The sequence below is a fragment of the Pongo abelii genome, chromosome 1, assembly GCF_028885655.2.
Source record: "Pongo abelii isolate AG06213 chromosome 1, NHGRI_mPonAbe1-v2.0_pri, whole genome shotgun sequence".
Lineage (NCBI taxonomy): Eukaryota > Metazoa > Chordata > Mammalia > Primates > Hominidae > Pongo > Pongo abelii.
The window spans coordinates 56,888,745-56,960,833 of record NC_071985.2 but is presented as its reverse complement, the minus strand read 5'-3'; the positions used below and the strand labels follow the sequence as shown (position 1 = coordinate 56,960,833).

Sequence of the window (72,089 nt, the reverse complement as noted above, 5' to 3'; positions counted from 1 at the left end):
CCCCCACCCCTGCCCACCAGAGAACAACCCCCTTTGACTGTAATTTTCTATTACCTTCCCAAATCCTATAAAACGGCCCCAACCCTATCTCCCTTCGCTGACTCTCTTTTCGGACTCAGCCCACCTGCACCCAGGTGAAATAAATAGCCATGTTGCCCACACAAAGCCTGTTTGGTGGTCTCTTCACATGGACGCGCGTGAAATTTGGTGCCATGACTCGGATCAGGGGACCTCCCTTGGGAGATCAATCCCCTGTCCTCCTGCTCTTTGTTCTGTGAGAAAGATCCACCTGTGACCTCAGGTCCTCAGACAGACCAGCCCAAGAAACATCTCACCAATTTCAAATCTGGTAAGCAGCCTCTTCTTACTCTTTTCTCCAACCTCTCTCACTGTCCCTCAACCACTTTCTTCTTTCCACTCTTCAATGTCTCCCTTCTCTTAATTTCAATTCCTTTCATTAGAGACAAAGGAGACACATTTTATCCGTGGACCCAAAACTCCGGCGCCGGTCACAGACTGGGAAGGCAGCCTTCCCTTGGTGTTTAATCATGGCAGGGACACCTCTCTGATTATTCACCCACGTTTCAAAGGTGTCAGACCACGCAGGGACGCCTGTCTTGGTCCTTCACCCTCAGCGGCAAGTCCCGCTTTTCTGGGAAAGGGGCAAGTACCCCAACCCCTTCTCTCCTTGTCTCTACCCCTTCTCTGCTTTTCTGGGGGAGGGGCAAGTACCTCTCAACCCCTTCTCCTTCACCCTTAGTGGCAAGTCCCGCTTTTCTGGGGGAGGGGCAAGTACCCCTCAACCCCTTCTCCTTCACCCTAAGCAGCAAGTCCCGCTTTTCTGGGGGAGGGGCAAGTACCCCATCCTCGTATCTCTGTGCCCCAATCCCTTATTTCTGTGCCCCAACCGCTTATCTCTGTGCCCCAATCCCTTATTTCCATGCCCCAACCCTTTCTCTGCTTTTCTGGAGGGCAAAAAACCCCCACCCCTTCTCTGTGTCTCTACTCTTTTCTCTGGGCTTGCCTCCTTCACTATGGGCAAGCTTCCACCTTCCATTCCTCTTTCTTCTCCCTTAGCCTGTATCTTAAGAACTTAAAACCTCTTCAACTCTCACCTGACCTAAAATCTAAGCATCTTATTTTCTTCTGCAATGCAGCTTGACCCCAATACAAACTCGACAGTAGTTCCAAATAGCTGGAAAACGGCACTTTCAATTTTTCCATCCTACAAGATCTAAATAATTCTTGTCGTAAAATGGGCAAATGGTCTGAGGTGCCTGACGTCCAGGCATCCTTTTACACATCAGTCCCTTCCTAGTCTCTGTGCCCAGTGCAACTCGTCCCAAATCTTCCTTCTTTCCCTCCCGCCTGTCCCCTCATTCCCAACCCCAAGCGTCACTGAATCTTTCTAATCTTCCTTTTCTACACACCCATCTGACCTCTCCCCTCCTCCCCAGGCTGAGCTAGGTCCCAATTCTTCCTCAGCCTCTGCTCCTCCAACTTATAATCTTTTTATCACCTCACCTCCTCACAACCAGTCCAGCTTACAGTTTAGTTCCGTGACTAGCTCTTCCCCACCTGCCCAGCAATTTACTCTTAAAAAGGTGGCTAGAGCTAAAGGCATAGTCAAAGTTAATGCTCCTTTTTCTTTATCCCAAATCAGATAGTGTTTAAGCTCTTTTTCATCAAATATAAAAATCCAGCCCAGTTCATGGCTCGTTTGGCAGCAACCCTGAGATGCTTTACAGCCCTAGACCCTAAAAGGTCAAAAGGCCATCTTATTCTCAATATACATTTTATTACCCAATCTGCTCCCGACATTAAATAAAACTCCAAAAATTGGAATCTGGCCCTCAAACCCCACAACAGGACTTAATTAACCTCACCTTCAAGGTGTATAATAACAGAAAAAAGTCTTGCCTCCACTGTGAGACAAACCCCAGCCACATCTCCAGCACACAAGAACTTCCAAATGCTTGAACCGCAGTGGCCAGGCATTCCTCCAGAACCTCCTCCCCCAGGAGCTTGCTACAAGTGCCAAAAATCTGGCCACCAAGCCAAGGAATGCCCTCAGCCCGGGATTCCTCCTAAGCCGTGTCCCATCTGTGCAGGACCCCACTGAAAATCAGGCTGTTCAACTCACCTGGTAGCCACTTCCAGAGCACCTGGAACTCTGGCCCAAGGCTCTCTGACTCCTTCCCAGATCTTCTCAGCTTCGCAGCTGAAGACTGACGCTGCCCGATCGCCTCAGAAGCCCCCTAGACCATCACGGATGGCGAGCTTCAGGTAACTCTTACAGTGGAGGGTAAGTCCATCCCCTTTTTAATCAATACGGAGGCTACCCACTCCACATTACCTTCTTTTCAAGGGCCTGTTTCCCTTGTCTCCATAGCTGTTGTGGGTATTGATGGCCAGGCTTCTAAACCTCTTAAAACTCCCCAACTCTGGTGCCAAATTAGACAATACTCTTCTAAGCACTCCTTTTAGTTATCCCCACCTGCCCAGTTCCCTTATTAGGCCAAGACACTTTAACTAAATTATCTGCTTCCCTGACTATTCCTGGATTACAGCTACATCTCATTGCTGCCCTTCTTCCCAATCCAAAGCCTCCTTTGCGTCCTCCTCTTGTATTCCCCCACCTGAACCCACAAGTATAAGATACCTCTACTCCTTCCTTGGCGACCGATCATACACCCGTTACCACAAGACCTCCCTTCAGCTTAATCTCTCCCACTCTACGTTCCCACGCCGCCCCTAATCCCGCTTGAAGCAGCCCTGAGAAACATCGCCCATTCTCTCTCCATACCACTCCCCAAAAATTTTCGCCACCCCAACACTTCAACACTATTTTGTTTTATTTCTTTTATTAATATAAGAAGGCAGGAATGTCAGGCCTCTGAGCCCAAGCCAAGCCATCGCATCCCCTGTGACTTGCACGTATATGCCCAGATGGCCTGAAGTAACTGAAGAATCACAAAAGAAGTGAAAAGGCCCTGCCCCGCCTTAACTGATGACATTCCACCATTGTGATTTGTTCCTGCCCCACCTTAACTGAGTGATTAACCCTGTGAATTTCCTTCTCCTGGCTCAGAAGCTCCCCCACTGAGCACCTTGTGACCCTCGCCCCTGCCCACCAGAGAACAACCCCCTTTGACTGTAATTTTCCATTACCTTCCCAAATCCTATAAAACGGCCCCACCCCTATCTCCCTTTGCTGACTCTCTTTTCGGACTCAGCCCACCTGCACCCAGGTGAAATAAACAGCTATGTTGCTCACACAAAGCCTGTTTGGTGATCTCTTCACACGGACGCACATGAAAGGTAGGACTTATTGGGAATAGTTAGACTAACTAGATTGTGAATTTTACACTGGGTTGGCATCAGGATCTTTTATGCAACTGAAATCTTCCAAAGTAGCTAATGGGTAAAAAGCAAGTGTGCAATTGATTGAAGTTTGGAGAAGAGACAGAACAGGAACTCCCAGCCCATCTCCTCCCATCTCATTTACTTCTACCAATTGTCCCTTGAGGGATCTCCTAAAACCTTCAGCATTTCTCAGAGCACAGGTTAAACAAAACTACACCAAACCAAATTCTATAACTACAGGAATAAAATTTACTTGGTTTATCACTGTAATCTTTTTTTTTTTTTTTTTTTTTTGAGACGGAGACTCGCTCTGTCGCCCAGACTGGAGTGCAGTGGCAGGATCTCGGCTCACTGCAAGCTCCACCTCCCGGATTCACGCCATTCTCCTGCCTCAGCCTCCCAAGTAGCTGGGACTACAGGCGCCCGCCACCATGCCTGGCTAATTTTTTATGTTTTTAGTAGAGACAGGGTTTCACCATGTTCACCAGGATGGTCTCGATCTCCTGACCTCATGATCCGCCTGCCTCAGCCTCCCAAAGTGTTGGGATTACAGGCGTGAGCCACCGCACCCGGTGGTTTATCACTGTAATCTTAACACATAGGTACTAGGTTTTAGTAAGTGCTCAGTAAACATTTACAGAATAAATGAATGCAGGGTTATGACATTTAGAAAAGCAATTCATGGAAAAAGGGGCAAATTTATAAAAAGATTCAATAGTGAACAATTTATTCATCCCAAGATTCATATAAAATTGCCTTTAAAAACTACAAAGATATAAACAAAAATATTCTCAAAACGCATTTGTAGAAATTTTATTTTACTTCAGTAATATGATATTCATTGGGTTGTGAGTCTTTAAGTATGGAAAATAAATAAATGATTCATTTTTAGAAGCAGCTATTCTGTTGTGTTCATGTAGACTGAAAATCTGGGATTTATCTGCAAACTCATTTACGCTCATAGTTAGCTTGAGATTGAGCATGCATTATTTATTGTTCTTTTAGAGAGTTTTGTTTCTTTGATCACTGGCTACGGCGGCTTAAATGATTCTTTCCTCAAGTTCCTGATACTGCTTTGTTCCAATTTTACATTTCCCTTGTACTACTCAAAATTAATCTTCATTTTATAGGTTACAGGATGTTTTCCCCAACTCAGGGCATTGTACTCATGTTTCACTTAAATGTAGGTATTCTTGTTTCAAGGTTGCTAAAATGCAGAAACTTCCCAGAAGCTCTTCAGTGGCATTTCTTAATTAGAACAACATATACCGGTTCTTGTGGACAAAGAACTGTATAATGTTTGATGACTTAAATTTTATTGAATATATAAAGCCACTTATCAAAGGAAAAACAGTTTCTCACTGAAGACAGACAAATGTCTTTCACAGTGAGCTACACAACCAAAAATCCTTTTTCAGGAGAGCCTCTTGGATGTTTTCATTTACTTGATAATAGAATTTTATAAATAATGCAAAGTGGTTCCAAAAGTTTAATTGAATTTATGTATACAAAAGTTTACTGTATAGGACCAATATTGTTCATAATTTAACTTTGATAAAGTTTATTGAAAACATTAGGCCAGGTGCAGCAGCTCATGCTTGCAATCTCACTACTTTCTGAGGCTGAGGTAGGAGGATTGCTTGAGGCCAGGATTGCAAGACCAGCCTGGGCAACATAGTGAGACTTCTCAGCAAACTATCGCAAGGACGAAAAACCAAACACCGCATGTTCTCACTCATAGGTGGGAATTGAACAATGAGAACACATGGACACAGGAAGGGGAACATCACACACTGGGGCCTGTTGTGGGGTGGGGGAAAGGGGGAGGGATAGCATTTGGAGATATACCTAATGTTAAATGACGAGTTACTGGGTGCAGCACACCAACATGGCACATGTATACATATGTAACAAACCTGCATGTTGTGCACATGTACCCCAAAACTTAAAGTATAATTTAAAAAAAAAAAGAAAAAGAAAAAAAAGAGAGAAAAAAAAAATTAGCCAGGCTTGGCAGCACGTACCTGTAGTCCTGGCTATTTGGGAGGCTGACGTGGAGGATCCCAAGCCCAGGAGTTGGAGGTTATGTTAGCTAGGATTGCACCACTGCATTCCATCCTGGGTAGCAGTGTGAGACCATGTCACCGAAAAAAAAAAAAAAAAAAGTTTAATACTTTTGAGGCCTAGTGGCAGGTAGAAAGAAATGAGTTCTATTAGAGAATATCTCATTTGTGACTCAAGGTTTTTTTTTATAAGTCATATTAACTTTCACTTTGATTTCAGCAATTTCATGCAAGAGAACATATAAGCCATGGACTTAGGTCTATAGTCTGGTCATATGTTCCAAAAACATAAGGATATTCCTAGGATTGATGCACTCATTTCAAAAAGTAAAATTCTAGGAATTTAAAGATTCACTTTCCTTTCTTCCTTTAAAGATGGGTATCTGAGAATTCAGACAGATTCTAGCTCAAGAAATATACCTGCAAAAAATTGAAGATAATTGACACTCAAAAACTTTGAATCATCTTTGAGACTGTGGCTTTGTTTTCACTGGAAACTGTTGAATTTTTCTAAAATCTTTTGTTCCATTGGAGGTAGAACATTCAAGTGATGAAAGAAAATTCAGCTTTCTAGTAGCTCCTAGTCAATCCATACACCTAGTGTCAGCCTGAATACCTGCATTTCTTTGAACAAATTAGTTCCGTTTTTTTCTCTGTTGCTTAAAATTCAGTATGCTCAGATTTTTGTTCACATTAATATGAAGTACTATTTAGGAATCACTCATATCCATCAAATTGGCTCTCTCAAAATCCTTTGACAAAAAAAAAAAAAGGACTTGATCTGAAAAAGGAGCTTAATGAATATCTTTAATAAGGAGATAAGAACAAAGAGAGTTTCACACCTGATCAGTTTCTTCATCCACATTACTAATGTGGCTTGCAATGTTTACTGCATACATTCTGTTAATGCATAAGGCAATGGAAATTATGCACAAAAATAATTGTCCTTAGGTAAATGATTAAAATATTATTTTCTTTTCATTGTGAGTGTTCTATCTTTAGCAAATGAACTCAGTTTTTATTGCTTTCAAGGTGATGATTTTACTCATGGTTACAATGTTAGAAAGTTATATTTATAAAAAGTTTCAGGGCTACATACTTAAGGTTTGAAATGTTTACTGTGTGTTAATTATACCTCAGTAAGAAAAAGAGTATGTTCAAATCCTACAGCAGCCAGATCTTTGCAAAAGTAATATGGGTCTCAGTTTTTACATATATAAAATAGCGATTATAATGCTACATGCATCTCATGGTTACACAATTTATGTAACCACAGGAGGAGATATTTTCTATACAATAAAAATTATGTTAACACTAGAGCAGCTCCATTGTCTGGGTATATACCCTGGGGTTCGTCATCATGCACCAGTAAAATTTAGGACACGGACACACACGAGGAGTTTAGGAGCAGAGGTTTAACAGGCAGAAGAGAAAGAGAAATAGCTCTCTCTATAGAAAGAGGGGTCTCCAAGTGGAAAGGACCAGCAGGTGGTGGATGCACCCGAATTTTATAGTCAGGTTTGAGGAAGTGGTGTCTGATTTACATAGGGCTCACAGATTGGTTTGATCAGGTATGACGTTAACATAGCACAAGGAAGGCTGGCCACCCCACCCTAATCTTATTATGCAAATGGGCTTTCCAGTTGATCTGCACCATCTTGTCTGCTTCTTACTGTATACGTGGCTGACAAAGAGAAGGGAAGATGGAGCCACCATCTTGAACATGTCTAGTCCTTAGTTTCTGCCTGGCATTCACCTGTGAAAGCTTCCAGCTTGCTTGTCTTATGTCTGCAGCCCGACTTTATAGGCTGCTCTTTGTTAGAAAATGATTTTGAGCTGCTTTTCATTAAAAAGGAAAGCCTTATCGAGGACTCCCATACCCTTACTATCTGCCTAAGTGATTTCTTCTTAACTCCTATATCAATACTAGGTACCACCGAAATTAAGAAAGTTTATATACATTTTTATTATTTTCAATTGCTTGGAAATCTCTGCATAGTTACCATCTTCTTCCTGCTTCCTTTGTCCTGGCTGTGGTAATGCATATTGCTGCAAACCTCTTCAACACCTATTCAGCTAAGTAGAGCTTGGTCTGGCACCTGTAGTACTCTTGAGACTTGAGGCTGCTCTGCTGTGAGGCTGAGGCCAGAGTCTGAATGCTGGGCAGGCCACCAGGAACTGTTTTGTCTGCCTTTTCAGGAAACAAGCATTGACTTTCTAAGCCCACTTGAATTTCAATATAGACTTGTAATAGAAAACCCTTTTTGCCCAAGGGTTGTGTCCTAAATGGTACCTCAGGTCTTTTCTTCTTGTATTCTCAAAAAAGAAAAAGAATAAAACCTAAGTAAGTTGGAAGGCTCCCCTGGTGACAAAGCTTTAGGTTTCTCTTCCTCCTTTAATTTTGAAACTGGAAACTATTTTGAAAACAAGTTTGTGCTGAATGCTAATGATTATGTTTAACTCTAATATTAAGATTTGTGGTAACATTCTGATGACTAGTATTAATGACTTTCTTTTCTTAAAAAACAAGTCCTAATTCACTCTGCACAATTTAAAACAATGATTTACATATAGTAGAACAAGTTTTAAAGAGACATATGCAATTATTTCTTCACAGAGTGTTAACATTTTAAACCTAGTCAGTTTGTAAGATAAGCCTCTCTCAAGTACTTTCTTTTGAGCAAGATAAATGCCCCTTTATAGAAAAACTTTATAGGAAAACTTCTATAAAGTTTTTCTATAAACTTTATAGAAAAACTTCTCCATTGGAAGCTTGAACAATATTTTCCAAATGGTTTTCCTAATCATCAGTTTAATTTTATGGACTGGCCATTTATGGGACATTGCCAGACACCATTAGAGTTTTCAGCAAATGACAGTGATTTCATCTTAAAGCTGAAGTCAGAGGGCCAATAATCTTTTTTCTTTTAATAGACTCTCTCTTCTGGAGAAGTTTTAAGATGCATAGCAAAATTGAGTAGAAGGTACAGAGATTTCCCATATACACCCTGCCTCCACAGCCTCCCCCATCATTTGTTACAAGTGATGAACCTACATTGACACATCATTATCACTCAGAGTCCATAGCTAACATTAGGGTTTATTCTTGGTGTTGTACATTCTATGAGTTTAAATACATGCGTAATGATGTGTATCTACCTTTATAGCTTCATACAGAGTATTTTCACTGTCCTAAGAATTATCTGTGCTCTGCCTGTTCTTTCCTGCCTCACCCCTAACCCTTAGCAATCACTGATCTTTTTACTATCTCCAAATATTTGCCTTTTCCAGAATGTTATGTTATAGTTGGAATCATACAGTGTGTAGCCTTTTCAGATTAGCTTCCTTCACTTAGTAATATGAATTTAAGTTTTCTCCATGTCTTTTCATGGCTTGACAGTTCTTTTCATTTTAGCACTGAATAATATTCCATTGTCTGGATGTACCACAGCTTATTTATCCATTCACCTACTGAAGGACATCTTGCTTGCTTCCAAGTTTTGGCAATTATGAAAAAAGGTACCATAAACACCCATGTGTAGGTTTTGGTGTGGACATACGTTTTCAGCTTTTTTGGGGTAAATACCAAGGAGCATGATTGTGGATTTTATGGTAAGAGTATGTTTAGTTTTTGTAGGAAACTGTCAAACTTGTAATAGAAAATCCTTTTCCAAAGTGACTGTACCATTTTGCATTCCCAAAAGCAATGAATAAGAGTTCCTGTTTCTCTACATCCTCGCCAGCATTTGATGTCGTCAGTGTTCTGGATTTCACCCACTCTAACAGGTATATAAAGGTATCTCATTGATGTTCTAATTTGAATTCTCCTGATGACATATGATGTGGAGCATCTTTTCACATGCTTACTTGCCGTCTGTATATCTTCTTTGGTGAGGTATCTGTTAAGGTCTTTGGACCATTTGTTAGTTGGGTTGTTTGTTTTCTTATTGTTGAGTTTTAAGGGTTCTCTGTGTTTTGGATAATAGTCCTTTATCAGATATGTGTTTTGCAAATATTTTCTCCCAGTCTGTGGCTTGTCTTTTCATTCCCTTGATATTGTCTTTCACAGAGAAGTGATTTTTCATTTTAATGAAGTTCAGCTTTATCAATTCTTTCTTTCATGGATCATGTCTTTAGTGTTATAGATAAGAAGTCATCACCATATCCAAGGTCATCTAGATTTTCTCCTACATTGTCTTCTAGGAGTTTATAGTTTTGCATTTTACATTTAGATCTGTAATCCATTTTGATTTCATGTTTGTGTAAGGTCTGTGTCTAGACTCACTTGTTTAATGTGGCAGTCCAGTTGTTTGCACACTATTTGTTGAAAAGACTATCTTTGCTCCATTGTATTGCCTTTGCTCCTGTGTCAAAGATCAGTTGGCTTTATTTACATAAGTCTATTTCTGGGATCTCCATTCTGCTGCATTGATCTATTTGCCTATTCTTTTGTCACTATCACACTGTCTTGATTATTGTATCTTTACAGTAAATCTTGAAGTCAGGTAGTGTCAGACTATTGAGTGTCTTCTCCCTCAATATTTTGTTGTTATTCTGGGTCTTTTGCCTCTTTAAATAAACTTTGGAATAACTTGCTGGGATTATGATTTAAAGTGAACTGAATTTATGGATCAAAGTTAGGGAGAACTGACATGTTGCTGGTATTAAGTCTTCCTATCCAAGAACATGGAATGGTGTTCCATTTATTTAGTTCCTCTTTGATTTATTTCATCATATTTTTAGTTTTCCTCATATAGATTTTGTGTATTTTTTTAGATTTAGCTATATACCTAAGTATTTTTTAGATGCTATTATAAATGATATTGCATTTTTATTTCAACCTCCATTTACTAATTGCTGGTAAGTAGGAAAGCAGTTGACTTTCATATATTAACATTGTATCCCACAACCTTGCTATAATCCCTTGTTAGTTCCAGGAGGATTTTTGTTGATTCTTTTGAATTTTCCTCATAGACAATCATATCATCTTCAAACAAATACAGTTTTATTTCTTCCTTCCTAGTAAGTATACTTTTATTTCCTTTTCTTATCTAATTTCATTAATTAGGATTTCTAGTATGATGCTCAAAAGGAGTGTTAAGAGGGGACATCCTTGTTTAGTTCCTGGTCTTAGTGGACAAACTTTTAGTTTCTTACTATTAAGTATGATTTGAGTTGTAGAGTTTTTTGTAAATATTCTTTATGTAACAAATTGAGGAAGTTCCCCTCTATTTCTAATTTAACTGAAAGTTTTTATCATGAAAGGGTGTTGGATTTCATCAAGTGCTTTTTCAGCATCTATTTATATTATTATGCCATTTTTCTTCTTTGGCCTGCTGATGTGATGAATTACATAAATTGATTTTTAAATGTTAAACCAGTGTTTCATACCTTGAATAAATCACACTGGGTCATGGTGTATAATTCTTTTTATACATTGTTGGATGTGACTTCTAATATTTTGTTGAACCAATGATTTTTCTGCATAAATATATTAGTTTCATCAAAGGGGAACTTTTAAGATAATTTAAATTCACTTATTTCCTAACATACAGCGTATTCAAATATCTATTAAAAGCTATTTACATCATTTTTTATTTCCTCTTGGCTATTAATTTTTTGAATAGGAAATAATATGAGTTATTCATGAATTAAAAATTAATATTAGGTAATATTTATTGAGTCCTTACTGTGCCACGCACTATGCTAAACTAAATCATTTAATCCTTAGAAAAGCACTATAGGTATACATTACTATCACTAGACGTGTTCTACAGATAAGGAAATTGAGGCTCAGAGGGGTTAAGTAACTCATCCAAGGTTATACAGAGCCAGTCATTTGCATCCAGGCAGTATAGCTCCAGAGAGCCTACATTTAACTCTATGATTTACAGTTCAACAAAATCATCCACCACTCATTCACAACTCAGCAAGATAGTTTCCTGACAGATAAATCAAATAACAAATTTGAACAGCACAAAGCATCCATGTGTTGCTTTCATCTTTTCATCAGCATTTCAAATTATTTCTTGGGTGACCCTCATGTGCCAGGCACTGTTTTAGCAACTGCACAAACAGAGACTCAGACAAGATCCCTGTCCTAAGTTCTTTCTAGTAGGATCAGAAAGAAGAATGGTCAGGAAAGATTTCTTTGAGGAAATAGCATTTGAGCTGAGAAAAAAAATTGTCTTTGGAAGACTATTGGAAGAAACCAGCTATACAAAGAGCAGAGAGATTAGGATTTGTGCAAAGGAAATATAGTTATGAAGTCCTTGAGACAGGAAAGCACTTAATTTGTACAAAGTACTGAAAGGACAAAAAAAAAAAAGGTGATCTGTATGGCTAAAATCTAGTGAACAGACGTATATGTGAGACATGCTGAAGTTAGCAGGCAGAAAAGCAAGCTCAGACATGGCCATGTGGGCAAAGTACAGACTTTATTCTAAGCACGATGGAAACCACTGGAGGGCAATAAACAAAGAGGGTGACATGGACCACTCTGCCTTGTTTGTGGCTTGTAGCAGAGCCACAAGTAGAAGCAGAGAGATCAGTTAGGAGTTTATGGTAATCTAAGTGGAGTGGTTTGAGTTATGGTAACATAAGTGAGAATGAAAGGAAGGAACAGTTTTTGAGATATATTTTGAGTGTATATTGACAGGTCTTTTGGCTAAAGCAACTGAATGAATGGTAGTAACATTTGCTGAAATTGAGGAGCTTCAGAAAGGAACTAGATGGGAGAGAAGGCAGGAAGGTTGGAGGATGGGGAGAACAGATGAAATAGTTCTGTTTGGGATGTGTTGAGTTGGAAACGTTTAATTCATATCCAAATAGAGATTATTTACATCAAGTATTTCTTAGTCTTTGACCTTGAAGACAAGGCCTGGTGCCCACTGCAATGCATGAGCTCAAACTATATTTCTAGCTCTAGTACAGATCAAACGTATACTTTAACACAAGTGGTAAAGTTGATAGAAATTTAGTCTCAGTAGAGCATAGCTGTTTCAAGACTTATAATTATTTGAAAGCTATTTAGATGATGTGGAAGGCTGAAATGTTTACATAAATTAAAAGAACTAATAATCTGTATGTTCTAATCACTACCAGGAGAGGGCCTTTAGAGCTGCCCAGCAACGATACTGTATTTTCCTAATTATTCACTCTCCTACTCTCCTAACTGCTTTTCTCTTTTCAAATTTCTTTTTTTTTTTTCCAAGACAGAGTCTTGCTCTCTCACCCAGGCTGGAGTACAGTGGTGCAATCTCAGTTCACTGCAACCTCTGCCTCCTGGATTCAAGCAATTCTCGTGCCTCAGCCTCCCGAGTAGCTGGGATTACAGGCATGTGCCACCACGCCTGGCTAATTTTTGTATTTTTAGTAGAGATGAGGTTTGACCATGTGGGCCAGGCTGGTCTAGAACTCCTGACCTCATGATCTGCCCGCCTCAGCCTCCCAAAGTGCTGGGATTACAGGCGTGAGCCACTGCACCCAGCCCTCTTTTCAAATTTCTAACAGCTCTTTCTCGCTCTTACTCTTAGATGATGACCTTACTTCCTGTTTCTCTTAAGAGAATGTCCCCCACCACAACAATCCACCTAACTCTGTCTGTGCCCATATTTCCTTCTTTCTCTCCAGTTAAAAATCTAGAAATGTCTCTATTCCTAGCAGGACTAAATTAGATCATCCTCCTCTGTGGCTGCCCAAGGACTTTTCCCAGCGTTTCTCCACTTCCTGTCCTCTATCACTGATCCTTCCTTTCATGCTGGATATGTATATCCTATCATACTAGAATTGTAGATCACAACATTAAAAGCATGCTCTCTGGAGCCATACTGCCTGGATGCAAAAACCTTTGAAATGTTTCATCCACTAACCAATATTGCTATTTTTCACAGCCAAAAACAAAACAAAAAAGTTGCCTGCCCCTTTTACTGCCAGCTACAGCACCAATTCTTTGCTCTGTTTGTAGCAAACTCCTAAAATATATATTCAACATCTCCAGCTTTTTTCCTTTAACCTCTCATTGTCCTAAATACACTCCAAATTTTGTCCCTACCACTTCTTTACAGATTCCTGCTTTGGTCCCCAGTGTCTTATCCTCAGAATGCTTCTTTTCTACCTGCACTCAATCTCTTAGTGATGGCTTTGATTACTATCCATGTGCTGTCAACTCCCAAATATTTATCTCTCTCCCAACCTGTTTCTAGATTTATCCAACTGCCTACTCAACCTCTTCATTTGGGTGTCTTATAGACATCTTACATCTAATATAGCCAACACTGAGCACCAACCCCAAACATTGATTCCCAGCCTCAAACCATTACCTCTATGAATGGCAACTTTATCCTTCCAGTTGCTCAAGTCAAAAAGCTAGCATCATTCTTGATATCTGTGTTTGCCTTACACACAACACTCAACCCATTCTTGTCTTCCTCTGATAGCTGAGGCCTAGAGAAGCTAACTGACTTGCCTATGATTCCTCAGCTAGCAAGTTACTGCCAAGATTCATTCCAGTGTTAAAGTTCTCTCCAGTGCTAAAGTCTGTGCCAACTAGTGAACAACTCACCTTTAGTCTAGCTTGGACACTAGCCTAAAAATGAGTCATCTAGCCAATCATAAAAATAGAAAAGAAATAGGTATAGTGTTTAAATATTCCGAAGAGTCTCTGAAGTGACTGAGTTGTAACTTTAAACTAATATATGGCCTATCATATATTACATTTGCACAGCTGATAAAAGAAATGTGTTCTGCAATTTGCGAATACACTGACATAGGACAATTTATCAAAGATTTAGCAGGGGCTTCTTTTCCTTCCGGACTTCAGATAAAATTGCCAGGCACAAAACCTTCTGTATCACATTGTCTAGACTTCAGATGAGCAGATTTCCCAAAGCTCTTACCAGAAGTGACTGTCAAAGATATCCTCTGATCTTTCTTACTCAGCCCGTCTCTTTTCACATGACTCCAAATTTGGCAATTGTCAGCAGATGTATGAAGTTGTGGGAAGACACCAATGACCCATCTCATCTTCCTTCCCTCTGTAATTCTCAAACGTAAGTAATATCAGCTTGTCTCAAAGATGTTATCTGTCCAAATAGTTTTGATTCTTTGCCCTCAGTGTTTTTGTTACACATATTTTACATGATGTCAGAACATAACATTTTCAGAAGAAAACAGCCTAGGGAATCCACAAAGTTCACTGTGCATAAACATGGTTTACTAGCATCATACTAGGTCAGTTCCTTTAAAAGAGGCTACCTAGAATATTTAGTGGCCTCTCTAAAGTTTTTTTGTGGCATTTTGTTTTAAAATCCCAGGGTTTAGCTTCATGATCCTTTGGGATTTTAAAGAATAGTTGCCTGCATCTTTTAAGGATGGCAGTGGTATATTGGGAGAATATATTTTGAGAACAGTCATTTTCCTGGCTCAGAATCCTTCTTATGTGGTGTTACAAAGATTGGTGATATTTTTGTTATGATTTTTAATAATTCTAACAATTTCTTCATTCCCTCACTAAAAGAATCTGCCCTCTCCATTCCTTCCTCACCACGTTTCAAATTTGTTCATTCACCCTTAGAAACAATATTTCTCTGTTAAAGTCACATTGTGTGACAGTGAGGTTTCAAGAGTTCTGGTTAGGCATTTTCTAGAATGGCCTTCATTTTGCATTTGCCTCACATTTTCTTATGATTACACTGAGGTTATGAATTTTTCCAAAGAACCCCACAAGGTGAAGCATTTTTCTCATTGCATCATGTCAGAGGACAGATGATATTAATGTGATTTATCTCTGGTGATTTTAACTTGGATCACTTGGTTAAGATTATCTGTCAGGCTTCTTTCTTATGTTTTTCCCATATTAAATAACAATTGCAATGCTTACCTATGGTAGACAGTGCCTCCTGAGTATGTTCTGTTTGATGATTTTCATTCAGTTCTTATGAGTACCTATCTGTGGCTGTCAATCCTCTCCATGAGCTTGAATGTACCTGCCTCCTCCTCAAAGCTACATGTGTGTTACTTCAACATTCCTTTAAAGGGAAAGAAAAAGTGGTTCTTTTACAAAGTTTGTGTGAATTGTCATCAATATTTGACACACATGCCTGCTCAGCAGCCTCAAGCTAGACAGCATGTATGTGGGAAGGAGCATGGCACATAGTTGGAAGTACTTTGTGTTGGCAAGTTACATTGATGCTACTGAATCTAAACATTGAGACCTGGACCAACAAGCCAAGAACCATCCCATGCAACTCCCAGTGCAGATAGCTTCTGCATATTAATTAGTTGAGCATTTACAGCACCCCTAATTAGAAAGCTCTATCACTTTTTATAGCTAGTAAGTACTTGGCCAGGCGGTGGTGATGCTTAATGTTATGAGGGATCTTGTAACCAAAGTGAAAAATCCCAAATCAAGGGAGTCCCCCACTTTGGGCAAGCCTTCTCAGAGACTAATGCATAAAGATATAGAAATCAATAAATTTCATGCCCAATGTTTAGCTTACTTGGTTAGCAATGCCTTAGAGGTTATCCTGCCTATCATTTCACCCAGTGAAGAAAATTACTACTCCTTAGTATTTTTTTCCACATAAAGAAGTTGATTTATGATTTGATTTTTACATGTTGTCTACAAATTAACATATGATCATGAGGATGGACGTGGTGGCTCACATCTGTTATACCAATACGTTGGAAGGCCAAAGCAGGCCAATCACTTGAGGCCAGGAGTTTGAGACCAGCCTGGCCAATGTGATGAAACCCTGTCTCTGCCAAAAAATACAAAAATTAGCCAGGTGTGGTGGTGTGTGCCTGTAGCCCCAGCTACTTGGGAGACTGAGATGGGAGAATCACTTGAACTTGGGAGGTGGAGCCTGCAGTGAGCTGAGATCCTGCCACTGCACTCCAGCTTGGGCAACAGAGTAAGACTCTATCTCAAAAGAAAATTTATGTATATAATCATGAGAACAGTCACAAAAAATCATATTTATAGATAACAATTATCCTTCCATTTGACTTTTAGGAAATTTATCCTTGTGCTATTAGCATAAATGATAGTTTTTCTAATAAGAAGAAATTAATTTTTGAGGTTTTATTATAAGAGGAATTCTTACCTTTTCTTTACAGAATTGGAGATTCCAGCTGCTATTATGGAAGCATGGTTGCAGTGGGTTTCCAATGACTTATGGTTCAACACAGAAATGATATTGTTGTAATTTGTTTAGAGTTTCTCTTCTTGCAGAAGGTGCTGTCACTGCCATATGGTGCTGCTGTGAAAACAGGAAGATTAGATGCTGACTTTATTCACTGCAACAGTGATATCTCTTCTGATCAGATGGTAGCTTCTCCGAGTGTACAGGGAAAAGCAAAGTCTCAGCTCCCACGGTTAGTCTCAGCTATGTTTGTCCCAAGTCACTGTAGCTGTGGCCTCCCAATGTTACAGCTTTTTATTTTATATTTAAAGTCTCAGTCATTAATCCCAAAGCATGTACACAATGCTATAGTGGCTGAGTCAGACATATACAATGCTTAGAGCCATCCCCGCCCCAGGAGAGGCTTCACCAGTTCAAACTCCTGAATTCCTCATCTCTCATTTCAGTGAAGAGAGATGTTCTAATGATGTTGAACATCAAAATAAAAAGTAGTTGGGGTCTTAAGCTCTGTGCAAATTTGAACTAACCTTTCTCTAATAGATTTTGTGTCCCACATTCTAAAGGATATGGTGTTGGGATGACTTTTATCAAAGTCTAAACTTTTTGTTACACCATGATATTAATTTAGACTTTCTATTCTATTTTCTAAATTACTTTTCTTTAGGAATTTTCCTTATTTTGCTGTATGTTATAAAATGAAATCTCCATAGTCATCAGTCTATAGATTAAGCAAAACTTTCTCCCCTTTTCTTCATTATCCTTAGGCATTATGTTTACCATGTTCAGTTTAAAACACCATAAGCAAAACTACCTCAGTATATAATGGACTGAAGTGAAAAATATACTACAGAGAAATTCTCAAGGACCATCTCAGAAATTTATCTAAGGAAAAATGGAAAAGGAGATTGTAGGGGGAGGGGGATTGGGTTGTCATGTGTTTAAAGGTACAGAACAAGGAAGGTGAGAGGCAGCTAATGGTCTCTATATCGCCTCCAGCAGGGTCACAGAACAATGGCAGTTCTGCTGGAATTGTTCAGAGGAGGTTCTTTGCCTGGCCTCAAGTTTTAGTGTCAGCAGCACATGAAAACAAGCCTCGGGAGAGGAGCAAATGACCAAGATGCTTCTAGTAAGGACCTTGATGAGGATAGAAGTGAAGACAAAAGGGAAGCTATGAGACTTGAAATATGATGCACTATTCCACAGTTTTGAATGTGGTCCTGTGGGAGAATAAAGACTATTGTTTATTTACATTGACAGTCACAGATTATTTAAGAGTTCTGATTGCCTACATGCAATCATGCATGCATTTGATAAACACACCCTGAGATATTTGGGCTAAGTCACCTTCTTAATCCAAGTTTGTGGTAAAAGTTTATCCTGTATTTTAGATATCCTTAATAACTGAGAAAGAATGATTATGGCAAGAGGTATTATTCGATGCAACTAATGATCAAGGAATTTAAGAACAGTGTGTAGATAGAGATTCTTTACATTAACTTGTAGCAGTAGCTTTAAGGAATTCTTTAGCTTTACAGTGACTTCTTTCACAAATAGGAAAGTAAAGGACAGCAGCCAGAGGTCTAAATGTCATTTGTTCATTTGAGAACAATATACAAAAAGTATCAGAAATCAGTTTCTTTGCATTAAGAAGTATATGTGATAAGGTGAAAGTTTCTTAGATTTGCATATTAAAAGCAATGACACTCAGTGCCAAAAATGACTATGTATAAGGCAGAATCTTATCAACTACAATAAATAGAACAAAAAAAACATGTAAGCATAACTCCAGTTGGCATCAAAATCTACTAGGCTAAGTCTATAAGTGCAAATGTGTATGTTAATTGCTAATATGTCTCACTTAGCTGAATGCGCCAGTATGTTCAGAATCCAAGTCATTCAGCTCTGCACTACTTCAGAGAAGCTGAAGTGGTTGCAGTGGAAGCACACACTTAGGTCTCCCAGGACAACCAAAACCACATGCACTTGCCCATCATCTTGATGTTTTCCTAAAGAAATATAACCCCTATTTAAAACAGCTCTTAGGTCTAATGAAAATCTATGACATATATATTCAGATATATGTAAGGCTACATTTTTCAGCCCAGCACCTTTTCCCAACATAAATCCCCAAAGATTTTAACTGCATTCCTTTTTCAGCATAGAAGAGTTATGTTCTTAATTACTGGCATTGGAACAGTGATTTTTCAGGAGGGAGTAGGGAGTGAGAGAGTGGAAGGTGAAAGAAGGCATATTAGAATTACCAAGGGAGAATTTTCAAACCACCTCACATTCCCACTTCCTGACTTTGGGAGTCTGATGTGTGCCTCAGGAGTCTTAGGACCTAGGGGTGTGGAGTGGGGGATGCAGCTTGTTGGAGCCTCTGTGATCCAGTTCTGTTCCCACACCTTCCCTCATTTAGAATTCCTGAAGTGAAGGAAAACACACTTCTCTGAAATATTTTTTAAAGGTGGACTCCTGAGGGAACAAATAAAACAAAGTAATCAGCGGAACAGTCTCAATGTTCCTGACTGAGATTGAACCAAATGATCCTGAGCATCCTTCTTCACACTTTGTCATCTGAGAAAAGAACAAGCTGTTCCAACTTTCTCACTTGACTGCCACATTCTAGGTAACAATGTCTCAGAATGCTCAATGGTACTGGAGGGTTTATGCTGAATGCCTCTTACTGAGGTCTTCATCAAGTATTAATGCAAACAAAAATTTTAATATTATTGTCTAAATATAATGCTCTAAATCTCGCCCTCAGGGTTTCTCTTCTTCACATAATTTTACTTATTCATTGAAATAAATTAAAACATGCCTATGGTACACTTTATAGTATCAACCTTTGTCAAAAATATTTAATTAATTTTGTTTTATTCAATTGTGTAATTTGACTCCCAAGCTTCAGTATTGATTCAGCCTCCAAAATATGTTGAATTATACCTTTCCTCAAGAAACAATAGCGGAAGCAACTTAAGTTTCTATCAACACAGTGGACAAAATGTGGTACATATACACAGTGGAGTACTATTCAGCCATAATAGCAGAATGAGATCCTGTCATCTGCAACAACATGGATGGAACTGGAGGACAATATGTTAAGTGAAATAAGCCAGGCACTGAAAGACAAAGTTCACGTGTTCTCATTCATTTGTGGGAACTAAAAATGAAAACAATTTAACTCATGGAGATAGAGTAAAATGATGGTTACCAGAGGCTGGGAATGGTAGTGGGGGATGGGGTGGAGGGAAAAAGTGGATGGTTAATGGGACAAAAATGTAGTTAGAGAAAATGAATAAGGTCTACTATTTAAAGGCTGAGCATGGTGGCTCACAGTTGTGATTCCAGTGCTTTGGAAGGCCAAGGAGGGAGGATCGATTGAGATCAGGAGTTTGATACCTATGCCTAGGCAACATTTTAGTAAGACACATATCTACAAAAGGAAATTTAAAAATTAGCCAGGATTAGTGACGTGCCTGTAGTCCCAGCTACTCAGGAGGCTGGGGCGGGAGGATTTTTCGAGCCCAGGAACTAGAGGGTGCAGTAAGCCATATTCATGCCACTGCACTCTAGCCTGAGTGACAGAGCAAGACCCTGTCTCTGAAAAAATTAAAAATCAATCAATCAATAAACCTAGTATTTGATAGCACAATAGGGTGATTACAGTTGAAAGCAATTTATTGTACATTTTAAAATGCTAAAAGAATAAAACTAGATTGTTCATAACACAAAAAAAGGACAAATGTTTGAGGTAATGGATACCCCATTAACCCTGATATGATGATTACACATTACATACCACTATCAAAATAATTCGTGTACTTCATAAATATTTACACCTACTGTGTATTCATAAAAATAATAATAATAATTTTTTATAAAGAAACAATAGAGCCCAGGCTGTTGTCTGGAGTGAATCACAGACGTAGGATCTAGGGAAAGACCTAACTATAAATAAATAAATACATACACATAAATACTAATCTTTTTAGATATATAAAGGAATATGTAACATATAAATAGAGGCATCAATTTACATAAAACAAAATTACAATAGAAATGTTTATATATACAATAGTAGAGGGCTGTATGCCATTGTGTAATATTTGGCCATATACAAAGGAAGCAAAGAACACTATTCAATAAATAATGCAGGCACACATGCACACACATGCACACACACACACACACTCGCACAAGATCCCTACCTTAAACCATACACAAAAGTAAATTCCAGGTAGATTTTAAAACTGAATATAAAAACATCAAACTCTACAGACTTTAGAAGAGAATATTTAAAAATTCTTTGATAACTTCAAGGTAGAAAATATTTTCTTAAATAAGACCCAAAAATCTACAACTGTAAAATTTTCTTTTACATTCAATTACCTAAAATATTAAAAGTCAATATTAAAATAATAAAATGATAAGGCTTGGAGTAGAAGAAATAATTTGCAACTGATATAACTGACAAAGACAGTACAGAATATATAAAGAACATCTTTATATGATAAAAATCAATATGAAAAAAGACAACACAAAGGATACAAAGTTTCACTTATGCAGCATGAATAAGTTCTGGAGATTTAATGTATAGCATGGTAACTATAGTTAACAATACTATATTGTATACTTGATATTTGCTAAGAAGGTAATCTTGTGTCTTTCGTCACAAAAATGGGAGTAACTCTGAAGTGATAGGTATGTTAATCAGCTTGATTGTGATGATCATTTCATAATGTTTACTTATATCAAAACATTAAGTTCTATACCTTAAATATATAGAAATATTTTATCAATTATACCTAAATGAAGCTTTATAAAAAGACAACAAAATGGAAAAATGAGAAAATGACCAGATCATTCATAGAAACAAAAACCTAAATTGATAATAAATGTATGAAAACATGTTCAACTTTGCTAATATTTATGGAAATAAATATTAAAGCTACAGTAACATACCATTTAAAACCCATAAGGTTAAGGGAAAAATTAAAAAGACTGATAATATGAAGTGCCTGTGAAAATGTAGAGAACTGGGAACTCTAACAAACTACTGATGGGAGTTTAAGTTGACACAAGCACTTTGGAAAAGTTTGGAAGTGTGTGAAAGATGTACTCACCATAATTAGGGGAGTCAGAGATCACCTCTAATCATCTTTAAGCTCTTACATGGGCCCTTCAGCTGAATCTATAAACCAAATTGACACCAGGCAGATTAACAAAACAAAAGCGTACATATTTTATTAGTTTTGCATGTACATGGGGACTTCACAAAACAATCCAAAGAAGTGGCCAAAAAAAGATGCTTCTATACTTTTTAGACAAATAATGACAAATTTGAGAAGAAATGACAGGACAAAGGAAATCTGGCTAGGGACAGTAACTATATTCAGGTTCACTGTAGCTTCCAGTTCCCAGTCTGTGGCGATAAGGGCTATTTTCTAGCTCTGGTACTGGGAGGGTACTCCTCCCAGAGGAATCTTTATGGCTTGCTGCCTGCAGGAAGAGACAGGTCAGCCAGACCTTTCTGAAACTATCATTTCTCCAATGTTTTCAACTCAACGTAGTCAATATATTAACCCAGCATATTTTGGGATGGTATATCATTCAGTCCTTCACATACAACCACAAAATTCCACTCAATATGTATCTTAGAGCAGTGGTTCTAGGATATATGCGTGGCCTGAAGAACCCTAGAGGCTCCCTAAGACTCTTCTTTCAGGGAATCTACAAGATCAAAACTATTTTCATAATACTAAGATTGTTTTGCTTTTCCACATTCATTGCTTCACAAGTGTACAATGAAGTTTTGCAGATGCTATCTGCTAAACACACACACACACACACACACACACAGACACATACATACATGCTAAACACCATCTCTTAGGGGGAAGGAGGTGAAATGGCATCAGAAAGGGCCACATGGAACTGATTGTCTTGTAACCCTGAGTAGATGTAAAATGCTCATCGTCAGCTTTACAAATTCTATTTTCTGGATCACATATTAAAGAGATAAAGTCTCCTACTGTGTATTTATATAAATATACTATATTTACCAGCCTCACATTCTTATATTTAACCAACAATCCTGATAGTAATCATAAATTCTCCTATGATAGCCTTTGGCTTTTTGACATGAGAAAAATGAAAGGACTTCCTCTGCTAAGGAAAGGTACCTCAGTGGAGAGAAAAGCACAAAAGCCATGGATGAAAAGAGTCTAGAATTTTATAACCATGCCTAGTGCTCATCCACTGGCCCAAGCAATTTACATGACATCTGTGAACCTCCTCCATTCCTTATTTGTAAAATGGAGATAATATTTCTTAGATAGCATTATAAGTATGAGGGGTACCTAATGTGAAAGGATTTTTTTTTAATTAAGAAATAGCCTTTGGAGGTAGAAGATTTATTCATCTCTTTGGATTCCATATTAGTCAACATAACCCTCCTTCCCATTCTCTGTAAATATTCGTAACTCCCTTATAGGGGCCCAGGAAGGGTTCATAGTAGGAGTCATCCTTCTCAGGTGAAGGCAATAAAGGGTATATTGCCTAAAGAGAATTTTAAAACAATAATAAAACCAACTAAAAGTCCAAATGCTGTTTATTATTACCACAGGCTGCTGATTCTAAATATTGCCAATGCTGGAAAACTCTGCTCCGTGGCAAACCACCGCCACTGCCCACACTTTCGTTATGCCACTGCTCTTATACACCTTCTTCTCTCTGTAGGACTCAGCAAAAATGCTGGCCTTTTTTTTTTTTTTTTTTGAGACAGAGTCTCACTCTGTTGCCCAGGCTGCAGGCTGGAATGCAATGGTGCAATCTCGGCTCACTGCAAACTCTGCCTCCTGGGTTCAAGCAAGTCTCCTGCCTCAGCCTCCCGAGTAGCTGGGATTGCAGGTGCCCACCACCATGCCTCGCTCATTTTTGTATTTTTAATAGAAACAGGGTTTCACCATGTTGACCAGGATGGTCTCAAACTCCTGACCCCTGGTGATCCACCTACCTTGGCCTCCCAAAGTGCTGGGATTATAGGCGCGAGCCACGGTGCCCAGCCCTGGCCCTATTTAAATACAGCATTTTGCATATTCTGCATCTAACTCAAAAATGAAGAAAACACACAATAAAGCTAAAAATTCCATTGTTACATTCATGACCTCAAATCTTAAATGGACATTCAACACTGGTGGGCGTTGCACTACTCTTTTCTGGTATATTTGTTCCCCTACTATCCAAATTACTATTTCACACATTTTTCTTCCTTCTCGAATATATGACACTCCTGACTATCCCTCTCAGTATTTGCTAATGACCTCATACCTCATTAAGCAAGGAGAAAGAATGCAATGGGAACGCCCTCATTTTCCTACCATTAAATATATCTTTCCTACTAGTAAATTCTACCTTTCCTCCTCCTCTCCCAATAGATAAGGTATTCCTGCTCATAGATGATTGTCCCCTTGTGCTCTGGATCCCCTATGACTTTTTCAAGGACTTGATGTATATAATTACCACCTATCTGTCAATTGGATTATTATACATAAGGGAAGAATGGATGGATAAATAGATGAATGGATGGATGGATGGATGGATGGATGGATGAATGAATGAATGGTGAAAGAGATGTTCCCTTGTTCACACCTCCTTTGCAGCTACAACCTAATTTCTCTGCTTCCTTTCCAAGAGAAACATCCAAAGTGATGTCTAAAGTCATACTCTCCATTTTCTCACTTCCTATTCTCTCTTCAATTTGATCTAACTGGACTTTGTCCCCACCATTCCACAGAAACTGTTCTAAGCAAGATCATCAACAATCTCCATCATGTCCAATCCAATGTCACTTCTCTGCCCTTAAGCCCTCAGCAGCACACAGCTACTATAATACTCCCTTCCCTTTGAAGCATTTTCTTCTTTTGTAGCATCACATTGTTCTGGTGTTCTTGCCTAACTAATTGCTCTTTGTGAGTTCATTCTTCACATCTTTAGATACAACCTTTATATTCATTCTCAAAAATCTATATTTACAGTTCCAGCCTCTCCCTTGAATTCTCTAAAAATGGCATTCATTTCTATTTTCATATGTCCAAAACAGAATTCTTGCTTCCCTACCATATATGTTCTTCCACCATCTTCCCTTCATCAGCAAATGACACAATAGCTTACCCAGTTGCTCAAGCTGGAAACCTAATGGTTACCTTTTTTCTCATACCCCAAATTAATCTCATCAGCTGCCCCAAAATATATCCTAGATCTAACCATTTCTTTCCATTCTTTATCATGGTAGTTTAAGCCGTTATCATCTTTACCTTGGGCTGCTGAAATTTCCTTCTGTTTGCCCATCCATCATTCTTTTACCAAAAATTCTATATTCTACACAAAAGCAAGAATCGGTTTGCTTTTGTGTAGAATATAGAACTTCATAAGCAAGCTGACTTGCTTACAAAATGCAAATTAGATCATGTTGCTTCCCTGGTGAACATCCTCCCATTACTTTCCATTATAACTAGAATAAAATCCAAAACCTTTACCATGGCCTAGAAGCCCTGCACTATCTGGCTTATCTCCACCTCTGTGATCTCATCTCCTACTGCTCTAGCCATTGCTCAACGCATTTTAGCAATATTGACCTTCTTTTTCTTTCCTGGATATGACAAGGACCCTTTTCCTTAGAGTGAGTTTACATCCCAGTTTCCCTGAGTGGTCCAGGTTTTTGCCTGTTGTTTTGATGTCCTATTCACTTTTGCATTTGCACTTCAGCATTTGTCTCAGACTCATCTTTTGTTTTAAAACCAAGGCTTATTAATTGTTGCATTAAAATAAGCCAAAATGGGTTTGGTAGATCTTCCCTTTGTACTTCCAGTGGCTACCCTGCTGTTGTCCAATAGTGTGTGAAACATGTGCAGCAAACTGAGTTCTCACTCTAACAAATTGACTAAATCTGAAAGGTGACTATCAATAAGCATTCTCTTTTTTCAGATGCTTTCAAAGGAAAAGTAACAATCAAGTTGGACTCTTCCTAAAGTAATGCACTGGGACAGAAGAGGGTAGGAAGAGCCAAGTGTTCCAGGTCTCTGGGGGTGGTCAGAGATGTAGTAAATCTCTCTACCTCTGGTATACTAGCCAGTGGGGCAAGATGTTGGAAAATATCCTGTGGATTACTGGACTTACCTTGTCTGAATGTTGGAGTCTCCTTTAGTAGTGCTTTTAGGGTGAGATTGTGTTCCTGTTTGTAGAAATCTAGTAAGAAACATCTGGTTCTAAACACAGACTGTGGCTACTGACTTTCCACCCTGATGCAGCCCTCTGAAGAACTACTGTGTGGATTGGCCACAATCTCAGTGAAAGGACATTTGCTCTGGTCTGCCCAGACTCACCTAGGTTTCAGATGTAACACCAAGAGCAGCAACATTTGCAATAGCAACTCAGAATGATGCCATTCAGCCAATTCTCTCAATTTTCTGGAGATAGAAACTTGGGACAGTCTCATTAGACTAAGTAGATAACCCTGGGGGTCCAAAGGGATATCTGGTGATATGGGAAAAAAAGGAAAAAAAATAGGCTGCCGCAGATTGTGAGATAGAGATGGAGTCATATTCATTTTATATAAAACAATATAAGCATTTTTTCTGAACTCTAATCTGAGTCATTTCACTTATATGCAGATCTCCAAAACACATAATAAATCTGAACACATTCAATGCTAGTGAGAGAATTTCTACAAAGCACTTGATGCCCGGTAGATGCTGAGTAAACAGTAGCCAGTTTCACTGAGTACCTAGGTGGTACCCAGTATAAAGAAAGTCCTAGAAGTTCACAAGAAGTTACAAACCCTGTTTCGTGCACTCTTGAAGTTGACATTCCACTTTTGTTGTAACTTAAATACATATACATTTGAATAGCAACAAAAGCTGGAATGTGATTAAGTCTAAAAGTAAATATTCCAACAATAAATGCTGCAGGAATTAGAGAAAAAAAGGCATTATTTTGAGCCGGGTAATACCTTTTTTAATAAAAATTATTGAGCTCGTGATTGCAATAAGCTATACAAATCTCAATCATCAAAAAATTAATGTTAACAACATGCCTAAAAATAAGTATGTAAGCACTAAGAAGTTTAATGTCTTAATCTATTCTTCTTTTCCTCTTAAGAATAAATAATTTACTGTTAGAAGTTCAATTAAAGAACATGCTGAGAAAGAGTAGGACCCTAGAAAAAAATAGATGGCCATTCACTGAGGCCCACATTCATATGTACCTCAGAAAATTACTCACTATCTGGGGTTGCTGGCACACAACCATGTAGGACCAGAAACTGGACCTCACCAATGTCTTAGAGTGATAAAACTCAGGAATGCTAAGTTATGCAAAACAAACCCATATGAAACGAATGCTAATGGATTACTTCACACAGATAAATGTAATTGTCAGTCGAATAGGGGCATTGGCCTAAATAGTACAATCTTTTTTTGGACACATGCTTCACGGAAACAAAATTTTCAAAGAAGCTTGGTAAACCTAGGCTCAGAATGGGAAGCAGGTGCAGTTAATTTTATTATTTGGATGTTTGATAATAGCAGGTCTAACGGACTTATGGGTCCATCTCCTTAATAAGGAAGAAGACACGAAATAATGCCATAACTCACGTTGAACTCCTAGAATGTAGTATGGCTCACAGTAAGCATTCAATAAATATTTGTTGAAGGAATGAAAGTTCCCCTGAACACTGCTTGGATAGGTATTGCCAAAGTTTATCTTTTAAAAAAATCCTAATTTTCATTATTCTAATCAGGACATTTTTCATGATATATTAATACCTTCAATCCCTTATAATCAAGACTCACTAATTTCAAAGCCAGTTGGTCTTTTTAAAGCAAAGTTTCTCAAACTTAGCACTATTGACATTTTCTACTAGATAATTTTCTGTTATGGCAGGCTGTCTTGTGCCTTGTAGAATGTTTAACTGCATCACTGGCCTCTATGCCCCAATGCCAGTAGCACATACATACCCTCTCCTGTGTCTCCTGTTAATATTTACCTTCTAAATGCATGATTGTATTTTGTTTCATGGTTTTGACATAGTTCACTTCAATAAGACTAAATGAAAATAGGATTGGCTTGGCGTAGGGTAGGGTAGAGTAGAAGGAGGAATTTGAGAAGGAAAAACGAGTAAGAACATGTAAGTCAATCAAAAATATCTCCAGGCATTGCCAAATATCTTCTAGGGGCAAAATCCATCTTGTTGAGAACCAGTTCTTTAAAGTGATATCTCTGATATCCACTTGATCATGGTGGATTATCTTTTTGATATTTTGTTGGATTCACTTAGCTAGTATTTTGTTAAGGATTTTAGCATCTATGTTCATCAAAGATATTGGTCTGTAGTTTTCTATTTTGGTTATGTCTTTTCCTGGTTTTGATATTAGGGTGATGCTGGCTTCATAGAATGAGTTAGGGAGGGTTCCTTCTTTCTCTATCTTGTGGAATAGTGTCAAGAGGATTAGTACCAATTCTTCTTTGAATGTCTGGTAGAATTCTGCTGTGAATCCATCTGACCCTGGACTTTTTTTGTTGGTAAATTTTAAATTACATTTCAATCTCACTGCTTGTTATTGGTCTGTTCAGGGTATCTAATTCTTCCTGATTTAAGCTAGGAGGGTTGTATTTTTTCAGGAATTTATCCATCCTTCAAGGTTTACTAGTTTATCTGCATAATCATGTTCATAGTAGCCTTGAATGATCTTTTGTATTTCAGTGGTGCCAGTTGTAATATCTCTTGTTTCGTTTCTTAATGAGGTTATTTGAATTTTCTCTCTTCTTTTCCTGGTTAATCTTGCTAAGGTCTATTAATTTTCTCTACTCAAAGAACCAGATTTTTGTTTCATTTCTCTTTTGTATTTTTTTATTGTTGTTGTTTCCATTTCATTTAGTTCTGCTCTGATCTTGGTTATCTCCTTTATTCTGCTGGGTTTGGGTTTGGTTTGTTGTTTCCCTAGTTCCTTGAGGTGTGACCCTAGAATGTCAGTTTGTGCTCTTTCAGTCTTTTGGATGTAGGTCTTTAGGGCTATGAACTTTCCTCTTAACACCACCTTTACTGTATCCCAGAGGTTTTGATACGTTGTGTCATTATTGTCGTTCAGTTTGGAGAATTTTTAAATTTCCATCTTGATTTTGTTTTTGACCCAAGGATCATTCAGGAGCAGATTATTTAATGTCCATGTATTTGCTGGTTTTGAAGGTTCCTTTTGGAGTTGGTTGCCAGTTTTATTTCACTGTGGTCTGAGAAAGTGCTTGATATAATTTCAATTTTCTTAAACTTATTGGGGCTCGTTTTATGGCCTATCATATGGTCTATCTAGGAGAAAGTTCCATGTGCTGTTGAATAGAATGTGTATTCTGCAGTTGTTGGATGAAATGTTCTGTATATATCTGTAAAGTTCATTTGTTTAAATCCATTGTTTCTTTGTTGGCTTTCAGACTTGACAACCCGTCTAGTGGAGCATTTAGGCTCCAATGTTAGTATTGAGATGTGAGGTACCGTTGCATTCATCATGCTATCTATTGCCTGTGTACTTTGGTTTTTCTGTATTTTGTTTTTGCTTTTTAACATGTTTTGTTTTATAGGTCCTGTGTGATTTATGCTTTAAAGAGGTTCTGTTTTGATGTGTTTCCAAGATTTGTTTCAAGATTTAGAGCCAAAATCTTGTAGTGGTGGCTTGGTAGTGGCAAATTATCTCAGCATTGTTTGTCTGAAAAAGACTGTATCTTTCCTTCTGGATACAAAATTCTTGGCTAATAATTGTTTTGTGTGAGGAAGCTGAAGATAGGCCCCCAATCCCTTCTAGCTTGTAGGGTTTCTGCTGAGAAATCTGCCGTTAATCTGATAAGTTTTCCTTTATAGGTTGCCTGGTGTTTATGTCTCACAGCTCTGAAGATTCTCTCCTTCATCTTAACTTTAGATAACCTGATGACAATGTGCCTAGGTGATGATCTTTTTGCGATGAATTTCCCAGGTATTGTTTGTGCTGCTTGTATTTGGATGTCTAGGTCTCTAGCAAGGCCAGGGAAGTTTTATTTGATTATTACCCCAAATATGTTTTCCAAACTTTTAGATCTATCTTCTTCCTCAGAAACACCGATTATTCTTAGGTTTGATCATTTAACATAATCCCAGACTTCTTGGAGGCCTTGTTCATATTTTCTTATTTTTTCTTTGTCTTTGTTGGATTGGGTTAATTCAAAGACCTTGTCTTCCAGCTCTGAATTTATTTCTTCTACTATTCAATTCTATTGCTGAGACTTTCCAGGGCATTTTGCATTTCTATAAGTGTGTCCAATGTATCCTGAAGTTTTGGTTGTTTTATTATTTAACCTAACTATTTTCTTGAATATTTCTTGTATCATTTTTTGGATTTCCTTACATTGGGCTTCACCTTTCTCTGGTGCCTCCCTGATTAGCTTAATAACTAACCTCCTGAATTATTTTTCAGGTAAATCGGGATTTCTTCTCGGTTTGGATCCATTGCTGGTGAACTAGTTTGATTTTGTAGGGGATGTGGGGGTGTTAAAGAGCCTTGTTCTATTACCAGAGTTGGTTTTCTGGTTCCTTCTCATTTGGGTAGGCTCTGTCAAAGGGAAAGTCTAGGGTTGGAGGCTGTTGTTCAAATTCTTTCATCCCACAGGGTGTTCCCTTGATGTAGTATTCTCCCCCTTTTCCTATGGATGTGGCTTCCTGAGAGCCAAGCTGTAGTGATTGTTATCTCTCTTCTGGGTCTAGCCATCCAGCAAGTCTACCCACTCCAGGCTGGTACTGGGAAGGGATTGTCTGCACAGAGTCCTATGATGTGAACCATCTATGGGTCTCTCAGCCATGGATGCCAGCACTTTCAGTTTCGCCAGTGGGTGTGTGTGTTCAGGAGAAGAGGATCTCCCTTTCCCACTTCCGCAGTTGGGGCATTCACAGTATTTGGGGTGTCTCCCGGGTCCTGCAAGAGCAGTCTGCTTCCTTCAGAGGATCTGTGGGTCCTCTCAGGATTGCTGATTTGTTCTTGCAGTTGATCTGGAGCTAAAATTCATGATGTGAGCCTCTGCATGCTGCTCTGTCTGTCCAAGTCAGAGCTGCAATCTCCATACCTTCATTTAAATTCAGAAGCTACACATCTTCCAACTAGTCTCATCGTGCGTAGACTTGACCCGCCCGTTTAGTATGTTCCACGCTCCGTACCTGGTGTACGAAATGTGTGGCATGTACACACATGGATTTTAGCAGGGTACATGGCTAATAAGCACTGCTAGTCCAGAATGTGAATCCATATGTGTAGTATGAATACAAAGTTAACTGGCAACAGTGAAAAAAAAGAGTTTTGAAAAGACAGGATTTTTGACTAATTGATCCTAAAAACAAATTTATGAAACAACTATAATATGAACAATATATATAACTTTTTGGAATTTAAAAAGGCTATTTATTCATATAATCACATTTTAAAAAAATAAAATATCACATATATTAAATACACGAGAAGACAGAAATTAATATTTACAGAACATCCAGCATATGCCTAGGCACCATCTGCAATAAAGATTATTTTATAGTTGAGGGAACATGGACCCAGACTAATTAAATTATTGCCTCAGATATCAAAGATAGTAAATAATACAATAAGGATGTAAACCTCATGTTTTTTCCCCAACCTTACAGCACCTCTCACTTAAACAAACTGCAAGATTTTTTCTTTGATGTCATAAATACCGTTATGCCTAAATTGCTGATATAGCAAACACCGTTTTATTTAAAATATTTAAAAATACAATATAAACCTTAAAGGTAAATATTCTCAATGTTTTTCAGTTGGTTAAATTACATTTTGTTAAACATAAGATTTTGATGGGCTTAACAAAAAATAACATACAAGAGTGATAAAAGTTGAAAACTTAGCCAGAAATTCTATTTAATCTATGTTGGGATAATTTAGCTATATAAAGTTAAATAAATCAAATATATGACCAAAACTTAATATTTTCATAAAATAATGATAAATGAAATATTATGTATAAGATATTAATACAGTTGAGCCATGTTTAAGTCCTATTCAGTGGAATGACATGTTTTGTTGCATGTGTTTTGCTTGACAAAATGGCTACTTAAATCCCAAGCAAACTCTCTGCCTGTCAATTAGTCTCAGAAAGTCACAAGTAATTTCTGTTTTAAATTCAGACATGATATTTCCACAGCCTTTCTTTATATCTTAGAATTAAGCACAACTGCCTTCAGAGTCATTTTTTTCTTTATCCTCAATCTTTTCTTAATTTGTCCTCAAATGACCAGTCAGGAAAACCAGAAACTTTAATGTGCCAAGAGTCACAAAAATGTCATTCCGATAAGCACTCATGGCAGGGACATGTATCTAAAAAAAACCTTGATTTATTTCAGGAGCTTGTCAAAAGGGGTTCATAAGCTAAATTTTTCAGCCAATAAATTCGGTTTCAATATGAAATGGGTAATAAGATAACATTAGTCCAAATTTCAGGAATTTTCCACCTCAAATAATTGCCTATAATAAAACTATGAGTTATAATTATTACCGTAATCAACCATTCCGCAGAAACCACTCTTTTCTGAATACATGATGTAAAGAAGAATAAAAAGAATGAGTCAGAAATGCAGAGACTCGCAATTTTTTTATTATTGTTCTCTCTGTAGCACCCCACAAAAAAAAGTCCTGGAGCCTGAACTATGATTAAATGTAATATACTGCATGCCAATGATTTTGAGCATAAGATGCAAAAAGTGTATGATAAGCTACCGATCACCCCAAGGGTGAGTCTTCTCCAGCTGGTGTTATTTTGTTTTGTTTTTAACTTTTTGAAAATTATTACTATTAAATGCTTAGGACAAAGTATTATTTTTCCCAATAAGAGCAGTGTAAAAACTGTTCTGACCTATGTGATTTACCATAATTAATAAGCCAATTTTAACTAAGAAAATATTAAAATAAAACTTATTGCTGAAGCAAGACGAGAAAATCTGACAAAATTCTAACAGCTGCCCTGGGTAAAAGACACAACTAATTAGTCTGGGTAAATCCCCTTTTGTTAATTATTTTAATAATTACCTGATGATAAACACATAACTATTCTAATTAATTTCCCAACTGATTTTCCTAATGTGTCTACATTGTTTAATATTCTACAATTTCTTCACTTATAAAATAGATATATTGATCTTGCTGATACAGAGAAAAGAATTTAAAGCATGTATTCTGCAACTTTAATATGCAAAATAATTGAAAATTAACTTTCTTAAATAGTGTATTAAGCACATGGTTGGTATTTAACAATTATTAGGTATCTTTCTTCTTTTCTTCATTATCATCTTATTCTCCTTCTTTATTACGGGGAGTGGAAAATGCACTGAACCAGGAGTTGAGGGAATTATTCTAGTGCTGGACTGTCACTGCTAGACATCAGAACAACCTCAGTATCCTCACCTTAAAAACAGAGTAATGCCATTTGCCTTTTCTACGTCATACAGTTTTGTGACCGTGAATGAGATAATGAATGTAAGAAAATTCTCAAGTCATAATATCCTATATAAAAGTAAGATGTTATTAGCAGGACTTTAAAGTGAAAGCTAAAGAGATTATTTGGGCCTATTAATAATTTGTCACAGATTTTATCATTTATAAGTCTTAGATGACTTTCAGTTTGTAAGGGCCCCAAGTAGCTATTCATGTTTCTCTAACTCCATGAACATATATCACTCAAAAATCACCAAAAGCCTAATTCTTATTTTGTAAAAAGCTTGGGGACTTGAAAAAGATAAAAGTCTGACCTATGTTAATGCCTACACTCAATCATATAATACTGAACATACCAAAGATTTCTAAAATGTATTTCAGAACAGCAAAACCAGTTTTCAAAATAGCAAAACCAGTTTTCAAGTAGCACAATTAACATAGTCCTTGAGAGAGAGAGATGGACTGTGTGGAACAGCGGGTAGAATAATGATGTCTTCTGTTTATACTCATTCCTGTGAAGTCTTAGTGCCTACATTCTTATCCCAGTTCTCTCAGTTACCAACAAAGAAGGTAAAGCTATGAGCAAATCTTCTATTTAGATAGCATATTCAAAAACGTAGAAATTAAATAGGCCGTGCCAGGAGCCTGTGTATTATTTGTTCCTTTTTGGTTTTTTTTTTTTTTTTAATTGTCTAATCCTTTTTTTTCATTTTTTTAATTTATTTATTTTTATTATTATACTTTAAGTTTTAGGGTACATGTGCACAATGTGCAGGTTAGTTACATATGTATACATGTGCCATGCTGGTGTGCTGCACACCCATTTAGCATTAGGTATATCTCCTAATGCTATCCCTTCCCCCTCCCCCCACCCCACAACAGTCCCCAGAGTGTGATGTTCCCCTTCCTGTGTCCATGTGTTCTCTTTGTTCAATTCCCATCTATGAGTGAGAACATGTGGTGTTTGGTTTTTTGTCCTTGCGATAGTTTGCTGAGAATGATGATTTCCAATTTCATCCATGTCCCTACAAAGGACATGAACTCATCATTTTTTATGGCTGCATAGTATTCCATGGTGTATATGTGCCACATTTTCTTAATCCAGTCTATCATTGTTGGACAGTTGGGTTGGTTCCAAGTCTTTGCTATTGTGAATAGTGCCGCAATAAACATACGTGTGCATGTGTCTTTATAGCAGCATGATTTATAGTCCTTTGGGTATATATCCAGTAATGGGATGGCTGGGTCAAATGGTATTTCTAGTTCTAGATCCCTGAGGAATCGCCACACTGACTTCCACAAGGGTTGAACTAGTTTACAGTCCCACCAACAGTGTAAAAGTGTTCCTATTTCTCCACATCCTCTCCAGCACCTGTTGTTTCCTGACTTTTTAATGATTGCCATTCTAACTGGTGTGAGATGGTATCTCATTGTGGTTTTGATTTGCATTTCTCTGATGGCCAGTGATGCTGAGCATGTTTTCATGTGTCTTTTGGCTGCATAAATGTCTTCTTTTGAGAAGTGTCTGTTCATATCCTTCGCCCACTTTTTGATGGGGTTGTTTGTTTTTTTCTTGTAAATTTGTTTGAGTTCATTGTAGATTCTGGATATTAGCCCTTTGTCAGATGAGTAGGTTGTGAAAATTTTCTCCCATTTTGTAGGTTGCCTGTTCACTCTGATGGTAGTTTCTTTTGCTGTGCAGAAGCTCTTGAGTTTATTTGTTCCTTTTTGAGAAGACGTAAAATGAGTGCCACAACCAAAGTATCTTTCCAAATGATTAAAGACAATTCCTTGAGAGTAAGTAGCCATGCATTATATAACCTTGCCATTAAACTAGTGGCAACTGATTGAACCAGAGATTTGGGCACTAACTTCAGAAGAGCTACTTGGAGACTGACAGCAGCATAGGAATGTTCTGGAACCAGAGCTGTGGCAAACAGGGGTACTCTAGGCCAAATAGTAATAAGCCAGCCTAAAAGAACCTTTCCTGAAAATTTGAATTTGAGATATAAAAAGGGAATTGATAGGGCATAAGGACAGTTTAACTTAGATTTAAGAATGTGGTACGTGAAGTCTTAGTGCCTACATTCTAATCCCAGTTCTCTCAGTGACCAACAAAACACCTTAAAGCAAGTGAGTGAACCTCTCTGGACTTCATTTGCCTCACCTGTAAAATTAGAAAAATAATAGCATAAGATGTTGTCATTAAAAAAGGGCAATTGATAATTGTTTGGCACCTAAAATAAATCCACTAAAACAGAGTTCAGAAATTTTGAGCAAATGGTCAAAAGTATGATTATGACTTTATCTTAAAAATAAAATCAGAATTATAAAAATAAGTATTTTAAATATTACTAATATTTAGATGATAGCTTTCAGTATATACCAAGTATGAGAATGAACAAAGTGTCAAGTCATGGAGTTAGGTGGACAAAACAAAATGCTAGGATAATACGGTTCACGTTGCATTTCGCATTTTTAAAAATATATTCCGTGACTTCTAAAATTATTCCAAGACTTTACTACACAAATCTTTCTTTTTTAGCATGTTTATTATGTTGTGATCCATGTCAATTTTATCTTGTCCAATTGTTAACTGGCCACATTCCCAAATTCTCATTTATCAATGGCTTTTCTGTTGACAACTTCATTAAATTCTACATCTTTTGCAAATGTTACTATTTGCTTTGAATTACATTTACATTGTATATGAGTGCTTTGTTAATCACCAAGACTAATAATAAGTGGGGAGGAGTTTTGGGTGGGAAATATATAGTTTTCTGTTCATTCATGAATATTTTCTGATATGATGGCTTTGGGGCTCCCTGTGCACTCAATGTGGGGACTAAGGTAATGAATAGTCAGAAAAGAAAGACACCCTATACCCTGTGAGTGTAAAAATGAGACTTTGTTTGGTACACAGTAAGCCTCTAATGGTTTCTTATTTGTATTTTTAAAAATAACTGGCAATAAGCAGAAGCCACAGGCAGAAACAAGGAGAGAAGAAAGGAGTAACGAATCGGTGATGGAACAGGAAGGAATCAACTGAGGGAAGCAAAGGGCTGCTGAGTCACAAGCATGACAGGCAACTAGAATCAGCCCGGGCTCCCCAGAGCTGCTGCTCATCCTGAACACTGCGGGCTTGCTCAGAATTTCCTGGCTGTCCTTTCAGACTTCGTGTGCATCGTGACAATACACCACTCTCACCTAAGGAAATCTAAGGATGTCGCTACCCTGAAATAGCCAAATACTCCAGTTGAATCTATTTGTTAAAGCTTGGTCAACCAGATTTGTTTCTAAGGAGACACTGACAATAAAAATAAAAATAAAAAACAGAAAAACATTATTTTCCCTGCATAAAAGAGCCGTTTTCTTTTTAGATCTTCCTGAGTCTCAAAACTGTTCTCTTCCTTGAGTTTCAACAAATCCCAAAGGACACTTTCTTCAACTTTCACATAAAAGAAAACAATTCCTTAATAATATATTAAGTGTATTGTTAGCAATTTACAATTCCCAAAGCATTGTATATCACATTTACAAACGGACAGTTTAAATATAACAAACCCTGTAAATGGAATGTAGAAATGTTCATTTTTAATAAGATCCCTAGTTAACTAATCAATCCCTTATTTCACATTTTTCACTACTAAATGAGAATCCAATTCCAATTTTACCTTTCTAGGAATATTTATATGTCATCTAAAGTTGTGAATGTTTGTTTGTTTGTTTGTTTTGAGACAGGGTGTCGCTCTGTCGCCCAGGCTGAAGTCCTATGGCACTATTGCAGCTCACTGCGGCCTCGACCTCGTAGGCTCAAATGAACCTCCCACCACAGCCCCCTGAGTAGCTGGGACTACAGGCACACACCACCACTCCTAGCTAATTTTTGTATTTTTGGAGACAGAGGGTTTCTTTATGTTGCCCAGGTTAGTTGTGTTTAAAAACTCTTTAGCCACACATACATGAAGAGTCTCTTGGTTTATTTCATAAATTACTAGTATCATCTATAAGCTTTTCATTCACTAATTCATTATTTTATTCAACAATTATATATTGAGCAGACACTTACTATGTACCCAGTAACGCATTAGGGACTGGATCTCAGTAGCTTAACTTTCAGAGTCAAACTTTTGGAGACCATCATGACACAGCCAGGATAGCCACGAGGAGACCTGTTGATGGCAACCCAAGAGGAGTTTCCTAAGGAAACACTAAACGCATGTGACTAAATTCTACAGTAGAAAAATTACAGACTTGGAATTCAAATCCTAGTTCTGCCATTGACTTGCTTGCTATTGATTTAGGGCAGTGCCTTCGCCTCTCCAAACACCTATAAAATGGGAACAATAGCACCTATCTCATTGTGGCACAAGGATAGGACATAATGGTAATATATGTGAAGTGTCTGGTCAGTCAACATCTAATAAGTGTTCAATAACAAACAACTGCTGTTCTTATGAAAGGGGGGTAGCTTTTTTTCTAAGGGAGGTTCTTGGAAACCCCAATATTATGTATTATTAACATCATTATTTTTAGATGGAAAAAACTTAAGCACGGAGAAGTTAAACCATTTATTCATGTAACAAATTTTTTAGCACTATGGGGGGTACTAATCTCTGCAAATACAGGATTCAGAGGACAGAGTTTGAACCCAGCGCATTCATTGTCTCACAGAGGAGACACAGGAGAGTGCTAAGTGCCCCAGAAAGGGAAGAACAGGTTTGTGGGAAAACACAGAGAATGAGCTCATTCCGAATGCAGGGTAGAGTGGGTGGCAAGGAGGCTCCCCAGAGGGGAAGTCCTAGTTGAGCTGGAAAGGAAGCATCCTGACCAAAGCCTGGCCTTGAAACCAAACCGCTGTCTCCAAGATCAGTGAACTTCCTACTATGCCAAAGCCTCTTTAATTAAATTCAATTAAATGTTTTCTTAGCACCCGCTCTATGGAAAAGTCTGTCCTAGATGGAAACAAAGGTGAATTATTATAGTTCTTATCTCACGAAAGCAAAGGGCAAGTAACACAGGCACTCAGATAACCAACTCAAAACATAAGAGGCAAAAGAGAGTTTCATATTAAAAATCAGGTACTGGGCATCCTACTTCGGCTTTCACCTATTCTCAGACTTTCAGTCGATGCTACTGATTCCTCACAGCCCACATGATAACAGGTCACTAAATAGCCACAAAGGTGAATTCCGCCACATCACTATCATCCGTGCTGCTCTGGACAAAGATGAATGGACATTATTCACCACCTTATCTGTGAATTGTAATACAATTTCTTTAATTTATGATTAACAGAAATTGAAAGGAGCTTCTTTTATCACTTGCAGGTGTGAAGAATTTTATATTTCACTGTAAACAATGTTTCTGCTTATTTTACAATGTTTACTGGTGAAATCTATTTGAACATATTTTATTTGAGGTGTCTACAAATTTATCTTTAGTTTTTTCTTTTCTTTTTTTTTTTTTTTTTTTTTTTTTTTTTAGGCAGGCTCTCACTCTGTCACCCAGGCTGGAGGGCAGTAGTGCAATCTCTGCTCACTGCAACCTCCGCCTCCTGGGTTCAAGTGATTCTCCCACCTCAGCCTTCCAAGTATCTAGGACTACAGGTGCACGCTGCCATGCCCATCTAATTTTTGTATTTTTTGGTAGAGATAGGATTTCACCATATTGGCCAGGCTGATCTCAAACTCCTGACCACAAGTGATCCTCCTGCCTCAGCCTCCCAAAGTGCTGAGATTATAAGAATGAGGCCACAGTGCCCGGGCCTTTAGTTTTCTTTTGAAACACTTTATTTCTCAGATTTGGGTATCAGTATTATGCTTGCTTCAAAAAATAGTTGGGGAAACTTCCTCTCAGTCTGTGCTTTGGAGCAATATAAGAATTATCTGGTTCTTAGAAATCCATTTGATCCAGTAATCCCATTACTGGGCATATACCCAAAGGATTACAAATCATTCTACTATAAAGACACATGCACACGTATGTTTATTGCAGCACTATTTACAATAGCAAAGACTTGGAATCAACGCAAATGTCCATCAATGATAGACTGCATAAAGAAAATATGGCAAATATACACCATGGAATGCTATGCAGCCATAAAAAAGGATGAGTGCATGTCCTTTGCTGGGACATGGATGAAGCTGGAAGCCATCATTTTCAGCAAACTAACACAGGAACAGAAAACCAAACACCACCTGTTGTCACTCATAAGTGGGAGTTGAACAATGAGAACACATGGACACAGGGAAGGGAACAACACACACCAGGGCCTATCAGGGGGTTGGGGGCAAGTGGAGGGAGAGCATTAGGACAAATACCTAATGCATGTGGGGCTTAAAACCTAGATGGTGGGTTGATAGGTGCAGCAAACCACCATGGCACATGTATACCTATGTAACAAACCTGCACGTTCTGCACATGTATCCCAGAACCTAAAGCAAAATTTAAAAATAATTTAAAAATTAAAAAAAAATCTGGTTCTTAATGGCTTTATACAGTGCATCCAACAAAATCCACTGAACCCTGTTTTCTCTACTCTTTAACAGCCACACTCAGTGGTCAGCACAGACTCATCTTTAGAATCCTTCTTAATGCAGCACTCTTCAAAACCATTAAGTGACAAGCGTGGATTAGCTAATTTATTTTCAATCTTTCTGCTACATTATGAAATTAATTTGACTTGGATTATTTTCTGTATATGTCTTTGAACACATCCCATAGATTTTCATATATGATTATCCCACTTTTAATAATTTCTAAATAGCCTTTGACTTTTATTTTTATTTTCTCCTCAACCTATTAGTTTTTTATTTAGTACACTATCCATATAAAGAAATACCTAAGGAAATATATGATATAGGTCACTAGTAAAGTTTCTAAAATAATTTAACCCTCATCTCTTGCCCTCAGTACATCCTTGTTTAAACCTCTGTTGCTCCAAAATGAAAACTCTTTCAGGATAAGTTGAGGAAATTACCCACTTACTTACTTCTCAAGAGGCTCCCTACTTACCTGCTGTGCAAGTCTGATTAGTTTGGTTTCAGTGTGGTTCCCTGTGTTTCACACACTCCAGAAGTTCTACATTTCTTATATGTCAATGGTATAAAAGTACCCTTTTCTCTCTTTTCCAGTAGTCCTACAGCGGTTTTCTTTTTTTTACCATTTTTATTCTTTCAGTGGACTGTAAGAGGGGGAGGCAGAGGAGGAGATGTAAGTACATAGGCTCCAGATAAAAACCTAAAAGCAGAAATCCACCATGTGTTTTTCTTTTGGAGTCCTTATCAACTGACTTGACTCTTAAGGTTTTCCTATTTGTTTTCCTCTTCTTGAACCTCGGTACATTGTCTAAACTGATAATTTTGCATATTATATAACTGCTATAATAGATTTCAGCATTTGAATCCAAATAATGCAATAGTGCTTTATTATAAGTACAGAAATCCAGAGCTTAAGTGTAGTAAAAGTATGAAGAAAGTTGTTTTCTATAATTATGAAAGATTTAAAACCATTAGGGAATGTTCTGTCCTCTAAAATCTGTACTGTGTTAGGCCTCGGTCCATTTGCCTGACAGAAACTACAAAGAGATAACTAACCTATTATATAATGGTTGAAAATGGAAATTCTTTAAAAGTCTCAGAAATAAGCTACTTTTATATTTGATTTTATTAATTATTAAATTAATTAAGATGTATAGCTTCATTCAAATATATATTACAAAAGATCATAAAATGAGAATAAATAATAATGTCATCTGATTTTTTAATCCTGTGGAGTATTTTTAAATGTTGTTACTAGAGGAAAGATGAGATCATCCACATGTTAATAATGCTTAAATGAACAGCCTATATATCACTGCCTTGTCAATTTTCCCCTTGATTTGAACCTCTGTTAAGTAAACAAACAAAGTATTCCATTTACAACAGGTAAGAACCATTCTTTAAAAAAAATAATAAGTTCTGTCTTAAATCGCAAATAGAAAAAAACTAATAGAAAAAAATATAAAATTAATTTGTAAACAATGCAAAATTCAATGTTAATATGGAAACCTTATGAAGTTACAAACAGAATTTAATTATAGAAATCATGAACATATGAACCTCTGAACCAAGTAACACTGATACAGACAGCAGACTCCCTGGAAAAGTAATCATTCATTCATACTTCTGTAACTAAGTATCCTAATTTTTCTAAGAAAAAAAGAAACAGTATTTTTTAATTATTTTCTCTTCTTTTTTCTTTTCTCCATTTCTCCCTATCTCCCACTTTCCACTCAGCCTTTTAGAAATGCAAGGATAACCTTTTACCTTCCCTTCACCAGACACTCGCTACAGGGCAAGTTGATCTAACTATGTGCTTAGAAGCTCCAGAACAGAACTCTCACCCACCAGTAGGTTGCCTGGAGAGATAACAGTCGATTTACAACCCAAAGTCCTGCTACAAAACTCTCTCTCACCTGGAGAGTTGGCCACCTTTACAACCTATTTCTGCCCATGAAGGCACCAACTCGACTGCCCAGTAGATAAGGCACCAAGCTGGCAATGGAGTCCCCACCTGTTTACTACTACTCCTGTGTGCCATTCATGATAGACTCCCTTTAAAAGCACCCACTGTCACACGTGTCCGTGTGAAGAGACCACTAAACAGGCTTTGTGTGAGCCTTAAAGCTTTTTAATCACCTGGGTGCAGGTGGGCTGAGTCTGAAAAGAAAGTCAGTGAAGGGAGATAGGGGTGGGGCCATTTTATAGGATTTGGGTAGGTAGTGGAAGATTACAGTCAAAGGGAGTTGTTCTCTGGCTGGCAGGGGTGGGGGTCACAAGGTCTTCAGTGGGGGAGCTTTTAAGCCGGGATGAGCCAGGAGAAGAAATTTCACAAGGTAATGTCATGAGTTAAGGCAGGAACAGGTCATTTTCACTCCTTTTATGATTCTTCAGTTACTTCAGGCCATCTGGATGTATACGTGCAGGTCACAGGGGATATGATGGCTTAGCTTGGGCTCAGAGGCCTGATACCCACTTTCTGCTCCAAAGACAAAGCAGTACCCTTAAGGCAGGAAGCCTGTAATTCTTCCCTGAGCTAGCTTTGGAATAAAAAGTCACTTTCTTTATACCAGACTTCCCTCTTGTTAATAGGACTCTGCAAGCAGTGAGCAACTGAACTGAGTTTGTAACACTGTCATCCATCCATTCTCTCAGCAATGGCTGAGTATCCTCTCTGTATGTGCCAACATATAAAAATAAACACAATAACTTACAGTCTAGTCAGAGGTACTGACAAGACACTAGGCAATTGCAATTCATTACAGTAAATGAATTGATAGGTGCTGTGAGAACATGTAGGAGAGGCATCTCACTCAGATGTGTTAGTGGAGGGAGGAAAAGTCTCCAGGAGAGAAAGTTTACTTAAGCAATACCTGAAGGAGTATGAACAACATAGAAGTTAGTCAGATGAAGAATGGGATGAATAAGAAAAAGGTCCAAGACAGAGGAACAGGAAGCATGGCATGTAGAAGGAACTAAAACAATTTAATAGGATAATAGCATAGAGATCAAGGCAGAAGCACTAAAAGATAAGGCTGGGAAGGCATTCAGGGGCCAGATATAAAGACTTTTGTAATTCAAATTAAGGAATTTAGAACTTAAGGGCAATGAAAAGCCATTAGTGGTCTTAAGAAGAAAAGGAACAAGATCAGATAAGTGTTTTAGTAAAATCATGCTGACTGAAAAATACATAATTTGGAAAAAAACAGGTGAAGATTAGAAGTCTTGCTTCAATTCATAAGAGAGATAAAGAGAGAATTAGAAAAGTGAAAATGGAAGTGGAAAGAAGGAGAAGTTTATATTTAAGAGTAAAATTCGGCCTGGACAACATAGTGAGACCCCATCTCTTAAAAAATATATTTTTTTAATTAGCCAGGTGTAGTGGCATGCACCTGAAGTCCCAGCTACTCCACAGGCTAAGGTGGGAGGATGGCTTGAGCCCAGGACTGCAGTGAGCAGTGATTGTGCCACTGCACTCCAGCCTGGGTGACAGAAGGAGACTCTGTCTCAAAAAATATTTTTTTAATTTAAAAAAAAATTGTGAAAAGAAATATAACTTTTTTTACAAAGTTTTCAATTTGTATAATGGGCAGAAATAAGCAGGATAGATTCAATATGGGATTAGGAGAGGGTAGGATTCAAAGGTGACTACTCTCTCCCTCCCGTGTTTTGTCTCAGGCATGGTACCATTCACTGAGATAGAGAACAAAGGCAAAGAAATAGATTTGGGGCAAGGATAGGAAATGCTAAATGCTGTGGGGTTTTTCTTTTAAACTGCATTTTTGTCATCTAAGTGAATCAAGTTAGGACAGTGAGCTGTAAGGGTCTGAGATGAGCAGAGATCAGCACAAGGATTCCTCAGTATACAGATCACACCTGAATTTATGGGAATGGATAGTAAATCTGCAGAACAAAAAGAGAAGACATCTAAGGAACTTCAACAGTTGAGGGACAAATAAGATTATATCTCAACATGAGATTTGGAGGGCACATCCAAACTATCACACACACCATCTCATTGACAACAACTTGTAGGAATTTAAAAAATTCCACTTATTTCTACCTTCTTTTTTTTTTTTTTTTGTTTTGGAGATGTAAGATTGAAGGGAGACAACCTCTTCCCAAATAGAAAGAAAATCTGATATTTCTACAAACATTTCCTGGCTTAGACAGAAGAGACCTATGGAGAAAATTTTCCTGACCACCTTAAACTCACAGCTCTGCTAAGCCTTTAAATTCTCATAACCGTCATCACTTATCCTCTTCTCTACCCTCCCCCAAAACACATATACTCACAAACACACTTCCTTATTTTCATGAACCTGTGTTCTTGACTGTTTCTCTCTTTCACATCAAAGAGCAGTCTATTAAGGAAGTCTGTTTATATGCTACATGGCAAAAAGAAACTCTAAATATTTAATTTTTTTTTTAAAAAGGGATCAGAAGGTTAGAAGTCATGTGGGAAAAACAAGTTATTAAAAAATGAAAAAATAAAAAGTAAATAAATTAAAAAGGGGCTTCACAAAGCATAGACAACTTCCTCTAGACACGCTTTATGTTTTATCAGTCATCTGCCAGCCCAGGAAGGAATCATGGTGTTCCCCAAGAGGCAGGACAACCAGGAGCTGTCCACCTCAGACATGGAAATGAGAAAATAAAAAACAAAATTCCATGTTGGCTGAAATTCTGGAGCTCTTAATTGCTGCTGGTATTTCAGGACAAGAAGTAATGGCTTATCAGCTTTTGGCAAGGTAATAGGTTTTGGAAAGACTTGGTCCATCATTCCTTGCTATCTTGACATCAGTGTTGATTTATTCTTTCAGGAAAACTCTACAATCAATAAAAATAAAATAAAACATACTAGAAAAAGTATCTCAGCCCTTCCAAAGATGAAGTATTCACATCAGCTTGAACCCCCTTGATTCAGGATATGGATTCTATTCACATATTTCCTCCTCTTTAAAGAAGAAACTGAGGCCTATAGCTATGAAGAGCTCCCTGGAATCCTGCAGTTACTCAGCACTAGGCCTTGCTGCATCAGCATCTTGGACACTTAAGTTGTGGCTTTGCCCATAGGACAGTATGTGCTGCGGAGGGTCACCCCTAACCTGGTCAACAGAGTGCAGTCATTTCAGAATACATGTGTAGCCATCTCTGGGTTGGTGTTTATTGTGATCTCGTCTCTGTCAGCTCAAGTATCCTAGCTTTTGTTGACAGTGGCTGGTGAAGTGAGCCACATAAACAGAAGAAATGGGTGGCTATATCAGCTCCTATTCTATATCCTACTTCCAGAGAACCTACAGGCTCCCTGAGGATCATGACTTCATGAAAAGGCAATCAAATGAGATTTTGACATCTCACAGTCAGGGTGAACTTTTCAAAATGTAGATTGGATAACTGCTCCCCAGTGACTCTCTGGTGCATCTGCCGTTACCATGGGCAGAAAAGACCAGGCTTATAACACAGGTTATAAGACAAGGGTAAGAAATATGTGGGCCAGAACCAAGGCTGGAGCTGCGCTTGCCCATATCAGCTGACCTCAGCACACATGAGGGAGCTCAGCCAGACCGGCAGAGCCATTCAGCCCAGCCCAGCCTGGCCCTGCCAAAACCAGTGGGCCCCACAAAGGGTTGCAACTTACTTCACCAATTTCACCTTTTAAAATGAAGGAAGAGCTGGGCACAGTGGCTCACATCTGTAATCCCAGCACTTTGGGAGACTGAGGCAGGAGGGCCCTTGAGCTCAGGAGTTCAAGACTAGCCTGGGTGACATAGCAAGACCTTGTCTCTACTAAAACTCAAAAAATTGAGTTTACACCTATGGTCACAGCTGCTCGGGAGGCTGAGGAGGGAGGATCACCTGACCATAGGAAGTTGAGGCTGAAGTGAGCCATGAACGTGCCACTGCACTCCAGCCTGGGTGACAGAGCCAGATGTTGTCTCCAAGAAAAAAAAAAAAAAGAAGGTAGAAATAAATGGAATTTTAAAAATTCCTACCAATTTGTTGTCAATGAGATGGTGTGTGTGATATAGCTTGGATGTGCCCTCCAAATCTCCTATTGAAATATAATCCCCAGTGCTGGAGGTAGGGCCTGGTAGAAGGTATTTCGATCATGGGGGCAGATCTCTCATGGCTTGGTGCTGTCCTCACCATAGTGACTTAGTTCTTACAAGATCCAGTCGTTTAAAAATGTGTGGCACGTCCCCTCCCTCCCTCTCCCTCTTGTTCCTGCTTTGACCACGTGATGTGCAAGCTCCCACTTTGCCTTCTGCCATAAGTAAAAGCTCCCAAGACACCACCATAAGCAGTCGCAGTGCTATGCTTCCTGTACAGCCTGCAGAACCATGAGCCAATTAAACCTCTTATAAATTACCCTAGTCTCAGGTAATTATTTATAGCAATGCAAGAATGGCCTGATAAAGTGATTTTTAGAGACAGGTCTCACTCTGTTGCCCAGGCTAAAGTGCAGTGACACAATCATAGTTCACTGAGGTCTCAAACCCCTGGGCTCAAGCGATCCTTCCACCTCAGCCTCAGAATAGCTAGTACCATGGGAAAACACCACTGTGCCCAGCTAATTTTCATTTGTTTGTTTGTTTCTTTGTAGAGATAGGGTATCGCTATGTTGCCCAGCCTGATCTACAACTCCTAGGCTCAAGCAAGCCTCCCACTTTGGCCTTCCAAAGTACTGGGATAACAGGTGTGAGTTACCAAGCCTGGTCAAGACTGAGTTGTTAAATTCAGCTGAACAAAGCCTGGGTCCCCCACAGCCTAGGGATCAGCCCCTATGAGGTAAGCTGCATCAGCATCTAGTACCCTCAAAGATGATCATTCTGAAAAGAAATATCTTGAAGGGCTTCTGCATCATCAAACATTTCAACACATGCAAAAAGAGTTTGAGAAAATTGAGTTTTCCTGGCTCATAATTGGACAGTACAGTCTTGAGGTGTGAAAACTTTTTAAAATTCCAACTTATTTCTTCCGGTTTTTTTTTTTTTTTTTTTTTTTGAGACAGAGTCTCACTCTATTGCCCAGGCTGGAGTGCAGTGGTGCGATCTTGGCTCACTGCAACCTCTGCCTCCTATGTTCAAACAATTCTCCTGCCTCAGCCTCCCAAGTAGCTGGGTCTACAGGTGCACACCACCATACCCGGCTAATTTTTTATTTTTAGTAGAGATGGGGTTTGACCATGTTGGCCAGGCTGGTCTCGAACTCTTGACCTCAGATGATCCACCTGCCTTGGCCTCCCAAAGTGCTGGGATTACAGGCGTGAGCCACTGCGCCCGGCCATTTCTTCCTTTGTTTTTAAAGGCATAATTGGTGAAGTAAGTTGAAACCCTTTGTAGGGTCCTCCATAATCTTTTCCCCACTTGTGTTCTGCCCTCTCTGTGAATAGTCAAGGCCAGCCAGACATGAAGAGGCTCTGAGAATAAGAAGTTTTTTGGTGCTCTGTGGCTAAAAGATCCAGGGCCACAAAAAGAAAAGTTTATTTAAGAGAAAGAGAAGCCAGGTGCAGGGATGCAAACCTCCTCCTAGTTACTCAGGAGGCTGAGATGGGAGGATTGTTTGAGCCCAGTTTGAGGTTGTAGTATGCTATGATGGTACTTGGGAATAGCCATTGCACTCCAGCCTGGGCAACATAGCAAGACCCTGTCCCTAAAAAAAAAAAAAAAAAAAAAAAAATAGAGAGAGAGAAGGAGAAGAATTAGCCAGTAATTTACTGTATTTATTCTTTCTCTCTCACCTCCACTGAAATCTACCAGTCACTGATTTGGTTCCAGGCAGAATACTCTCTGGTGCTCTATGATGGTCCATGAGACCTGACAAACTGAAGTGCCTCACAACAGCCTAGGGGATCACAGAGGGTCTGTTCATAGCCGTGGTGCTCAGTGTTGTAGTGGTTCTAGGGGACACTGTGACAGCCAGTGGAAGCCCTGCCAGAGGACTTTCAACCAGATCCTGATACCCATGGATTGCTGTGGAAGATGGTGTTACTTATAGTCATGGTCAGATTTTTAATAATTAAAGGCCTATCTTATGCAAGTAAAGACCAAGAACTAGCCACTGATGCTTCTGTTCTTCTAGAGGAAAGATTTTCAAATTTTTTACACACTTAACCTTATTCAAAAATAATGTGAAGGCCTTGAATTAACTTTAATGGAATCCACGTTCAAAACCAAACTATCAGAAATGGAAAAACTGGAAGGCATTAAAAAAAGAGCTGAAAATCTCCAACTCTTTGCTTGGACTTAGAATACATTCTTTTACAAAAGGACTTAGCAAAGAGTGACCTGAACATTTAGAACGAGTTGAACCTGACATTACAAGAAATATCCAGAAGATTTATCAAGCAAAATAATAGACAATGCATTAAAGACACATTCAATTTCAAGTAGCTACAAGCAAACAGCCTTCAAAATATATCAGAAGACTGAAGAACAACTGCAGACAGCACTGAGGAGATGCTTCTGATGAAAATTCCTATATTATGAGAAGTATAAAACTGCCTTCACAAGAAACTAAGGAGGTTTGGAGTGCTCTGACTCTAACAGAAGCATAGGCGGCCCTCCGCCTATGCTTGGCGTTGACGTACATTGTTTCCACAAAAAGAACTGACTACGTTAGAATGAAAGGAAGCTATCTGTGCAGACCTGTCTTTAGAACCTTTGAAGATAATAAAATAATATTTGATTCTATGGTGATATTCTCTAGATGAAGCTATGGTGAAAAATGTTTTGGAAAGGAAAAAAAAAAAAAGACACAGTAGTAGCAGTTCCCAAAGTGGTGAAATCAGTACTAAGAGCAAGTCTGTAGATTCCAGCCTTGGGGGCCTTTCATAGCCCAGCCCTGTGGCCAGCCTCAATACAGATTCCACCAAGAGTGCAGAATAAAGCAACAATAATTCAAATACGTGTGCAGAACTTCAAATAAAATATGTTGGTGCCATTAAGACACTGAAACTCTCTGAGAGAAGATGTCTTGAAGGGCCACTAGACCTGATAAATTATATAGATGTTGCCCAGCAAGATGAAAAGTTGCCTCTTGTTCCTCTGGAGGAAAAATTTATAATGGGAGTTTCCAAATATAATACAAGTATCAACATCAGATCAGTGTGATATTTTGTATAGGCATGTTCTACATTTAATCATCTGGATGGTGTGTTATGATGATGGTCTGGGGTGGAAAAACGCTTATTGGCTCTGAAGAACACAGATGCAAGCAGTGATGAATACAGCCTGTGGGTTCATCAGTGCAACCGGCTGGAACAAACATAAGCAATTTGAAAAGTTCTATCTGCCACTTTTGACTCTGTATTAACATCTGAGAAATGTTGAATCCTGCAAATCAAGTGAAAGTCAATTTATCTGAAAGTTCAGCTGTGTTCAAAACAGTTGTTTTAATATGCAATGTTTTACTATTATGGAAATATGAAGTGATCCCTTTTCTGGATTTTCTTAAGAAAATGCAATAAATAAAATACTGATAATTTGTTTTTATAATAAGATGTTTTGTATTAAACAGTGGGAAAAAAGAAGCTAAAGAGTGGATAGAAAGATAAGCAAACTTATTAATCAGGAAAATAAAGTTTAAAAAAAGTAGTGCAAATGGAATAAGTTTTAAATGATAAAGTCAGATCCACCATTTGCTAAAGATGACAGATCAGGCCGCTGTTGATGAAGAAGAAAACATGAACAGTGGAATCCTGAAATTAGATATAATGGATGCATCAGAGTATGGGTACTTGTAAAAATAAATCCAAAAGAATTCTGAAAAAAATATGACTAATGTTGTGTAGTTAAATACAGCTCATCTAGGCTGGGCTAGGCCAAGTGGCTATCCTGGATTCAGCTGGGCTTGTTTTCAAATTTATTTTAGAAACTCTTAACCAGATGTTCACTGTAAATTAACTGAAGGAGATAAAATAGTTGACGCACTGAAAAATTATAAGTCTCCAAGTGAGAAATCTTCACTACAATCAGAAATGGGGGGAAATGCAGTCAGAGAGGGAGAGACAAAAGCTCCAGTGGCAACTTTAAGTCCTTCCTACAGTGCACTGAGAAAAAGAAATGTTTTCACCAAATATCTAATGTGGAGATAATTCACTCTGTAAAGATAGTGAAGAAGCCTACAAAAAAAGATTAAAAGATTAACAGGTAAAGAGCTGTACATTTCCAAAACATTTTTGAGGAAGAACATAAATATTTGGGAAAGTAACTTCATTCAGAAAAATAACTCAAAATGGATCACCAACCTAAATGTAAAATGCAAAACTATAAATTCCTAGAAGAGAATCACCAAGGAGAAAATCTAGATGACCTTGGATATGAAAATGAATATCACATCAAGATCCAATCCATGAAAGAAAGAATTGATAAACTGGACTTCATTAAAATGTAAAAAAAAATCTCTGCTCTGCAAAAGACAACATCAGTGTAGTGGAAAGACAAGCCACAGATTGGGAGAAAATACTTGCAAAGGGGATATCTGATTTTAAAAAACCTCTAATCCAAAATATACAAATAATTCTTAAAACTCAACAATAAGAAAACAAACAATTCAACTAAAAAATGGGCCAAAGAACATACCAGACATCTCACCCAAGATAATACATATGGCAAATAAGCATGTGAAAAGATACTCTACATCATATGTCATTAAAGAAACACAAAATGAAACAACAAGATACCAATACACACCTGTTAAAATGGCCAAAATCCAGAACACTGACTACAGCAAATGCCAAAAAGGATATGCAACAACAGGAATTCCCATTTGTTGCTGGTGGGAATGCAACATGATACAGTCACTTTGGAAGTGGTTGGTGGTTTCTCATGAGACTAATCATACTCTTACCTTATGATTGAGCAATTATGCCCTTTAACATCTGCCCAAAGGAGTTAAAAACTTGCGCCCACACAAAAACCTGCACGTGAATGTTTATACCAGCATTATTCATATTTGTCAAAACTTGGAAGCAACCAAGATGTCCTTTAGTAGGTGAGCGGATAAACTGTGGTACATCTAGACAATGGAATTATTATTCAGCACTAAAAAGAAATGAGCTACTAAGCCCTGAAAAGACATGGAGGAAACATAAATGCATATTATTAAATGAAAGAAGCCAATCTGAAAAGGCTACATATTGTATGATTCCAACTATAACACTCCGGAAAAGGCAAAACTATGGAGACAGAAAACAGAAAATTGGTGGTTGCTAGGGGTTATAGGGTTATGGGGGAGGGATGGAGGAATGGGCAGAGCACAGAGAATTTTTAGGGCAGAGTGAAAATACTATGATGTTATAATGGTGGATACATGTCATTATAAATTTGTCTAAACCCACAAAATGTACAACACCAAGAACAAACCCTAATGTCAACTATGGACTCTGGGTGGTAATGATGTGTCAATATAAGTTTATCAACTGTCGGATATTAGTAATGGAGAGGTTATGTATGTATGGGAGCAGAAGACATATGCGCTACCTCTGTACCTTCCTCTCAAATGTGCTGTAATCTGCTCTACAAAAATACTCTTTAAATTAAAAAGTAACCTTACATCGCTGATGTGCCCAAAGGAGCATTTGGAAGGGCACAAGAGGACCACCAGGAAACTTCATAAACAAACAGATCCCCCAAAAAGAATGAGGGTCCTGCATAGGAGCAAGACAGAAAAATGGACAGAAGAGTCACCTAGAAGAAACTAGTCCTACTACAAAGTTTAGCTCAAGGCCAGTCCTGAGAACTATGTACTACCATCTACCAAGCTGTCCAGGACATTTCCAGTATTGTTTTCTTTTAAATTCCTACAAAGGAAGAGTGCTATAACTACTTGTGCCTGAAAAATAAGTAGCTTAAGCATAAGAAAGCTAAACAATATGCCTGAGTTATAAGTAAATTAGGGCAGAAACTAGGAACAAAAAGCAAGTATCCCGTTTATGGACAACCCCTCTAGCCATCCCACTCTCCTAAGGGTACTTCATGAAAAGAACTGCAAAATTATTCTGTCTTTTGAAACTGGGAACTTTTGAGGGGACTAGTGCCACATGGCAATTGTGTCAAGGCCTACAGACATCTCTTAAAAGCATTATATTTTTTCTAATTAATTCTGTTGAGATTTTGGAATTTTTGTTTCAAAAATGTGTTTGGGAGAGAAATCCACAAGGTTTTAGGTTATTAGGAAATAGTCCATGAATAAAAACCTGTGAAAACCAATGTCTAAAATGGATTAATGCTCTCTACATGGGAATAGTCATCAGTATACTGAAAAAGAAATACTAATGTAAACAGATTCCTTATTTACTAGATGAAAAATGGCTTTCTTCAGACTTTTAAAAAAAGACTTTGTGACTATTATCATATAGATATTTAAAATTTTGTATTTTGTTAACTTAATATCCCCAAATTTCAAAAAAGTAGTCAATAGGACACTTGACACTCCAATGGTTTGGCAAAATTCCAGGGACAGAAATTAAAATCTCAGTCAAAAGAAACACCAAAAAAGAAATTCCTAGCTTTAACTCATAGACAATATGCCAACTATGTAACCTATTTTATAAGAAAGTATTTATATCACCTATTCTCCCCTGGTATTCCATGCACAAAAAGAGTGTAGCAGCAGGAACACCAACAATTCCCTTACTCAGACCTCATACTTAACAGTCCTTTACCTTACAGACCTAATAGCTACAACAACCTATCTAAGGTATTTCAATATACGTTAGTATTTTTTTAGGAAAAAAAAAAAAAAACTTCATGATGCTCCTGTTGTTGCTTTACAAAGGGCATCTAGATGTTTTTGTAAAGAAGGGGCTATTAAATTTAAGCAGGACCTGCCTGCATCGGAAATATGACATACTCCATATCATATACTTGGTATATACTTGGTATAAATTTAAGACAGAACCATGGAATTACACTAACTGGAATTATCAGTACAAGGATTGGTAAAATTATTAACTTAGCTATAATACATGTCAAGTATTAGGTTTAACCTGTGATTCATTTCTGACAAAAACACTCATTTTCTCTCAGCTTCTGAGTATGAAAATTACATTCTCAAAAATTAATCATAATTTTTAAATCTCAGATCATATTAGGGGTTAAGGAGTATAGTACAAAATCTCATTAGGTCATATTTTCATTCTGTTAAAAGAATATTTCACCAACTAAAGTTAAATAGGACAAAAAAATTTTTTAAAGACAGGCATTATACTTCTTTAAATATATTCAACAACTAGGGTAATAAAAGTTTTCATTTTTTCCAATTACTCATCACCACATAGCATGTAACTTCCCGATTTTTTCCTTTTTTTTTTTTAACTAACCCACCTATTTAACATTTCATAAGGTAAACGATAGGTTTACAGCTCTTAGAAATTTGGAAACTAAAATATCTTACTAACTGAAAAAAGCAAAGCACAGAATAATACACAGAATGATACTTTTGTGTTTTTAAAAGCAAGTATCTTGGTTCCTAAATTTCCCATTTTTATTTATTTATTTATTTATTTATTTTAATTTATTTTTTTTTTTAAGAGGCAGGGTCTCCCTCTGTCACCCAGGCTAGAGGGCAGTGGCACCATCATGGCTCACTGTAGCCTCAAAGTCCCTGGGCTCAAGCAATCCTCCCAACTCAACCGCCTGAGTAGACGGGGCTACAGGTGCATGCCACCATGCGTAGGTAATTTTTTTTTAATATATTTTTGTACAGACGGAGTCTAGCTATGCTGCCCAAGCTGGTCTTGAACTTCTGGGCTCAAGCAAGCCTCCTTCCTTGGCCTTCCAAACTGCTGTGATTACAGGCGTGAGCCACAGCATCCAATGGCTTCCACATTTCTAAAGCTTAAGTAGGCGAGTTATTTTATACAAATATTTTTAGTTAATAGGAATAGAAATTAATAACTTTTATTAATAATGGTTAGCATAGAGTGGGAGCAGAAGGGAGAAGTATGACGGGAAATTTTTACTCTTCATAATTTAAGACACGCAAGATATATAATACAAGAATCTCAGATACATTATGCAAGAAACTTGTATTTTTTCTTTGCCTTCTTCTATAAACTTTTAAAAAAATATAGAAAGTTCATAAATTATCTGGAAAACCTCCACCACTAATCTGTTCAATCAATCTCTCCAGTAGAGGGCATGGTAGGTTCAACACAGAAAATGTATGGTTAGGTTATCAGCCACTCTCAAACTGCGGTTTTGCTGTGCAACTTTTACAACCCACTGCATTGTTTCTTCCTCTACCACAGGATGGAAAATATGTGTCATCTTTATGTGGAGCAATTCTGTTTACCTAAAAGCCAGTTGCAACAACAAAAAGGGAAGTCATCAAAGATTCCAGCTTTTGTTTTACATATATATACGTAAATATATGTAATGCATATGTAAATATACATGTAATACATATTACATATATGCGTGAAATATGATGTATATATTCATGTTACATATATTACATGTATATGTAAATATACATATATTGGCCTGTCTTTTTAAAGACATTAACATGGCAAGTTTTTGAGGAAAAGGTTTCTATAGCAGGTACTGCCTTAACTCTTAAAATTACACATAGATACAAAAATTACAAGTTGATTTACATCCAGATTTATTAACCAACCACATAATTCTCAGAGAAAAATTAATTTTCTGCCACCTAACATCAGTCACTGATCTGGAAGGGTTTATGGAAAAAGTAAAGAATTATATTAAACACAAAACATCAAGAATAATCTATATTTAAACCAGTTGCTTACACAGGTACATGTATATTCACTTTCATTAATATATTGAGATGATTAAACTTCCTTGGCTTGGAGATATATGAAAAGTGTAATTAATTATTATTATTATAAGAGACAGGGTCTCACTCAGGTTGGAGTGCAATGGCACAATCATAGCTCACTGTAACTTGAATGCTTGAACCTCGAACTTCTGAGCTCAAGACTTCCACCTGCCTCAGCCTCCCAAAGTGCTGGGATATCCAGCATGAACCAAAATACCCAGCCTGAAAAGTTGAAATGTTAACCAGTTTCCTTATTTTTCTTATGTATTAGCCAGTGAGCATTTATTAAATATCTATAATGAGCTTGATCTTCTACAAATTTCTCTTGTGTATTTGTGTACCTACAAATTGAAACATCTTGATATTTAATAGTACCTACATATTTACAACCTAATTACGTTTGAGTTAATCCTCGTATGATTTTTCCATCTTGAACAGCTATGGTTTGAACATTTCCTTTTTCCACACATATGCAAATCAGTAATAAACTTCCGTACAGTACTTTAGAGCTTAGAAAAGACCTTTCATGTAAGAGTCACATAATATCCTATGAGGCTGGCAACAAAATACATGTTACTCTTATTACAGATGGGAAACTGGGACTCAAAGAGGTGTGAAGCTAGTGTCCCAACAGTTACTTAGCATTTACTGGGTAAGCCCAGGCTCTAACTGGGTCTCCTGACAGAAGTCCAGCTCTCTCTCTCTGCTGCCTCTTTGTCAGAACTCCAGCTCTCTCTCTCTGCTGCCTCTTTGTCAGAACTCCTGGCCTACCAGCGAATTTAACTGTCTATGAGTAAATTCTAACATCTAAGGTTCTAAGTATAAAATATATTGAGGTTTACACTGGTGAGAAAAAGCAAGTGTCTGCGTATTACAGATAGCTGATAAATACGTACTGAGTCATCAGAAAGTGAAAATAGATGTAGGAACATTATGCAAAGTATAGGAGAGGAAGAGCATATGCTTAAGAAAAAATGGCATTCCTAGAGTTAACAAGCATGTTTCAAAGTATCTATTACTGAAATCTACACGATTTTCCTTTCCACAATAAAGTCCACAACTGTTGTCTTAAATAAAAACTGCAGGTTTTGCCCTCCAAGTCAAACTTGGAGCTCCAACTACTGGCAGCTCACCGTAAGAATATATTAATTATTTCCAATTTTCTTTTAAGAAGTCGAATACAAAGTAGAGAGAATATCTGCAACTTGGTTGCAAAGCCGCTTAAACATTTCACTGGCTAGTTCTGATAATATTATCCGAAATCAACTCATTTTGTGGTTGAGGTAATCTATTTGTCTTTACCAATCAAGTCGTTTTAAACCTTCAGGAGTAGAGATGATACTTGAAGAATTAACAAATAAAACTTAATCAAGGAAACCGTTAACTCCTCCTCCCCCCTACTTTTTGCCAGTTATTAAATGTTCTGGTAAATCCTAACTCAACAAGAATGACTCATAAGGAAATCCTGACTCCTTGAACTCACTAATTCTGGTGCATTACAGCTATGAAATCTCTATGTCTCCAGCTTTCTCTCCCAGCATAAGGAAAACTGTGATTTCTATTTTGGCAGGAGATGTGACCAACGGCTCCTGAGGAATGACCCTATAGACAGACCCAGCCACGTGCCTAGTAGTGATCAAAAATGCAAATCCAATTAAAGCACTGTCTTCTGATAAAGTCACTTTCTCTTGTTCAATCCCTAATGTTCATTCTCAAAGTGTTCCAAGACGCCCCAGTAAGCTGCAGAGCAGGTCCCACCCTGCCCCTGGGCAGTCCAACGTTTCAGGTTACTCCTTCCTTAAGTGGCAGAGAGAAACGGGCGAGGGTCTCCCCGTTGCCTCAGTTCATAGACCAGGGGCTGTCGAATGAGTCCTACACCAGGACAGCAAACAAGAAATGAGGCGCGGGGTCAGGCAACGCGCTCAAAAAAGAAAGAAAAATCCCACTCTTCATTCGAAATCAGGCCACTGCACTCCGGCCTCGTGGCGGGCGACCTCCTCCTGCCAGGGAATCGCCGCTCTGGCCTCGGGCTGGGGAGCCAGTCAGGGTGGGTGAGGGAGCGCCTGCGCCCCCGCCGGGCCGCAGCCAACTTCGGCTCCCTCCCTCCGCCGCAAAGTCCTCTAGCCCGCCCGGCCGCCACGCTTCAGCAAAAGGTCGTGCGCAGCGGCCCACACTGAAGACTCTCCGTCTGCTCCCACACCTGCCCCAGCTGGCCGCTGCTATGTGGCCCGAGTGCGCAAGAAACCGGGGCCGCAGACGTCAGCAGCTCCCCGGCCTCGAGACCCTTCTGGGGCAGCCGTGACTGCCGCGGGCGGGCGCCGACCCCATACCCGTGCCCGTCTGCAACCGACCAATCCGCGTCCTCTTGAGGCGGGGCCGGAGCTGCGAGGCCCCGCCCCCAAGCGGAGGCCTCTTATAAATGCTGCGACGCACACCCAGCAACAGTCAGGGCTCCAGCTGGAGGACGATAATGCAAGGTGCTATGTTCTTGGCTGTTCAACACGACTGCAGCCCCATGGACAAGAGCGCAGGCAGCGGCCACAAGAGCGAGGAGAAGCGGGAAAAGATGAAACGGACCCTGTGAGTATGGCTTTCTTCCCTCTCCCGCCACCCCCTGCCCCACACTGCGAGCTGCAAACGCGGTACTTTCGGGCTCGCCTTAGACGTTAGGAAACTAGCCTGAGCCTCTGCAGGGAAAAAAAAAATTCGAAAAGGTCAATTTGTTAAGTAAGGTTAAGTCTGGGTGATGCTCGGGTAGGGTTTAGGAACCGAGGGAGACAGTTGATATGAGGGCGGTGGTTGATGCGCTAAGAAATTGCGGGTTGGCTTTTTATCCTCCTGCATTCAAAATGACATCAGAATCCTGCGGCTGAAGTGCGTCCCCAACATTCATACGTTGCATGATGGGTTCTCATCAGCTTACACAGCTACTGGAAGGAGATGCTCTTGCTAGTTCTGAATATACTCGTTTAAAATCCATTTTTGTTTTTTAATTATAGAGCAGATCTCACCCAGTCACGAATGTGGAACAAATAATTGTTATGCAGCGTCTGCTTAAAAGAAGTGTTGTAGGTGGGGAAGGAAGAGCGCAGGGGAATCAATCACCCACCTCTTTGTACACAGTACAGTCTCTGGCGTGGTCCAGAACCTCCTGCTCTAAAGAGGAGAAGAGTGGGCCGGCTCCAGACAGTTCTATGTCCGTCCTTTTCATTAAAGTGCGAAACGACTCGGGATTGTAATTAACCTTGCAAACAAACTGATGCCCTTTGTGAGCCAGAAATAGTATCTGCCTTTTGAACTAAATTCATTAACAATTCTTTAAAATACCCTAGTGATTCTAGGTAGCCCTGCCCTTAGTTGTAAAACTAGTAGATACGATCAGATTAATGGATGAAACTGCTCAGTACGTGAGGTTTAAATGTTAAGTGCATAAGACTGTTATTTGAAGAGTTCTTGCTTTGCCTTATGCGGTTTGTCTCTAGTTACTGGGTGACTTTATTTGGTAAAAATACGTTCAGCTGCAGTAGCATATTCAAGTGTTGCTACTTAGTAATTATCTTTTTAAATTTTTTGTTTTAGTTTAAAAGATTGGAAGACCCGTTTGAGCTACTTCTTGCAAAATTCCTCTACTCCTGGGAAGCCCAAAACCGGCAAAAAAAGCAAACAGCAAGCTTTCATCAAGTAAGTTGAGAATCCTGTGCTTGCAAATATCAGTAGTTAGCTGCTGAACTGAAAAGGGGAACTCTGATGTGCGTAAGCTAACATGCAGAACCTCTCTTGCAGGCCTTCTCCTGAGGAAGCACAGCTGTGGTCAGAAGCATTTGACGAGCTGCTAGCCAGCAAATGTAAGTTAACTCTTGAACTGGAGCCATTACTAACATCTCAAAAGCCTGGAAAGGCTGCGTCCACCTAACAAGAGCAACTTGCCTGAGGGGGATTAGACTGCAGTCACTATAGGATAAAGCCTGTTTTTCTCTCCTTTATTTCCCAGGGTTTAACCATGGAAATAAATGCATATATTCCCTCCAGGTGGGGAAGAAAATCAGCCTAAACAAATTAAAGTGGCAGTTGCTTATAGTTAGGGTTGAGTCAGTTTTTCCATTGCATACAATGTTTTCAAGAGGCTTAGTTGCCAGAGAATTTATGGCTCCCCTATAAATATTTACTTTGCATTGACAGCAAAGTACTTATATTTTTGCAGCAGAGTGCCAACATAAGCCTTTTGCCTACTGGTATCTTAGTCTTTAAAAAGCTAAATTTTGAGAATTACAGGTTTGAGCGAAATCTAGAAAATTCATTTAGAAATAATTAAAATGTGAGGGATAGGAGAAACATAAGGAATCATTTGGTCTCTCAGTTCTTAACATTTTGCATGCTTTCTCTTCTGCCCCCTTCAGATGGTCTTGCTGCATTCAGGGCTTTTTTAAAGTCGGAATTCTGTGAAGAAAATATTGAATTCTGGCTGGCCTGTGAAGACTTCAAAAAAACCAAATCACCCCAAAAGCTGTCCTCAAAAGCAAGGAAAATATATACTGACTTCATAGAAAAGGAAGCTCCAAAAGAGGTAAGGAAACGAGTTCCTAATTTCAGCACAATCTGGACATTTTTAGCACAAAAGTGAAACAAAATAATCAAGGACAAAGCGGGGCTAGAAGGAGGGGTAAAAGTCCCTCCACATCGTAGCTTTCAGTTATGTTAAAGTTCTCCTGTGACTTAGCTAGTAAAGCTAATCACACATTATAATTTTTATTTTTTGTTTTCAAATACTAAATTTTAATCTTTAACTCTGAATACCAAATAAACAACTTTTTTGTTTTATTTCAGATAAACATAGATTTTCAAACCAAAACTCTGATTGCCCAGAATATACAAGAAGCTACAAGTGGCTGCTTTACAACTGCCCAGAAAAGGATATACAGCTTGATGGAGAACAACTCTTATCCCCGTTTCTTGGAGTCAGAATTCTACCAGGACTTGTGTAAAAAGCCACAAATCACCACAGAGCCTCATGCTACATGAAATGTAAAAGGGAGCCCAGAAATGGAGGACATTTCATTCTTTTTCCTGAGGAGAAAGACTGTGACCTGCCATAAAGACTGACCTTGAATTCAGCCTGGGTGTTCAGGAAACATCACTCAGAACTATTGATTCAAAGTTGGGTAGCGAATCAGGAAGCCAGTAACTGACTAGGAGAAGCTGGTATCAGAACAGCTTCCCTCACTGTGTACAGAACGCAAGAAGGGAATAGGTGGTCTGAACGTGGTGTCTCACTCTGAAAAGCAGGAATGTAAGATGATGAAAGAGACAATGTAATACTGTTGGTCCAAAAGCATTTAAAATCAATAGATCTGGGATTATGTGGCCTTAGGTAGCTGGTTGTACATCTTTCCCTAAATCGATCCATGTTACCACATAGTAGTTTTAGTTTAGGACTCAATAACAGTAAAGTGTTTACTATGTGCAAGGGTATTGAAGTTCTTATGACCACAGATCATCAGTACTGTTGTCTCATGTAATGCTAAAACTGAAATGGTCCGTGTTTGCATTGTTAAAAATGATGTGTGAAATAGAATGAGTGCTATGGTGTTGAAAACTGCAGTGTCTGTTATGAGTGCCAAAAATCTGTCTTGAAGGCAGCTACACTTTGAAGTGGTCTTTGAATACTTTTAATAAATTTATTTTGATAAATAATGTTGAACACTTGGAGTCTAGATGTGATTTTATTTTTGATAACTGGAAATGTGGCAGATAAAGGGAAAACATCTTTATAGTAAAAGACATTTCAGTTTTAGTGCCTGCCTAGTGAGAACTGACAGTCTTCAGAACTGAGAAATGATAGTTGCAGACAGATAATTCTTTTTTTAAAACCTATAAGCATTATGTAGGCCTAAGGAAGTCACATCCTTAGAACCACTGCATTTATGCTTTCTAATCTTAAAAAAAATCAAGCTTGTTAATGAAACACCGATCTAAAGCCTTCTGTGAGTATCTAAGTACCAGCTAAATATGAGAAGTAAATGTAATGGAGACAAGCACAAAAATTATTCACATAATTTTCTCAAATGAAAGAAGCCAAATAAGGTCAACGTAGGCCTGTCTTTACTTTCCATTGGTTCCAAGCTCCCCTACAGGTACCGGCATGGGCTTCCAAGATACATACCTGAAATTGTTGCCTTCCATGATGTATCAATACAAAATCTCAGAATTTTCCTGATTTTCATGCCTTCATTTGGCCAACAAAGAATCTGTTACTTTAGGTAATGATAAAGTCAAAAGAAGTGTGCTTTTGTTTCTTAGACTTAAATCCAGAAATGTGCTTTTTTCCACTTGAGAGAGGAAGCCCTTGAATCTGTTTTCAAACTGGCTAATTAAAAAACACCCCTTCCTCATCAGGCTGTTTTTTCAATGTCCTTGATTATGGTCATGATAAGAAAGGAGGAGGAACCCTGATTTTAGAGTTGGAAGAACTGACCCAAAGTAATCATTTCTCATAGCTTTGTGACCTTGGGTGTCCCCATTGTCTTCTCTGACTCTTCATTTTAGACCTTCCTGCCTTTCTGGTTTTGTAAAGTAGTAAGGGACTTTAGAAATCATATGGCACTAAGAACATTTTTTTTCTGATTTGCCAAAAGAAAAATTGACCTCCAGTAGTTTACTGTTTCCATTGTGATTGCACTAATTTTCACCTTAGCCAGAGTTTCTGGCACCAACCGGCACAAGCTCTATTAGAGAGACTGCCTTGTCTACTCCTGTATCACAGCAGCCAGAATAATATATAATAGGTGCTCCATAAATATTGGTTGAATAAATGAATCCAAAGATTCATTGAAACAAATATTTCTTTGGAGAATAAATGTGTCAGGTCTAGCATAATCCTTAATTTGGAAAGATTTTGGCCAACAGAGGAACTCAGGAGTCATGCCATATATCATCCTATTTGTCACCAAGTCATTTATTTTACTTCAAACCTCTCTACAGCCTACTCTCTGTTACCACTCTGATCAAAGACACCACCATCTGATGCCTAGATTATTGTAATAGTCTCATCTCCTCTCACCCACTCTTCCCCCTCTCCCACACCAATGTGTTCCTGCCTTTTAACTCTAGGGATCCCTTCAAGACAAATCTGATCTTGTCTCCAGTTGCTTATAAACACCTTGACAGGTTTTGCAAACAATTAGGATAAAGACAGTATCTCTAATATGGCCTAACACCTGCATGGCTTTGACCCCTCCTTTTGTTCCAACCTTGACTCTACCACATTTCTCCCAGCTCTTTCTGCTAAGCCACACTGTCCTACTTTCCTAGCAGGTGCCATGCCCACTGGCCTCACAGGACCTTAGCACCTAATACTTCCTCTGCATGGAATTCAATTTTAGCTCTTACTCATGCACATATCAATGCAATTGCCACTTCCTTAGGGAAGCTTCCCCGACCTCCTTACCTAGGTCAGATCCCCTTTTAGATGGTCTCATAGCACCAGGTTCTCTAATTTAGAGAACTTAATGGAGTTGTAAGTTCTCATTAATTTGTCTGGTTATTTAATAATTCTATGTCTTCCTCCAGCAAATTGTAGGAACCACAATTTGAGGACCCTTGGCCTTTTTCCACTCACCACTGAATCTCAACATCTAGCATAGTGCCTGGTGTACAATGGGAGCTGCATAAATAATTGTTGAATGAATGGATGAGTATCAAAAGATCTTGCAAACAAATTTTGATGAAACAAGGATCTACCAATGCACAAGTAATTAAGGACAAGACTTTTTTTAAACCCCACTGGCTCAAATGTCTGAAAATATCTGTAGAACTTTTTTCTTTGGCAAAAATAAGTAACTACCTCTTACTTGGCAAAGTCTCTATAACTTTTGACCTTTAATAAAACAAGAGGCCAGATTATACTAACAAAAAACAAAAGTTTTTATTTTCAGGGCTGCTAAAAGCACAGACTATATTCAGGTAGTATTTTCCAATGTTCTGTAGTGTGGAACAAACTGAAATAGATTTAAGATTAGAAACCACATTCATCCACAAATAAATATTACTTAATGTTCCAGTTTCCCAGAGTTCACACACTTAGGATCCACAGTCCATTCATTTTGATATTTCATTGTTCATATATTTTCAGCCAAATGATATTTTAAAATATATCAATTTCATAAAAATCTTACTAAAAAAACAGAAAATTATATGTTATCTGTCATGTGAGCACAGGGAGACAATAAATGAGTTTCAATAAAATTACCTATAGTGGTCACCCAAAATGTCATAGGAAGCAGATCTTTAGTAGATGTGTTTGTGTTGTGTTGTTGTTTAACCACAGTATTTGATCATGTATGGTAGTGATTCTCACCTTGTGGGGTCGGACAGTGAAGGGAAACAGTGATTGCGCATTTCTCTGTGTCTTGATAGGTGTTATGCACGGGACGGCATTGTGTATTTGGACAGTGTAGAGACTAGGAAGTGTCTGCCCTGTGCCAGCCACCAGACTGTTTCTTTGTTTTCCTTTGTTAGCTCAAAATTGCAGCTAAAGGACTTAACCTGACTTTACAGAGAACATCACCACTATTGAATGTAAGTGTTGACATGTATACACATTCCCTGGGTCTGACTTTGATGCTTTTTGACAACTTTAGGAAGCCATTTTGGCCAACGGCAATAAGCACAAGTGTTTTATCTAATTTCTGACATTTTAGCTAAAGAGCAGCTTGGAGCTGCTTGAGGTAATGATAACAACCCAAAAGAGCTTCTCCTGTGGCCTAAAGGATAGAAAAAGGAATCACCAGGTGATAGCCTTAAATACTAGTGGTTGGGATATTATTCTGCAGGAATGTGACACCAATCTCAAGTAAAATTTATGGAAATGACTTGGGTATCAATATAAGGCTCGATTGGAGACAGGGCGATGAGTTAGAAGGCTGCAATAATAGCTCACATGAGAACCAGCCATGTGTCTGAACCAGGATGGTGTCACCAAATAATTCAGTGTAACTTAATAGTAAATTATACATCACCTACTCCATGCAGAACACTGATCTAAACCACATAGGGAATAAATATAAAGACCCATGAGACACATTCCCTATCCTCCAAGAAGTACCAATTAAGTAGCTGATGAAATAAATATACCAAATTAAAACGGAGTGTGAGCTATGATTGCTGATTAATTATGAAAATAAAAGTGCAGGTACCTTTAGCTGGAATAAATCAAGAAACAGAGTGAAGTGGCATTTTTGTTGGTATTTAATAAATGTGTTGAATTTAAGAGAGATAAAGGAGAGATTATTCAGGGTGGAGAAACAGTCTAAATCGAAGGAAAGGGGAAAAGTAGGATTACCTGTTGCATTGTGCTGTGATATTTTTGTAGGCAGATATTTTTAATGGGGATGTATATTTGAAAACTAGTCCATTGATTCGTTTTTTAACAAATATTAAAAGTAAATATATAGATAAATATTTATGAAGGACGTCTCTGGGCAAGACAGGTCTATAAGAGTAGAAGACTAGAACCTCAAAACACATCTAAAAGCTGCACTTAATTTTTCTTAAAAGTTGATTTTCATAAGATCATCATCACAGTTATTAAGCTTTATTAAATCTTTCTTCATGATTTCCCAGGCATCTTTCCCCTCCCTTACTACAGCCAAGTGCTTATTCACCGTGATTATCCTCCTCTCACCTATCTCAATAGGCCTCAGATCCTGTATTCTGCTTCTCATCCCTTCCCTAGAATGCCATTTGAAAGCTAATTTTCTCACACTACTCTTATGCTCAGAAAAGTACATAAATTCCCTGGTATCTCCCAAATCAAGGGAAATTCCTATGCCTAAGGCAAAAAACTCTCTACCATTTTTGTAAAATTTTGGCCCATCCAATCTTATTTCCCACTGTCGACATGAAACATTTGATACTGGTTTTTCTTATTGCCTCTGAGATATATTATTCTCCTATTATTAAATCAAAAATTTCCCTTTGCCCAAAACCCTCTCTCTCCCCTTAAGTTATACTCATTTTTTAAGGCTCAAAGTTTCACCTCCATAAAATGTTTCCATGGGTGCGTCAGTCGTATCTCCAATTAGGTGGTCACTAACTGGACCATTCCGACTTACTCCATTTTCAAAGTAACTAATAAAGTTCCATATTATTGATACTCATTGCTCATTGATGATCTTATCAACTTACTGGTTGGTTGATTGACTCACAAACTCTTAAGTAAAAAACCATACAGTGATATAAATGATTTCGTTTAAATATGCTAAACTCACTTGTAAAAAATAACAGTTTTTTCAGAAGTCTACATATTTTAATCTTGGCTCTACATTTTTGCCTTGCAAATTTATAGTAAAACTGAACTATGTGGATCTTGGATGAGATCCTAATGTTAGATTTTCTCAAATCCCAAATTAATCTGATATTTGTATGGTTTTAAAAGTGCACTGACCTATAAGGAAGCTTCCTTTAGGAGTGATTCTGTGTGTTTATTAAGCTGGTGTATATCTTAGACATGTACAGACGTCACACCAAAATCAAAATAATGAAAGAGAAAAGTGGGCCAAAAGGAAGAGTGAGAAGAAACTATTTCCCTGCTGTCTATTCGGAGTGAAGAGGGAGTTGATTTTTTTTTTAATGCGTTTGCAACTTCCAGTCTTATAGGACTATTCCCACCTCCACCCCAAATTACTCTCCCGGTCTTTAGCTTCAGAATGCAACCACAGGTAATCTACAATGTGTGCGTTTGAAACCGCACTGTTGAAAGAACTAAGAAAAGTATGCGGTTTACATGAGCTGTGGTGTAGTCTGACAAAGACCAGATATAAAACTTTTGTTTGAAAAGCAGGTGGTACTTAGTAGATCTTTCCTTGCTTGCAGGGAAGCTTACAGTATTAAATCTCCACTTGGCACAAGCCAACATATTCTCACATAGGGTAATTTTCTTGCAAAAGTGGCCACTGAGCATTGTGACATAAATGTCAGGACTTAAAGTTCTACTTCTTTCTAATTTCTTCTACTTCTGTTTTTCAGATGCCAGAGCTTCACAACTGCTATAACACTCTATAAAAGTTCTAGTACTATGATTAACATTTTAAGAGCAACTAATAATGCAACTATTTCAGAAATAATTGTAGTCATCACACATTTTCAGAAAAACCAGTTACCACTGAAAATGTTAATACTAATGAAGTACTTCTGAACTTTGGGAGATTAGTTAGCCATAGAATGTAAAAAATAACTCAGAAAGAATATTGACCACAAAAGCAGTAAAGTAGTACTATACAATAAAAAATAAAATAATATTTTATATTATGATATATTATATTATGATATTATATATCATCATGTATGATTAATAATTTATATATCATTTATATATCATCATATATGTATTATGATATATATTATAATAATATGATATAAGACTATATGCAGTCCAGTAGGGTGGCTCATGCCTGTAATCCCAGCACTTTGGGAGGCCAAGGTGGGTGGATCACCTGAGGTCAGGAAGTCGAGATCAGCCTGGCCAACATGGTGAAACCTCGTCTTTACTAAAAATACAAAACAATTAGCCAGGCATGGTGGCATACGCCTGTAATTCCAGCTACTTGGGAGGTTGAGGCAGGAGAATGGCTTGAACCCAGGAGTTGGAGGTTGCAGTGAGCTGAGATGGCGCCTCTGCACTCCAGCCTGGGGGACAGCGTGAGACACTGTCTCAAAAAAAAAAAAAAAAAAAGAATATATGCCACATATGTAATGTCAAATATTATAATGAAATTTAAATAATTTTAAAAAAAAGGTGAAATTGATTTGAATAATATATTTTGTGTAACCCATTATATTTATAATATTATCATTTCAACATGTAATCAATATGACAAATTATGAAAGAGATAGTTTAATTTTTTTATTTGGTCTTCAAATTCTGGTGCATATTTTACACTTGCAGCCCATGCAGATCCACGTCAGACACATTTCATACTAAACAAGTTTTAGGCAAGGCAGTCCCCAGTCCTATATCTTTGATTTGATAAGCTCTCAGTTATAATTGATATGATTTAAAAACCTAAGGTAGACCTCATGTTGGCATATTATTTTTGTGTTCTAACTACTTACTTAAAATATAATACACATATCTTTTTTAACTTGTGCAAAGGCAAACTGTTAACCACTTCCTCACTCAAAACGCATTCTAGAAAGTAAATATTCAAGATGATACTGAATAAAAATATCTTAGGAGTAAGAGTTAAATATTTTCTTACAGAAAGTTCCATTTTAGAAACAGTATAACTTAGTTTAGTTCTGCCTATTTGTCCTCCAATGATTATCTGTTCTTTCCCCCTACCACTCTGCTACCATTATCTAGGCCTTCTTTGTATCATACCACTATTACTTCATAGTCTTTTCCCTGTTCTCTTGGAATTAGAGTTTCCTCTGTCCAATTCACCCTGCATATGGAGCAAGACTATTTTTCATAAACACCAATTTTACCATATGTTGTTTTCCATTCAAAAAGTTTTACTGCCTTCCTATTTCCAAAGTTGCATGCAAAGAGTACCAGATTAAAAGCCAACAGAATGAGATGCTGGTCATAATGCCATTAACTTTCTAGCTAACTTGGGAATCATCACCTCTTAGGACCTCAGCTATTTCACTGTAAGGGAGTTGATTGGATTGCTAACGTCTCTTCCAGCTCTAAAATCTTGCTTGGCTTTGGATTATTTTCTGCATTCTATCCCTACCCTGATAATTTTAATTTTTTTTTCCTCAAACAATCTAACATAAAATTACCGCTTTATTCCATCTGCTTTCCTTCCTATTCCCATTAACAAAACTCCTGTCATTTCACTCATATTGACTTTCTGTCTGGATAGGCTCCTACTCCATTTATTCTACCCATAACCTAATATTCCTCAAGACCCATCTCAGCTTTCCATGACACAAATTTCATTAATCTCTGCATCCAATCTTGCATTCAACAAATACTTGCTGAGTGCCTACTCTGTGCAAAGCACTGGGACACCATGCCAAATAAAAAAGAGAGGTTGCCTGCACCCCTGGAACTTATATTCTGCTGGGGTCAATAGATAATGACCAAATGAGCAAATAAACAAATAAGATAATTCTAGAGTATGGCAAACGCTGATGAAGGAAATAAGCTATGCAGTGAGATAGGGAAGACACTAGCTGGTCTAGAAAGGCACATGTTTACCTGTGCAGAGGGTTGTTAGAGGCTGCGTGAGTTTGTGTTCATTGACTGATAAAGTAAAGCCTGCTTCTGCTTTGCAATAATAAATATTCTTTCAATGGAACAGACATAAAAGTTGTTTTAGCTAAGCCATAATTTTCTATTAATTCCAAAATAATTTTATGTATAAAAAGAATAATCTTTTCAGCAACTCATTACACCCAGCATTATTAAAGCCCTAAAACATAAATAATCCTTGAGGAGGTATCTCTCAAATCACCAGGCCTACCAGGTCTATCCAAATATTTTGCTAATGTTATTATAATATACCAGGTTAATGTTTCTAGATAACCTTTATCCTTCTAATTGTTTTTTAAGCAGTGTATTTCCTTAGGTGCCATCTAACATGCTTCTCTTTGGTGCCCTGTCATGTTGCTGATGTTTTCATCCACTCTATCCTTCCAGCTAAAAACCTGCCACTATATAGGGACTTTTTTGAAAGCTGTAAACCTCGGCCATTCAAACTTATGAGTGCCCCTGAGAATTCCCCTCCACTAAATTAATTTGAAGGCAGTCTACCTATGGGGAGTCCATCACCATCTCTTATCTGGATTCTTTTTTTTTTCTTTAAATAGAAATTACTCTTTTTGAATTACCTGGATTCTTGACTACAACTTTCGCCTGAAAGCTCTCCTGCCTCCAAACAGCTGAGTCCATTTCATCCCACCAGAAGACTGGAGTGGAAAGAACGTGGAGCTGAAAGGCTGTCAGGACTTCTATTGTCATCTTGATTCCATCAACTGAATTAGTTGCTCAGCCTTTGATACAATACTGAGCTTCTATCAGGACTGTTTTCTTACTTGTTAATTGAGAACAGAACAGGTTGATTATCCCTTACCCAAAATGCTTAGGACCAGAAGTGTTTTAGATTTTTGTATTTCTTTGGATTTTCAAATATTTGCATATGCATAATGAAATATATTGGGGAGGGGACCCAAGTAAAACACAAAATTCATTTATGTTTCACATACACCTTATACTTATAGCCTAAATGTAACTGTATGCAATATTTTAATAAGTTTGCTCATAAAACAAAGTTTGTGTACATGCCATCAGAAAGCAAAGGTTTCGCTAACTCAGCCACCCCTGTGGACAATCCATGGTTGTCTGGCATCACTATCATTCCTGACTCTGAATTTATCTGCTACCAATAAGTAATCATTGTCTAATATTTATTCACACATCACTAAGTAACAGTATAAAATATGACGTATCACTAATACAGTGAAAATATAATGCACTCTAGGGAACTAAGCAGTGCAGTAGCATCACCCAGAATATCTGTATCAGCTGTTAACCGCAGCAACAAACAATGGCAAGGTTTTGGTCTCCACTCATGATGCTATGTTTTTATTAAAAGGTTACTGTGCACTGTATTTTATTTTCCTAGGTGAGAAGAAACATCAGAAGCAGTTGAAGGACCAGGAAGTGGGTCCTCTAGGGATGAGGAGGCACTCTGCTGGATGGCTTTTTAAAATGTTTCCTCCAGAGTCATCTGCTTCACTAACAACAGTTTTTAACTTAGATATCTCTCTTTGCTTTTGTAAACTGACGTGATTTGTTTTTTCTGTCACAAATGCATGCTGCTCTAGTCTTTCAATAAGCCCATCACACATGTTCACCATGTCATCTACGGGCACTTTTCTGCAGTGTTAACAGCAGCATCATTGTTGTGCACCCGCATTTTGACAGCAACCCATCACGTGAAGCCAGGTGTAGAATTTTTTACTTGTGGCATCATATCAGCACTCATAAGGTTTTGGATTTAGGAGTATTTTTTTATTTCAGATTTTCAGATTATGGATCCTCACCCTAGATCACTATCAACCTTATAAACAGTTTTAAGAAATGTAAGAAATATTGCATAAGTTGTACTTAATCACGATGCAGGGCAGTTAGTAGACATCCAAATTTGTCTACTTAAAAATCTCATCAGAACATTTCATTTCTCCATCTAGGAAAACCTGTTCAGCACCACAAATAACGTACACAATCAACTCCAAACCTACTAGCAGGCTCTTCTCATTTTGGCTCTCAACCTCCCTTTCTAGCTTTCTTTCATAGTTTCTTAATGATCCTCCTCACCCTCCACTAACGCACTCTGGCCTGCCACCAAGCAGACATCTCACTGTTTCTTGACAGCACCAGCTTCCCGGGCAGCTCCATACCTTTAGCCCTTTGCATGTGCTGTTTTCTTGCCTGAAATGCCCTTTTCTTCTCTGATTGATACTTTTCTTGTTTTTCAAATCCTTGATAAAATTGGACTTCTGCAAAATTTTACAGATGAACCCTAGAGAATGAATACTTTCTTCTCCTGGTTGCCTGCGTTGTTTTGTTCATACCTCCATGATAGCATTTTTATTGAAATAACATCTATCTCAAAACATTAGTGTTTTCTGTATTTACTTGTAGAGACATTTCCCTTGTCAATCAAATTGTTCCAGAGGAGGAAAAGGGACTCTATATCTTGGTCAGTGTCCACTTTGTTTGTTTGGTTGGTTGGTTGGTTTTTTTTTGAGACGGAGTCTCGCTCTGTCCCCCAGGCTGGAGTGCAGTGGCACGATCTTGGCTCACTGCAAGCTCTGCCTCCTGGGTTCACGCTATTCTCCTGCTTCAGCCTTCCGAGTAGCTGGGACTACAGGTGCCCGCTACCACGCCCGCCTAATTTTTTGTATTTTTAGTATAGACGGCGTTTCAGCGTGTTAGCCAGGATGGTCTCGATCTCCTGACTTCGTGATCTGCCCGCCTCAGCCTCCCAAAGTGCTAGGACTACAGGCGTGAGCCACCACACCCGGCCTGTTTGTTATTTTTTACCATTTAAAATATAGGCTCTAGAGAAGGAGTTCTGGACCTGTCCATAGACCTTTTAGTGGTCTCTGCCCTTGGATAAGAAAAAATTACACATTCTTTTTTCTAACCCCTAATTAAATGTAGCATTTTCTTCCTTTGTGAGTCTAAGAAACAAGCCAGGCCAGGTGCAGTGGCTCACGCCTGTAATCCCAGCACTTTGGGAGGCCGAGGCGGGTGCATTACCTGAGGTCCAGAGTTCAAGACCAGCCTGACCAACATGGTGAAACCCCATCTCTAGTAAAACTCCAAAAAAAAAAATTAGCCAGACGTGGTAGTGCATACTGGTAATCCCAGTTACTAGGGAGGCTGAGGCATGAGAATCACTTGAACCCGGGTGGTGGAGGTTGTAGTGAGCCAAGATCACGCTACTGCACTCCAGCCTGGGTGACAGAGCGAGACTCTATCTCAATGAAAGAAAGAAAGGAAGGAAGAGAGAAAAGAAAAGAAAAGAAGGAAAGAGAGAGTGAGAGAAAGGAAGAAGCCATAGCAGGAGTAGCAGTACATGTGACTGCCACAAACAGAATTTTCAGATCTTTTCACATTACAATTGTTGAAAGTTGTTATTTCCAAACTTCAATAGTAACTAGACCTGAAAAGAAATCTTGTTTAAAGTGTTAATAAAGTACAAACAGTATATTGCGCTATCATAGTTTTTTAATTAAATGTTTTATTTTGAAATAATTGTAGATTCTCAGGCAGTTGTAAAAAAGAAAAAAAAAAAGATAGATCCTGCGTACTCGCTACTCACTTTTCCCCAGTGATAATATCTTGAAAAACTATAGTAAAATATCAGAACTAGGATACTGATACTGATACGGTCAAGATATACAGAACATTTTCATCACCACAAGGATCCCATGTGTTGTACTTTTATAGCCTCACATACTTCCCTCCCATCCCATCCCATCCTTAAACCCTGGCAACCACTAATCTCTCCATTTCTATAATTTTGTCATTTCTCAAATGTTATTGATATGGAATCCCACAGTATGTAACATTTTGTGATGACCTTTCCACTCAGCACAACTCTCTGGAGATTCATTCAAGATGTTGCATGTATCAGTGGCTTGTTCCTTTTACTGCTGACTAGTATTCCATAGTGTGACTATACTACAGGTTGTTTAACCCATTGAAAAACGTCTGGACTGCCTCAGTTTTGGCTATTACAAATTAAACTATTATAAACTTTCATGTACATGTTGCTGTGTCAACATAAGTTTCCACTTCTCTGGAATAACTGCCCGGGAGTACAATGGCTAGGTCATACACTAGTTGCATATTTAGTTTTATGAGAAAACCACCAAACTTTTTCAGAGTGGCTCTGTACCATTTTACATTCTCACCAGCAATGTATTTATGAGTGATCGAGGTTTTGCCCATCCTCAGAGCAGTTTGTGTTAATGGTGATATGTCTGTTCATATCTTTTGTCCATTTTCTAATTGGATTATTTATTTTACTGTTGAGACTTGAGTGTTTTTTATATTTTCTACATACAAGTCCTTCATCAGATATGTGGTTTGCATTTTCTGCCCAACCTATAGCTTGTTTCTTTATCCTTTTAACA

General features: G+C 38.1%; 1 protein-coding gene, 1 long non-coding RNA gene and 1 pseudogene across 4 annotated transcripts in view; all 3 read left to right on the top strand.

Annotated features, from left to right (window-relative positions):
* The window catches only part of LOC129048550 (uncharacterized), an 18,827-nt gene extending 1,005 nt beyond the window's left edge, over positions 1 to 17,822 (top strand). The window contains exons 1-4 of one of the 3 annotated variants that reach the window (XR_010140908.1): positions 1 to 349; positions 2,112 to 2,305; positions 16,663 to 16,805; positions 17,570 to 17,822. The exon at positions 1 to 349 is cut by the window's left edge and continues 103 nt beyond it. This is a non-coding gene — a long non-coding RNA (uncharacterized LOC129048550). The remainder of the gene's footprint in view (positions 350 to 2,111; positions 2,306 to 16,662; positions 16,806 to 17,569) is intronic. The other 2 variants (XR_008510961.1, XR_008510959.1) reach the window with 2 other exon arrangements.
* A 29,575-nt stretch (positions 17,823 to 47,397) lies between these two features.
* On the top strand, positions 47,398 to 48,979 carry LOC100459577 (integrin beta-1-binding protein 1-like; annotated as a pseudogene).
* A 7,877-nt stretch (positions 48,980 to 56,856) lies between these two features.
* Positions 56,857 to 60,132, top strand: RGS2 (regulator of G protein signaling 2). The gene is made up of 5 exons (XM_002809679.5): positions 56,857 to 57,014; positions 58,014 to 58,115; positions 58,218 to 58,279; positions 58,832 to 58,998; positions 59,259 to 60,132. Exons 1-5 carry the CDS (start codon positions 56,905 to 56,907, stop codon positions 59,451 to 59,453), a joined length of 636 nt encoding a protein of 211 aa, XP_002809725.3. The 5' UTR covers positions 56,857 to 56,904; the 3' UTR covers positions 59,454 to 60,132.
* The last annotated feature ends 11,957 nt before the right edge of the window (positions 60,133 to 72,089 follow it).

Coding starts and splice junctions, on each gene's coding strand:
- RGS2 (XM_002809679.5), top strand. CDS start 56,905: ATGCAAGGTGCTATGTTCTTGGCTGTTCAACACGACTGCAGCCCCATG. Junction 57,015..58,013: donor GAAAAGATGAAACGGACCCT/GTGAGTATGGCT, acceptor TTTTTGTTTTAG/TTTAAAAGATTGGAAGACCC. Junction 58,116..58,217: donor AAACAGCAAGCTTTCATCAA/GTAAGTTGAGAA, acceptor CCTCTCTTGCAG/GCCTTCTCCTGAGGAAGCAC.